The sequence below is a fragment of the Hetaerina americana genome, unplaced genomic scaffold (assembly GCF_022747635.1).
Source record: "Hetaerina americana unplaced genomic scaffold, ioHetAmer1.1.p SCAF_15, whole genome shotgun sequence".
In the NCBI taxonomy this organism is placed as follows: domain Eukaryota; kingdom Metazoa; phylum Arthropoda; class Insecta; order Odonata; family Calopterygidae; genus Hetaerina; species Hetaerina americana.
Genome location: NW_027286625.1, coordinates 451,613 through 523,701, shown reverse-complemented (window position 1 = coordinate 523,701; position 72,089 = coordinate 451,613). Strand labels below are relative to the sequence as shown.

The 72,089-nt window shown below is 39.7% G+C and overlaps 1 protein-coding gene across 1 annotated transcript; it reads right to left on the bottom strand.

Annotated features, from left to right (window-relative positions):
- Nucleotides 1–27,859: 27,859 nt before the first annotated feature.
- On the bottom strand, nt 27,860–46,132 carry LOC139686856 (pneumococcal serine-rich repeat protein-like). Its single transcript, XM_071583932.1, has 6 exons — nt 46,082–46,132; nt 40,914–41,395; nt 38,542–39,719; nt 38,397–38,490; nt 36,471–38,288; nt 27,860–29,420 (listed from the first exon to the last, which is right to left on the bottom strand). Exons 1-6 carry the CDS (start codon nt 46,130–46,132, stop codon nt 27,860–27,862), a joined length of 5,184 nt encoding a protein of 1,727 aa, XP_071440033.1.
- Nucleotides 46,133–72,089: the final 25,957 nt, after the last annotated feature.

Here is a 72,089-nt window from a genome sequence, read left to right as displayed (position 1 = left end):
ACCTTCTTTCGCAAAAGGTTTTTCATTTGTTCGGTAATGCTTGTTTTGCGACTCAGCAGAGGGAGCACACGGCACACGAGGTGCCAAAATAAGGCAAGTACGACGAAGGAAGTTGAGCATTGCAATGTTTTGTAATGTGAAGCGATTAACTAGGAATTGTTACGATTGAATATCACTCGTTGTGAAATATTTATCCACATAATGAATCGGCGAATCATCGTCCATTCCAAATGCTTGAAAAACTTGGCATTCAATAGAATCTCGAGGCGAAAATATCAGGCACGTGTTTAAGCGAGAAGACTGTGAACGAAGCACAAGACGGTGGCGTTATTTGTGATTGTGGTAGATAGAAAGTAAGCTCGTGAGAAAACTTAAACGTTTAAGGCTGACTCTGCCTTATTTTCATCGAGGTGGTAACACAAGTATATTAAAATTTATTTTGTGTTATCATGAGTTTGGGAGAAGATTCGTGCATGGAAAAGACTGTGAACTTACCGTCGTGGTTTCCGTCATATGAAACTAGTTTGGACTTTGTTTTCTAATTTATGTTAACCTTATTCGATTATTTATTTCAGGTTCTTAAACTCGGTAATTTATCGCTAATGCCTGAGAATTTGCTTAAGTCCATGGCATTCATTCGGTCGAATTTAGTGACACGAGTTTTACCTTCTGCTTCCGCAGTCCGGAAAAGTGTGAGTACCTAATGTTTTAATTTTTAACAAGCTTAAATGGATGGCTTGTGCAAACTTTTTCGCATGTTTAACGTGACCCACGTGCTTCCATTTATCATGTTGGGAGGCTGTTTCCGTTCCATTCCGAAAATGAACAACCATGTGGATTTTCTAAAGGCAGGTTGTCAGTTTCAAATTTCGATAATTTATCGGCCATTCGCGGATTAATTTTTTTTCTTCTAGGATACATGTACAAGCGTAAGACCTCGTCCCTACAGTTATACAGTGTGGCTACTCCCGTGAAATATTTTAGAGCCAGGAGAAAAGCTTTGCTATAAACGTGGGTTGTGTGTTCTGATTCGCTATTTGACCATAATATATACGGTCACATCTAATTTTAAGCTTGCTTAGAAATTCGTTTTATTACGTCTTGCGAACACGTTACGGGGCAATCTAAAAAAGCTATTATATGAAAATATGTGAATTTTGCTCTTTGTCGATTTTCTATCGTAGTTGACTTAATTTAATTAATTGGCGATTAGTTGAATCAGTGGAGAAACTCGATTTTGCTGGAGTTAATCTGAATTACAGTATATAGTCTATTTATGTAGCCTTTCTGTTTATAGCCCGATTCTGTGCTTAAAATTTGCCCCATTTGTAATTCAATTGCACGAAGCACGTTTCAACTTAGGGTATGAGTGCTAATTCCTTTCACTGTGACGACTGTAGTTTTCCCGTAAGATCTGGTATCCGAAAGGTCACGCACAAGGTGAAGCAGAGGGTACCCAGAGGCGTCACCCGGAATCGAACCCGTGTCAGTAGCCCAGCGCTCTGGCCACTTGACTACTACGTCCCCGTAAAGTCATATAATTTCTATATTTATTTGTATTCGTCGAGTCTGGCGAATCGCGGCAGTGAAAATTAAATGGGTAATCAGCTGACTCCAATGGAACCCCTTTGAACACCGCCTTCGTCTCAACTGGTCGCTGAAATTAGAGCATTATCCATCTTTCTCGCCGTCAAGTTGATGCCGAGGCAACTTTTACCTACGTCCTGAGACTACTGTGATTCCGTAGACGCCATTCCCCGGAGGATTTTGTTTCAATTCATAATCTTAGTTTCTACATAATGTTTCTCAGCGAGTATTCGAATCCTGGAACTCTCTTGCATCAGTTGTCCACGTCTCATTCTATCACTTTCTTATGCGCCTTAACTAAAATGGATCTAATTCAGAATGGTGTATAGGTTAAAACTTAGAAAATATTTCATAAAATCTGATATCCAGCTAAACGCGATTGTCCGCAAAGAAATGCTACATGTTTAGTGAAAGCAAACTACACTCCTAAAAATGCAAATTGCGTTAGTTTGCCCTATTTATAAAGGGACATAACATGATTTATTGCCTCTGTCCTTAGGGGCGGAGACAGTTGTATGCTGCATGCCCATGTGTTAGTGGAATTCCGCCTTCTTACTTTTCAAATTCTAGCTTGCACGTAATTGGGTACATTTTTACTACATCCTAAGGTGCAATTGTACGTTAGTTGATAGTATATGTATTTGCATGCGTGTAAGTTGAAAGGGTTTTAGCATGTGGTTTTGTTCTGTTTTACGGACGGTGACCTGGCACCCCTCGCCACACGACATTGCGGCGGCTTGCGGGGTAATATGTAGATGTAGATTATTACAACTAAATTGCCACCAATTAAGTTAAAAAATGATATTTCCAAATTATTCAACAGATCGACGAAAAAAAAATTAAAATCTACTGAACGAGTTGGCATTCTGTAAAAGGTGGCGATTGTGGATATCTCTTGTCTATCATGATTTCATAATAATTTTTCAGATCGCTTCATTAGATATAAAAGAGAAGTGCATACGAGCGAATTTAAAGCTAGAAAGATATCTGAATTGGAGTCGGAGATTCATATAATAAGGAAGTTTCGTCCCTGTGTCGTCACCTCAAACTTAGCGATGACCGCCAAAGAATGTCTCTGATACCCATGGAGTGTTTTGATGCCGGCAACGCTACTAGCTTCGGGCAGAGCAGTATATGCAATCGGAGGAGAAATGCCAGGGTGAAATACTCCATCCAGTAAGGATTTATTGTCACTGTAATCTAGCGACATTTCATTTCCATCATTTTGGTGTGAATCTTGTGATTTATAGATCATTATTTTTGTTTTCAAATTGCGTTACGTAAAGTATTGATCTTAGTTAATCTTTTGTTACCAGAGTATTTATATCAAAAGTTTCTCTAATATTATGTTTATTTTAACTTTTAATACGCTGTAAGATATAGAACCAAGTTCTAATAGATTTGCAATAAAATTCCTCTGGAATATTTAACCGATTAATGGCCTATGATGAAACATTTCTCATTGAGGGAAGCTACTTTTTCTTATCATTAGCTTGATTGCATAAGCATCGCAAATATTATAAAATTTAAAGAAAATCTCCTATGGCCGTAATTAATTAGCACCACTCGCCTGAAAGCAAAACTATAAATTGCTGTGATGGTTTGTGAGAGAAGGAATTCCGCGACAGTGACCAACCACAATATCTCAACCAGAATACTCTTCTGTAGAGGTTTGCGGAATTGTCCTCGTCTTTCCCTGTTTGTTGCTATGCCTTCACTTTGCTCAATTTGAGTAATATTCTCCTAGTATTAAGGTCTTCTTTGAATGTGCGAGTCAGTGTTTGTGAGTGTCTGCTCTGTGTTTGTCCCTGGCGCGGAATTAATTCGCGTAAACAGTCACGGATAGTGTGAATGTGGTCATAACCCAGGCATCCTTAGCAGTCTCTTCATCCCTGAGAAGGATAGCTTTTTGGGTTGAGTGTGTGTGTGTCTGTAGTTGGTCATTGGCGAGGAAGTAACCTTCCCGCAAACCTATACAGAAGGGTATTCTGTTTGAGAGGATGCGGTTGGTGACTGCCGTGGTATTCCTTCAAAAACCATCGCAGCAATTGGTTTTCTTTTTGCACGAGGGGTGCTAATTTATTATGGACATAGGAGGTTTTATTTAAATTTGTTATTTTACGAGGCTCAAGTTTTCTAGATTTTATCGCACATATTGCAATTGAATAAACTCTGTAAATTGGTGTCAAACTTAAACAACCTGTGAAAACTTAATATTTACAATTGCAGTTGTATATATTTTTAACTTCTCTCAGCATATAACTATAGCATTTCCGGGAATATATATGATACAATCGAGCCCTCCACCATTGGCATAGCGAATTCATAATGGTGCAAAAGGTAGCCGGTAATCCTCAGTCACTGATGTGTAGTCTGAATTTTTTATATTTTTCTTGCCTTTCCTTTAATTTAGAGTATTTTGCCGATTCGTGACGTTACCAAATGGCAAAACGAAAACCGTTGGTAATGCAATTTAAAGGAAATCATTTTCTTGATGTTGATACGTGCCAGAGATATTATAAGGGATGTAGTTTGGAAGATTCATGATTACCTTTAAAGGACAATTTCTTTCGTTATAAGCTCTACTTCGATCATTTTCACCTATGGCCTCTCGTCCACGCATTTGATGTATGCGTCGAAAGGGAAAATCTTTTAAAATCATTTTCATAAATCTTTCAATAACATACCTAACGAGGAAAAACCCCAGTGTTTTGATTTCCGACACATTGTAATTTCCTTTTTAGAGGAAAAGAAAATTCTAAGTTCGCTGTTCGTCATTTAGTGCTGCATGTCATACCCAATAGTGTTCTTATCCCCAAACCTTCGTCAGAAAATATATCACTCGGTAAACACGAGATCTGCAATAAGCCATTATCATTGGGGGTCACCGGAGGCTGCAACGATGTTTTGTTGAAGCCGGATTTCACAGTAATATGATATTACTAGAAATTAGTCATTTTTACCTAAGCTCTTCTCTTCCAAAAATAACAGGGGGGGAAGAAACTTCAATGGCCGTATTAATTAGTCGCACTCTCTCGTCAGACCAATTTTTGTTGGTTTAACGGGAACCACGTCAGGGACCAACCACTACCTCTCGACCAGAATACGCTCTGTGGTGGTTTAAGGGAAATTAATCCGCGTCAGGGACCACACACAGCCACACGCACACTATCCTGACTGAAATCCTGTACGATGTCTGTGCCAGTCACAAAGTGTGTACTTGAGAATATCCTGGAATCTTTAACGGGGTCTTCTCCACAGCCTCGTGAAGGATTCCATCTCCACCTGAAATTCTTTAACAGGGTCTCGCAGCCTCGTAAAGGATTTCAGTCAGGATAGTGTGCGTGTGGCTGTGTGTGGTCCCTGACGCGGATTAATTTCCCGTAAACCACCTCGGAGGGTATTCTGGTCGAGAGGTTGTGGTTGGTCCCTGACGTGGTTCCCGTTAAACCAACAAAAATTGGTCTGACGAGAGAGTGCGACTAATTAATACGGCCATTGGAGGTCCTCCCTCCCCCCTCTTATTTTAAATGAGAGGCCGCAGTAGAGCTCATTATTTCTTGCTCTTCTCTTCCCTTTACTCGCTCCAGTTTATCACAGCACATACCCTTTGCGGGGTAACGAAATGTTTTAATTTATTTGAAGCCAAATCGCTGGAAATCTTTGAGGAGCTGTGACACCTCCTCGTCCCTTGCTGTTAGCGTTAATCGTCCATTTTGGAACTTGGGAGCAATATTTTGTGGACTATGCCTTTACCTAACGTTCTAAATAGTAAATTAATAGTGATGAGGAAAACAGGAGCGGGGCCTCGACTTCACTTACTCTTTCGGCCCTTCTGCAAAATACATTTCGGTCTTTTATACTTGAGTCCACTCAACTTAATTTGTATGAACTCAGTTTAATTTTGTGCCGGTTCTAATCGATTTCGTAAGTGAATGTTGACTATATTAGATGGGTAATTTCCCTTTAGCTGAACTGCGCTTATCCCTCACATTTCCCTACTTTCACTCTTTCATGCTGCCGCCTCGCCAATTAATTTTATGTTATACAGAAATAAAGGTTTCCTGATTACTTTTGTTTGTGCTTTTGTGTTCTTGTCAATCGTCTTGAAACATATTGAAATACAGTTACGTCGGAGTCCCTTGCAGACGAGAAAGGTTAGAAAGGCAGGTAGTAGCGTTCCGTTTTATAATTGGATGGTTAAAGAAACGCCAGTTACTCCCCATGCTCACACTTGATTTTTGCATTCAGCTAAGTTGAAAGAAGCTGAAAATTTTCTCTTTTAATCTCAATCAATTGAATCTATTTTTAATTTTAATATTATTTATCACCATAATCCTGGCTTAATAATTTTTCCTTCTGTCAACCTGGACTTGCGATAAATTAAGGTCGAGAGTTTAATTAATCATTTTATCAGTCATGATCCGATACATCAGTAGCTACTATTTACTTGGGTATATTTTCTTTATCGTGGATCGACTCTCAAGTTTTCGGTATAGATAGCAGGGGTCATTAAATGTCTAAATATGCAACTTATAGAGAACCCTAGCAGATCCAGGAGCATCGGTATGAATTATAGAAACACATCCACCACGATCTTCCGCGCTCCACAGCATTGTTACGCTTTACCGCCCTTGTTAATTTCTGATCACAAACTTTCGTTGCTACTATAATCTTATCAATATTTTGCCTTACCTTTACTCCATTTCCCTTACTTCTTTGGAGGAACTCAATCCTTAACGTGTTTTTTAGAATATTCATTCCTTAATTCGGCATATAACATGTACGTGTTTAATATGACTTCAAGTCTTAGATTCACCGAGACGCGTTGTGCCATGACTATCGATCAATCAGGATATTCTACCTTCTATTTTTACGCTATTTTCAGGTCGGTTCTGAACGGCAATTTTTTCTATTTATCTTGTAAATTTTCTGCTCCTTTTTTAATTTCGTCGTAACTTCTGTCGACCTTCATGCCATCTAAGAGGCCTACCCTCTTTTATCCTCTACCCTATTTACCCAACGTTCTCCTTCTTATCATAGACTTCAACATCCGAGACACTTTCAATATTTCCTCCATCCACGGCCTTTTTTCGAATAACCCCCAGTAACTTCATCTCTTTGCCCACCCTTATTGAAACCTCAGAGTTTGCCTTCCTCTCTGTTCAACTTATGTCCTTCAATTTCCGCCACACCCACATCTCAAAAGCCTCCAATTAACGCTCATCCCCTTGCGTCAGTGACGAGGGCTCACATCAAGCACTACGCTCCATATTAAAGTCTTAACTAATCTTTTCTTTACATTGTGCATTTCATTCACATCTTTTGCCTTGTGCCATGCACCTCGAATAAAATGTGGAAATGAAAAAGTTATTTTAATTATGCTCATCCTATTCCGATCCTGCTAATTGATGTACAGAGGTTAAATAAGCGTTTAGAATAACAGATTTCCCTCTTTTCCTTCTGCTCGTGGAAATTAGAAGTAACGTCTCCCAGTAATTTATTTGATGTTAATGTAGAAATGAAAAGAAAACTTTGTGGTCAAGTATTAAATTTCAAATCCTCCGAAAAATACGAAATATTAGTAGCTTAACTCGTTAAAATATCATATTGCTGCTATAAATATAAATTAAAACAGACCAATGTTCTTCCTTTACAGGTCGCATGTAGGCGGGTAATGAGGCGTGTGGGTTACCAGTCATTACTTCTATAGTAAATGTGCAGCGAGTGAATTGTATTCTTGTGTCGTACAAAGTAGAGCGTAAAGCGCATATTATTTCAATTACTTAATTTTAATATTCGTATGGCTCGTGTTGATAGGCGCTAATATTAGCTATTGCACAAGTATATTAAGTGTTCAGTACGGAAATGCCTACCTTTTTCTCTAGCTTTGACCAAATAGCATCGGTGTTCACTGATCTCATGTGCTCCATGAGTAAACTCGAGTGTTTTCATTTGACTTTTTCGAGTGTAGTGCTCACCAAAATTATCTTACTTTTTTCAGCGGTAGCATATTTCAAGGATAGTTGATACCAAAATGATCTATCGGCATTCGATCACAGCCAAAGCGATTTTAAGTAAGATCAGCTAATATTGGGAATGAATTTCCGACCTCTTAGCAAGCCGGCTTTCGGGATCTATTAAGAAAAGTGGTTAGAAACTTGTATTTATCTTTCAAAACTCGGGACTTGATCGTTTTTTTCGTAAATTTTTCTTTGGTGAGTTCAGATGCCGGAGGTGCGGCTTTAGGCCTAACAATCTCATGTGTCTCCTTTGCCTCTCAGTGAGATGAGCTCTGGACTTAAAATATTTCTACCCTGGCAATCGACCGCGTGGAAGCACTATCTCCTGCCTTCCCCGGATAGTTGAGTACGCCTCGGAGACGACCATGATCGAGTCGTAAGTCGGAAGTGGCCTCAACAGGGTCTGTAATCTCGTGAAAACATTTGTCTTCCAATATCAGAGTAGACCGCACAACGACAGAGGCTAAAGGCGGGGTCCATGGGCGAGTTTCAGTGCCCCGGGTCGGCCTCGGGATATTATCCATTGTCTCTAGGATCAAAATCCCTTAGTCAGGGCCAGCCATTCAACGATAGAATCGAAACTTAAGGTCTACGGGGGGGGGTCCCATTGCTAAGGGCCGGTACATTAGACACGGCAATGAATTCTTAGGTACACGGGAGTTGCCAAAATCAGGGCCGGTCGTTGCACTAATGAATCTTAGGGGGGACCCGAGGGCGACTACTTGTGTGCAGGGGTGGCTTTGGTTAGTCATACGTAGAACCCAGGACATTGCCCATTAGCCAAAAATCAGAGTCTGCCGTGCAATTAGAGAATCTGAATGAAAAAATCAGGGTATTTATCTAACAGTCTGACACAAAAAGACAGAAGGCCGAAAAAAGTTCAAATTTTATTAATCCTGAAAGTTTATTTACATTACCACGCTATTCATTCGCCTTTGTGAGACCAGTTTTAGTTCCAATCCCGAAAAAGGTAAAGGCTACATCATGTGAGGACTACAGGACAATAAGTTAGATATCACCCGCAGCTCAAGTTGTTCTCAGGATCATAAGCAAAAGGATAGAGAGTAGGGCAAATGATTACTTAGGGGATGATCAGTTTGGGTTTAGGAAGGGGAGAGGTAGGCGTGATGCCATTGCAGTAATGAGATTATTAATCGAGAGGAATATGGAACACAACCAGGAGGTATTTGCCTGTTTCGTAGATTTCGGAAAAGCGTTTGATAGAGTGAATTGGGAAAAACTAATTAGTATTCTGCAGAAAATAGGAATAGATTGGAGGGAAAGGAGGCTAATCCGCAACCTGTACATGTCTCAGACTGCCCAGGTGCGGGTGGGAAATGGGGAGTCTGGATGGGCAGTGTTAGGAAGAGGTATAAGGCAGGGTTGCCCATTATCACCGTTGCTGTTCAACCTGTATGCAGAGGAAATGATCAAAGAGGCATGGGAAGAACTGGAGGTAGGAATGAAAGTTTTCTGAAAGTTTATTGAAAAATTCCCAATTAACTCAGCATTGCTGAGTTAATTGGGAATTCAGTGCGACAGGTATGGGATGAGAATCAATATTAATAAAACAAAGGTTATGCGATTTTCTAGAAAGAAAAAGGCTAAGCTAAACATTAAAATAGGAGGGCAAAAACTAGAGCAGGTAGAACAGTTTACGTATCTCGGTAGTGTTTTGGACCAACACGGTCAAAGTAGTAGGGACGTAAGGAGAAGAATTGCGCTAGGCAAAGAGGCTTTCACAAGGAGGAGGGAGTTGATGACGGGGACGTTGAGTAAGGATGTTAAGAAAAGACTCGTCAAAACTCTGATATGGAGCGTAGCTATGTACGGTGCGGAAACGTGGTCATTGAAGCAGGAGGATAGACGTAGATTGGAGGCTTTTGAAATGTGGTTGTGGAGAAGAATGGAGAAGGTTAAATGGACAGAGAAGAAAACAAATGAGGAGGTACTTGGTATGGTGGGCGAAGAGAGGAGTTTGCTGGGAGCAATCCTATGGAGGCAGGAAAAGTGGTTGAAGGGGGTGTTGACCGGCAGTGGAATGTTGAAGACTGTAACTGAGGGGAGAATGTTGGGCAAAAGAGGAAAGGGAAGGAACAGGATAGGGATGTTTGATGGGATGAGGGGAGGAAGAAAGCACTCTGAGATGAAGAGGGACCCGATGAATAAGTAAATAACTAAATTTTGTTTTGTAAGGTTATAATAAATAATAATAGCACTTATTATTGGTGAAGGTTTTCAAATAAGATACCAAACTTACCCTTAAAAATGTTATAAACTGAAATTAATAAGCACAGAAGTGTTGTTGATTCTTTTATTCAAAATAGAAACAAGGCATTTGGTTACATCAAATCGCCAGCATTGAAGTGCCACAACTATTTCTTGTAAAATAATTGCAAGGGTAATTTTTTTGATATCCCACAATCTTCAGGCCAGATGAAGCTACACTTGTTGTACAGTAGTCTCTTCATTTGTAGTTGCAGCTCTTCATAAAGATGTGCTAGATCTGATTGAACAAAGCCTCACTGAAAAAAATCAGAATAAAAATGTCAGTTATTTCAGTTCAGTTCATAGATATTAAATAAACCACTGTCGCAATTATGGATAATGAAAATCAAAACCTGTAGGATCCAATTAAAAACCCAGAAAACTATTTTAGGAGTGTTGGAAATAAGTATGTATTATCTAGAGTATCTATGTAGAGTCTAGAACATTTGATTTCATACAAATTTGAAATGCAATTATTCTTAAATGGATTCATGAAGAAGCTGTTTTACATGATTATGCAAGTTCTTTCCTGTGCTGTTCTTTCAAGTGGTGAGCATTTAGTTATTGCTTTGAAAGGGTGCTTCATTTGTTTTTTAAATTAGGCTATATAACAAAATATATCAAATGAAATAGTTAAATCTATCTACAAGTCAACAAAGGAAAAGAAATCACAAAGGAAAGTCATTTGAATTTATACTCTGACAAAAGGGTTATGAAAGTATCCAAGTAATTAGAGGGACCAATTGGTTAGGAAAGGGTCTTGCTCTTTCCCTGTTCCCTCCCCATCAAAGTCTAAGATTCACTTTGTCTTAAGCTTCTATGTCTTAATTACAGTGAGCATGTACCATGCAAAGGTCTGCCCAAAGAGCAATGGGAGCAATGACTGGCTGGTTTTCATTAGATCTTTGAAGGCAAGTGATGTGGCTCCAGCACCTAGGTTGGATGGGGTAGAAGTTCATCAATGAAATTTCTGTTAGGGCAAAGGGAAATGCATTCATGTGGGTACAATCTTTCTATTTCATATGCAGGGGAGACATTCAAAATTGGACTTAGTTCAAATGATTTAATTTGACGATACATAGCTACGCTCCATATCAAAGTTTTTACGGGTTTTTTCTTAACATCCTTACTCAACGTCCCTGTCATCAACTCCCTCCTTCCTTGTGAAAGCCTCTTTGCCTAGCGCAATTCTTCTTACGTCCCTACTACTTTGACCGTGTTGGTCCAAGACACTACCGAGATACGTAAACTGTTCTACCTGCTCTAGTTTTTGCCCTCCTATTTTAATGTTAAGCTTGGCCTTTTTCTTTCTAGGAAATCGCATAACCTTTGTTTTATTAATATTGATTCTCATCCCATACCTGTCGCACTGAATTTCCAATTCACTCAGCAATGCTCGCAGCCCCTTGGCTGACTGACAAACTAAAGCTTGGTCATCAGCAAACCTAACTGATTTTACGAATTCCCCGCCCACTTTCATTCCTACCTCGAGTTCTTCCCATGCCTCTTTGATCATTTCCTCTGCATACAGGTTGAACAGCAACGGTGGTAATGGGCAACCCTGCCTTACACATCTTCCTAACACTGCCCAACCGGACTCCCCGTTCCCCACTCGCACCTGAGCAGTCTGAGACATGTACAGGTTGCGGATTAGCCTCCTTTTCCTCCAATCTATTCCTATTTTCTGCAGAATACTCATTAGTTTTTCCCAATTCACTCTTTCAAACGCTTTTTCGAAATCTACGAAACAGGCAAATACCTCCTGGTTGTGTTCTATATTCCTCTCGATTAATAATCTCATTACTGCAATGGCATCACGCGTACCTCTCCCCTTCCTAAACCCAAACTGATCATCCCCTAAGTAATCATTTGCCCTACTCTCTATCCGTTTGTTTATGATCCTGAGAACAACTTTAGCTGCGAGTGATATCAAACTTATCATCCTGTAGTCCTCACAAGATGTAGCCTTTACCTTTTTCGGAATAGGAACTAAAACTGATCTCACAAAGTCTTCCGGCCGGATACCTTCCTCATAAAGTAGAGTAGAAACTATCCCAAAAAAAAAATCCCTGTGCATTCTATTAGAGAAAGCCTAGAGCTTTAAATTGAATAATCCTTAATTGAAAAACTTACTGTTTCTACCTCCTGTAGGAATGCATCTATCTAATTACTGTTGGAATTAGTCAATAGTAAAACCCCCCTAGTGCTTAAATTTGGCTTTACCGTTATACATTGTGGTATATCGTGCATAACTATGAATACCTGTGACATATATGTATGATATATCATCACAACATCTTGCCCCTCTGTAAAGCCTCCAATTTTCTGATTGTATGAGAAAGCCTTGGTAGCTTAACTTGCTAAACCACACAGCCAGACATGGGATCCATGTTCAATGTGAATGATTTCTGCACTCTGAATTTGTTGCATTGCCATTTCAATATATAGAATCTACTGACTGGATTTGGTTCTTAAAGGAATCAAAAACAGAGTATCATGACTTTGTATGCTGGTATGATGTATGAATTCATCGTCAAATGTGCATTTGGAAAAAGATATGACAATATGATTCTGACCTTTTTGAGACTCTTTCTAGAAAACCAGGCAAAGCAAATGTAAAAACAGTTTTGTGAAAAATACCTACATTTGAATGTATTGAAATGAAATACTGATGATGAAAATAAATGATAAAAGTAAATATCAATATAAATACAACAAAAATGAACATCATTAATATCATTGTTGAATATATATAAACAATTATGTTCAAAGAATTGCTGGATATGACAGCAACTAATAGTAATTTTAACAGTCATCTGCTAATGTGCATTAAAATGCATCAATTTTAAAGTAAAAAAATCATTAAAAATCAAAGAATTTTGATGTGAAAGAGGATGCCTCAATAGCTTAATTTGCTGAAGGACTGTGCCTGATATCAAGGTATTCAGGTTTAAATCCCAGTGAAAGTAGGTGATTTTTATTCTTTGCTATCGATGCATTTTAATAAACCATATGAATTAATTTGCTTCCTGAGAAGGTAACTAACTGTGTACTGCAGTTGAATAAGTTAATGAGCCTACTGTAAGGTATAAGTAAGACAGACTTTGAAGCCTGACAAGGATTCAAATCCTGAAGTGCTGGCACTGAATGGATAATCAAGATGGGAAGGGAAAAGTATATTCTATTCTAATATACTTTTCCTATCCCATCTTGATTTTCTATTCAGTGCCCGTAATTTACAATTACCATTACTTTTCATTTTTATAAATTATATAAAATCAAGTGTCTGATGTATTATATCACTTCTTTCTGCACAGATGCAAGACTTCAAGGATGCTGTATGTGAATCAGCAGAGGTTCATGAAGAAGGATATGGGTGTGAATTCCAGGATTATTTCCTTTAGAAGCAGGACAAGCATCAAAGTATGCATGATTTGGTGACTTGGGTGCTAAATGCGGCTCAAAAACCTTAGGATATTAATTGATATGGATTGGATGATGATTTGATAGTCACTGTCATATCGAGGATTACCAGCAGAGTGTAACCCAATGAGAATGTCATTGGAGGAGGACTTGGATACTCACATAACCTCTCATAATGAACTAATTTACTATAACCATGACTGTACATCAGATGAGGCTGGTAGTCAACGTTGTTGGCCCCAGGAAAATATCTTAATTGAATGAATCAAAGAAGAAACCTCAGCAGAATCACCGGGGTAGGCAAATGAAATCTTTGCTGTATAGATGTAGTCAGAATGGAAATGTTAAGCCTTGCTGTACGTTGACATTTCTTATGTCATCTATAGAAGGTGACTACATATCACAGAAAATCAATGCAACTGAGAACCATCACTGGAACAATAAGAAAGGATCTGGTATTTTCAGTTTGTTAACTGCAATGCTTCAGTTTGTTAAATACATGTACAAGCTACCAGTTCTATTAGATTCTGCATTCCATGCTGAAGGTATAGGTGATGAACAAAAGTCATGGCACAGATGCTTAAGGCACATGACATTAAGCATGGTGACAGGAATTGATAATGTTAAAAGTCTATGTTTCAAAACATTGTGTTCTATGTCTGAAAGGCAAGCTGCATTATCTGTCATATCATATATTGAATGTATATGTATACTCATATTGAATGTGATATTAAAGAGTATTTATATAATCTTAATGTATGAAAAATTGCCGATAGAATTAGCTAAGAAAGTTGAAATTGAGAATCTTCCAATGGAGCATATGTTTGCAGATTTACACATTATGGACCCCTTCGTGGACAAAAAACTAAGAAATTTGTGAGAGAGTAAAAAATGCCTCCCAAATTGAGAACTTGTTGTAAAACTGAGATGAATGTGTATTTTTTTCATGAATCAGTACCTAGGTTAAGATGGTAAATTGTAATATACTTTTTATTAATGTTAATGACTTGCCATCTAGTTAATAATTCACATTTTTACATCCCATGACTTCTTGTTTTATTCAGGCATGACAAACACTGTTAATCTATTTGTCATCTCATTTACTGATAGAAAGGATTGACCTGCCCAAATTTTGACAACCAATTAGTTGTGTAAGACCCCTGATGATGGGAATTTACATAGTCGTAGCAGTTGCTGGGTCATACTTTAAAATTCATGCCTACCAGGTTTTGACCAATGCACAGCTAGTAGCATTAAAGTACAACTGTTTCTAAAGTACAAAGTGCAACTCAAGTTGTTTTCTTTTAAATTGTACCACTGCACTATAAATGTGAATTAGTTGGAAATGAAAAATAGTAACTTTGTGAGTCCACTGAAAAATTTTTATTATGAGACAACCCAGGTTTCAACATTCAATGTCATCCCCAGGTGACCACTTGGGGGGACATCCATCGAAATATATTTACACTTCGGTAGGGGCGGGAAGGTGAGAGAGTCGGAGGGTGGGTAAGGGAGGGAATTGAGCAATGATAGTTGGAGGGAAGGGTAGAAACATGAGGCACCCTATGAGGTGTGTTCCTCTTGCTGGCGGAGGGGAATCGGTGGGTTTTAACGGTTCATGGGAATGGGAATTCTTATACTTGGTCAGTATAGGAATTTTTCCAAAAGATGGAGAACTCTAGGACAGACTGACCAAAAATGTATTATGTTGGCATCTCAATGTAGACGATGTGTTTTGCATGTCGGTAGATTCCAAAAGGCAACTTGAATTGTTTCTATCGTATTCATTGAATCACAATTTGGCATTCACTTGCAAAATAGAAGATAACAATTCCCTCAGCTTCATTGATTTAAATATTTCTAAAATTAACAACCACCTAGAGTTCTCCATCTTTCGGAAAAATTCTTATACTGACCAAGTGATTCACTTTCACTCAAGACATTGTTTTTCTCCAAAAGTTATCAGCTTTTCACTCCATGATTCACAGGTTGATGAACATTCCCATGTCAAAAACGAATTTGGAAAAAAATGAGCCACAAGAAAAACAATAGCTAGAAACAATGGATACAATGAGCAGCTCATTGATAAATTGTATTTTAAAAAACTTCATAAACTGCTAGTCAGAGACATTTATAATACTCAACCGCCACAAGACTCAGCTGCCCAAGAGCATAGAATCCTATATCTGGATCGCATTACTATGAGGATTTGCAAAAAACTGCAGAAAGGTAAGTTTAAATTAGCCTATTATAAGAAATTGAACCTCAGGAAACTAATTTCTCACACAAAAGACAAAATTCAAAAAAGTGGAGTGTAAGTTAAGATGTGAGTGTGACGCAGTGTATATTGGAGAAACCGACCGAAAATTTCAAGAACGGGTGAAGGAGCACCAAGCCTGCATCAAGAGCCAAAAGTCAATGTCACATTTTGCAAAACATTTATTGGAATATAACCACAGTAATGGCTTTAAGTTTGAAATTTTACATGCAGACAAGACTCACTAAAGCGGCTGGAAATTTTAAAAAGTGTATGCTCCAAAGAGAATATTGTTAATGACCTTTTGTACTCCTCCCAAGCCCCCCTCCTAAACTTACCAATTCTCGATACTTGCACTTGTGAGGGTAAGAACCCCTCTACTTCCCCCACACCCTCCCTTGACCACAGAGATATGTAAAAGATTTTTGAATTTATGTCTATGAACCGTTAAAGCTCACCCATTTTCCTCCACCAATAGGAGGAATGCTCCTCATAGGGTGCCTTATATTTCTACCCTTCCCTTCAATTAACATTGCTCAATTCCCTCCCCCATCCACCATCTGACCCTCTCAACTCCCCCCCCTCCCCACCAGAGTGTAATATATATAGATGGATATCCGTCAGAGTTTTCACCTGAAGATGACGTTGAACGTTGAAACCCGGGTTTTCTCGTAATAAAAATTTTTCAGTGGAATCACAAAGTTATAATTTTTCATTTCCAATATGAATCAATTCCATAAAGTTAGGCCGGAAACCATCATTTATGTGAAAACAGTTATTATGCCCACACACTTCCAGAAACTGTACCATTATACCCAACCAAGTAATTATTTATTATTCCACTAAGATAGATAAATAGAAGTCTTGAATTGGACGAAATTGAGGACATGGTCTCTTCTTCCATTTTAACCATCATCATATACTAAGCCTTGCACAGGAAGGTGAACTTACTGTCAGGAAGTAGGAATGAAAAATCTGTACACATTATCCAAGATACATCAGTAAAATCATTAATTGAACCAGAAAATATAAAACTGAGATGGAAAGAATATATAGAGGATACATATGGAAAAGATATTATGCCAGCAAGCTAAGGCACAAAAAGAGAATATGATATAGAAGGGGATATCTTAGGACCAGGCATACTTGATTGTGAAACAGAAAGGGCATTAAGGAAATTGAAATCAGGTATGTATGACATTCCCATGGAACTAATTACTCAAGGATTTAGTAAAATAAAGGAAGAGGAATTTTAATGGGCTAATTTGAAGCATTTATTAGTGAGGAATTTGGTATGAAGAGTCCGTCAGATCACTGTTTTCATTCCAAAAAAGGAAAGACACCCAAATGTGATGGCAATAGAATTAGTTCCATTTTTATATACAACTAAAGTGGTTATCAGGATCATCAATAAAAAAAGTAGAGTGGGCAAATGATTTCTTAAGAGCTCAGTTAAGTTCAGGAAGGGGAGAGGCACATGTGATGCCATGGCAGTAATGAGATCGCTAATAGAGAGGAACATAGAATACAATCAGGATGTATTATTTGTATAGTATATTTTGAGAAGGAATATGGTTGATTAATATTGGGTAGAATTAATGAATATATTGTAGAAAATAAAGATAGGAGACTTATCCACAACCTGTAGATGTCTTAGACAGCTCAGGTGTGAATGGTGGAAGGGAAGTCAAGAGTGGGCAGTATCAGCAATAGTGGAAAGACAGGGGTGTCCATTATCGCCAATGTTTTTAAATTTCTATGTAGAGGAAGTAGTCAAAGAGCCATGTTTAGAACTGGAGATGAAAGATGGCGGGGAATTCACAAACCATGTAGGTTTATGGATGATGAAGATTTAGTTAACTAGCCAGCCATTGCTTAGCGGTCATTGCTTAATGCATTGAAAAATCAATGTAAGCAAAGTAAAGGTTTTGAGGTTTTTGAGGAGGAAGGTTTTAGTTAAATCTTATAGGAGGGCAAAAACTTGAGCAGACAGAACTGTTTACCTATCCCAGCAGTATTTTGTACCAAGATGATCAAACTAGTGGGGACATATGTGGAAGAACTGCATTTGACAAAGAAGCTTTCACATGGCGTCGGAAAGAGAGGACGGGGATATTGAGAGCTGATGTTAAAAGGAAACCCATTAAAAATTTGATTTGGCACATTTTTTTCCACCATAAAGAGAAGCACCATTGAAGCAAGATATGTGTGGATCGGAGGCTTTTGAAAATTGGATGTAGAAAAAGATGAAATGAACAGAAAGGAAAACAAAGAGGTAGTGAGAGAATGCCCTTTCTTGTGTTCCACGAAAACAACTTTATGACAGATACTTGTCACTCTCCAAAGATTAAACCTGAAATTTCATGACAGCCTAATCAGGATAACTCTAAAAAAAAACCATTTCTGGCAATAACTCTAAATAAAAAGATAACTCTAAATAAAAAGATAACTCTAAATAAAAAGATCACTCTAAATAAAAAGATCACTCTAAAAAAAAACCTCTCTTGGCAATTGATCGCTCTTGAGGGTAGGTTTTTGCAGCATTAATTAATGGAATTGGCAGCTTTTCTTTTAGTCTAAACTCACACTTACATGCAAGCTGCTTTATCAATGTATGTGAACAATTAATCATCTCAGTGCTTTTCACACATTCATTTCAGTGACTGTATACCTGATTTTCTAATATCAGTCCCATTTCAATCATTTAAAATTGGCCCATATTTGGGTCCTATTGGCACTGAGTTCTTGAACTCTGGTATGAGAAATATTTTGGAAAGATCTGTACTAGTTATAAAATCTAAAAACTTGTGATGATGCCGTGAAAAATACTTGTAGCTTGAATTGATTAATTAAAAAAAATTTTTTTGCCATATTATATACTAGTAATTCCTTGTTTTAATATTCAAATAATAGCACAGCTTGTTCTCATTTGGGAATAACAGTTACTCCATGTTCTAAGAAAGAAAAATTCTTTGCTGGAGTAACTTATGAATAAATGAGGTAAATAATAGCCAAATACTACATGAAGTAACAAGTTTACCACAATGACAACTTGATTGCACAAGTTTTACGAGTAGTTTCATTTGGGAAAAAAGTTTGAGAAAGTTGTTAGTAATTCAAAACCTGATGGGTTTTAGGTATCTGAAATATTCGATTGTTCCTGGCTTGAATATTTAGAAACGCAAGTATAGCAAAAAAGGCCAAAGGACTGTGGAAAGATACATTGTATTATTCATTTAATTAATCTCAAATATTAATGAAATTTCATAAAATAAAATAAATTAAATATGAGAGATTACAAGATATTACATTGTGACTTCGGTAGAGCAAGTAATATATTTGGTCTTCATTTGCTATTAACCACTGCATATCATACCATAGCATGGCTATAAACCACTGCATATCATATGTATAATAAAGAGCTGTTGACTATTAATGGCCACTAACAGCTGAAAATATGGCACAGAATAAATGAAAATTTGCTTTAGTGTTTGAAATATACTAAACTATGCTAGCTCCAGATTATGATTTCAAGAGTATTGGCCATTATGGTAACTCTGGAAAAATGTTTCATGAATACATACTAAACATGAAGATGCAGTTTAACTACAGTAGGTTAATTCTCATCAGCATCTAAAAATATGCAACTCGGACGAGATCATCAGTATTATATTAAATCATATAAAATGTGACCACAGCAGTGACTTTGTCCCAGAGATATTACACACACTCCCAAAAGGATTAAAAATGGACGCTCTCGAGCAATTAGAGATAAGAAGGCACTTGGTAAACCCCAACATGACACTTTGTAATGAGCAATTGTTCCCATACCCCTCCCCACTCCTCTCCCGAGAAACTAGCCTGGAAATGGTCAAAACAACCCATCAACGCACCAGCCAGCCCCCACCCCTCTCAGGTCCTTCCAACCCTCCCCGCCCCCACTCTGTCCTGAGGGTATATATTCTTGCTCTGTCTGTTTTGCAAATTTGTACCTGATGATGCCGCAAGTCGGTGGAATGCGTTGTACCGTATAATAAAATCTGTGGAAAAGTACGAGTCTTTCTTTTTAGTATGGACATATAAAATGTGCCTGTTAAATGGATGCAAATCAGACAGAGTAAGCCAGAATTCTCCATAAGTAAGAGGTACAGAAATCATAAATGGTGGGTGAAACCAATTTCTGAGGGTTAGTAATGACAAAAATAAATTATCAACATTTGGAAAACTATGCTGCAATTGAAGCCCCTCAAGTTCAGTTATTTATATCAAGTGGCTTTCTAACCACACACAAATGAAGATACTCATTCACTTTTAGTTTCATTAAATTGTCGGAAAAATAAATTTAATTTATTAAAGGCTTAATAAAAACAGGTTCACTAATGCAGTTTTTGCCTTTGGAAGCAAGAGTTATTTTTAAACAGTAAATTTAAAATTATATACTAGAGTATCAAGAAAAGCATTTGGTTAAAGAAAATATATTTTTTTGGTCGAATTTAAAGAATAACTACATGCCAAAGAGCTTGAGCATGTTGCCTAAGTGGAAAGGGACAAAGCTAAATTATAGCAATTGAAACCTACATTAATAACGTACAATTTTATCCTGACAATATTCACATTTCATTGCCAAAAGTATATAGATTTTAGAATTATCTACTTTCTCTGAATGCGTCTAAATAATCTTATAAGGGGATTTCATGCAAAATTTTTTATCTTAGCTAAAGAAACGCCAAAATTCAGCTTTTAAGTACATAATAGCTGGTGATAATCTTTTGGTTTATTGGTAAAAATATCTCCAAGTGATCTTTTATCCCATTTACAGTGAAAGTAGATGATGGCATTGGGTGCAAATCGGTGGTGAGCTAGGTGGTTGCAGCAGGGGGAGGAGCAAATATATTATACAACCTATGAAATATGCAAAAACTGAAAATTTACACTGAATGAACTGAAGAGAATTTTAGAAGTAGTTATTCTTTTACATTTTTTTTGTTAATAATCCACATTTTCTATGAGCTAAAAAACGTCCATAGATAATTTCACTGATATCTTCAGCTACATTATTGAAATAGTAAGTGAATTTGTTTCATAAAATTTAGATTCTATTAGATTTAAATTTAAGTTATTAAATAAAGAACAGATGGCTATCAAAGTAGTAGGATACTTGACACTAATTGAGAAACCTATTTGCATTAACATCTCCCTCAATGAATGTAGTTACACTTTTAAGAGAACTGCGAGGTCCTTAGTAGATATCTTTGTTTTGATTTTGCTCTTGGTGTACTTTATCCTAGGAAATACTTGTTCATATTTATAGGAAAACATTAGTAAATTATTAATTTATGTAAGTTCAAAATGTCTTATCTCATTCATGACCTTACTGGGCTTTAAGTGGCATCTGGGTTATGGATGAGAAAAATATTTCATTTTGAACAATTCCAATTCACATTTTGTCTCACTGAAAGCCTGTGTTCTCTACCCAAAATGATGACATTAAAGATGCATTGCAGTGCTCTACTCCAACAAGACATCAAACACTCTCCCCCATGAAATTAATGATGAAAATACAATGGCTTTTGGCAATATTGATGGAGTGTGATTTTGGAAGTTGAGGGAGAAACTACCTTCCTTCCCATGCCACTGGTAAAAACACTTCCAAACAGAGGGTGGAGTGAATAATTGCTAATTACTGGTGGATCCAGGTTTGGGTCATACCCCCCTTCCATGATGCATTAGATTCCAATAAATTGTTTAAAATCACCAAATACTCAATTTCCAAATAAATTTGATCTTAACAAAATTGTTGCATGAGGGTAGAAAAAGAAACTTTGCACTTCCACATAAAGATTTAATATGTCACTCACATTTAAGATTTAGTACACAGATTAAATTAATTGGTAAAGTTTTAATACACACACAGAGTGAAGTATTTAATCTTTTTGTGGAAGTGCAAAGTTTCTTTTTATACCCTCATCGTGAAGGAATTCCCCAGGGTTAAGCCTGAAACTGTTATGTTTTAAATTGTTGCATTTCAACCATTACTTGCTTTGGTCTTCTACCCTACTCATTCAAATCTTGGTCATTCTCTCTCTCCTGAAAGACAATCGTCAGCAGTCTTAAACCATACCTCAAACTACAGTTACTAACCTTAAGGTGGATTTCATTGGTGAGGATAAAGCTCGCCTAGTACTAAGCCCAACAATGTGAAATTCATGCATAAAGGTAGGGGGACAGTTCCTTTCCCTGTGTTGCGATTGGTTTCCCAGGAAGATTTTACACCTAAAAATTCACCCAGCTAGGGTGAAGCTGAGTGTATTCCCGGAAATCGAACCAGACTTAAGCCCTTCAGTCAGTAGACCAATGCTCTACCTACTGCCTCCCTACTACCACGTCCCATAGTAATCACACATCAAGCTGAATTCTTTAACGTAACCAATTAACCAAAATCTTGTTGGAAGGGAAATGGCATTCAATCATCTTAGGTCGAATAAGTTTTTATGTGTGTCATGATTTCCTAAATTTAATCAAGGTTGACAATATGGGGGCAAGGTCACAATTTCTAGTGTCCAATGAAATTGAGCAAACTATTAACAAAACATATTGGACTCAAAACTGCATATCTTGCATAAACATGCAAATTCCTGCACTCTTCATTGTTTCACATGTTGTCAACCCCAACAAAAAATTGCTATGGGAATTTTTACCAAATCATTATCAAACATATTATCTCTTGCTTTTACGTTTACTCTAACACGATCTCAGGACGTCGCAATTCTAGTTAATTTTGCCTTTGTGGCTCTTCATCTTTCTCTCAATACAGAAAATAAACATGCTATAACATTAACCATGAACTCGCTCCTAAATTTGTGAACAATGAAACTAGTAAGCCGATAAGATGGGAGTGATAATTCTCTTAAATTACGATGCACTTATACCACTATCAAGGATGCACAGTTAAAAACGGATACTCACCTTTTATCGCGAAGCAGCTCTCACAGCACGTTTTGCTCTCCTCCACCGTGATTACGGCTTTCTTTATGGAGACGAGATTGAGTCTTCATAGTCCCTTCTTCCGCATTACAATGAAGGCAATCACAAACATCCATACCCCTGGTGGAGAGAAACCCACCCAGGCGGAACTCCAACCTCTGGATTGGCAGGCGAGGACGTTACACCGCCACCACTGGGGCATGGTTTAATAGGAGTGGATAGGCCTTTTTGTGCTGACTAAAAGGCCGATAGCATGACTTTAGGGAAAAGATGAATATCTCTCACGGAAGTTTTCTATTCAAACATTTCGAGTTAAGGGCGGTTTGGCTGTCAAATAGTTCGCACTCCAAGGCCTTACGAGTCAAATCGGTGTCAGCGAACCGGAAGTCGCAAAAATGGGGTTCATTTCGCTCCATAATACAGGAGTTGTAAGAAAAAAGATCACGCAGCCTAAGTAGTAGTATTGTTGAGGGGAGGTGACCGACAGCTGAGGTCATTTGCGCCATAGGGGGTGGGTAGGAAAGGATGAAGGGGGGAGAAAAAACCCGGCGTCGGCATTAGTCTACTCTTTACGAAAGGCTCCAAGGGGTCCGCACCTTAACGTCCCATCCGACGGACGGCGTACTCACTCAAAGTGCCCTCCTCAAAGCACCTCAAGTAGAGATCACTGAAAATTATTCAATACCGCCGGGGTTTGAACCCGGGCCCTCTAGGTGGGAAGCCAGTACGTTAGCCACCTCACTATCTCGTTCCCTTACCGCAGCCTAAACATGGGCGTTCAATTCCAGAGATTTCATGGCTGGAAAGATTAAGTTCAAATGCCAGAGATAGATCTGAATATATCCAGTTTCACCTAATTGTGGTTTTCTGTGTGTGGGTACCAGCTCTCCGTGTTAAACTACAATCGGGGCATGGAAAGAACTGCTACCCATACCCTAACTAATATGTAACCCGAGCTTAGTTCGAGGTGAGATTAATCTTCATCGATCACTCTTTGTTGGTTTATTTCAAAATTCATTCCCTAAAATCAGCCAGTCGACGATTTATTTTTGTCCTACTAATGACAAGCAGCTAAAAGAACGCGTTTGAATTTGATTTCTTTCATTATGAATGGAAGGAAGTTAATGCCCTCAGGCTCCATTAAAAAATCACGCCACTATGTTCGGAGAGGAAATGAGTATAAAGAATCTATCTGGTTCAGGCTTTTGTGAAGACGTGGCTCACAAACTTAGGATTTTGTCTTTCACGACGACTATTACGGAGCGATGGATTATGGTCCCATTTTCAAATTTCCTTTGCCCCTCTTACTCTCTTGCACACATCCGGCTTTCGAAATACTCTGAGAGAGTGAGAGAGAAATACACGAGGCTGACGAACGATACATTTGGTAAGCATTGAGGCTCGAGTTCTCTTCCTTCGACGGAAAGCCATGATGTTGTAGGTAACAGATATTACGTATACAGCTGGTACTCACGAGAAGCGGATTGTTTTCCCAGTTTTGTCCAATTTCCTGGGACTTACTCTTCCATTTCCGCCAATCGAAATACTGTATCCCCACTCTGTGCATTTTCACGGTAATAAAAACTTACCTAAAATTTGGAATCAAAATTCGCGGTGTTTGGGCCGAGGTCAAAGTCTTATTGGTACAGTCAAAGCAGAAAAAATGTCATGTCATATGCATTTGTACAGAAAATTATTAAAAACCAAAAATTTTCCTTGGCCATATCACTTTTTTCTATATTTTGATTAGATTTTGTTCGCCCATTCACATGCCACAGGAATCAGGTTTTACAAGAATTAAGGGGAAAGAACTTAAAATTGCCTCAATGGCCAGGATAAAGTACCATTTTTATAAATCATAACATAGGAAAGTAATTTGATGGGTGTGCTGATGGTACATAATGGGGCAGTGCCAATCGAAATACTGTATACACAGGCCAAATAATCCCGCTTCAGCCGGAATTATTCCGCCCATGCCATATTCTGAGGTGTATGGGAAGATCTCCACCCATACAGTGAATCAGTTGTGGTTATTGATAAGTAGAGAGCTGGTTTGGTAGACGAGCTCCCAAAGTTGGAAGGCATTAGAATTAAGGTGCACAAGAGAATGGTTGTGAAAGTGTCTGCTTTAAGGGTGCTAAAGCCACTTCCAGATGAAAAAACTGTTTTTTTCAGTTAATGGTGATTTATAATACTTTTGTGGATGAATTTAGAAACTTACCACCGATAATAGAAATTCAGTAAAAAATCAAAGGATTCCCTTTTAATCATCTTATCACTGCCACTATGAGGCAGTGATAAGATGAATTAAGTGGCTGGATCCTTGCGGATTTGTAAAGACACAAAGGAATTATTAGTGAAACTTGCTTTGGAGGATTTTTTAAGCAGCTGAGAAACTTAATTAATGAGGCAAGAGGCATAGATTGGAGGCTTTTGAGATTTGGGAGGAAGAGAGGGAAAAGTGAATTGTCAGAAAGAACTACGCACAAGATGTGGTAAAAATGCCTGAGGAATATGGAAGATTGTTGAGAGCAATTTGTAGAAGGCAGGAAAAGTGGAAGCAGAAGATATTGACAGAAAGTAGATGTTGAAGTCCCTGGTAGTGGGGTCAGCAAGGTAGAGAGAGGAAAGGAATAGGCATACTGTGTGGTTTTAGAGAATGCATTGTTCTGTTGGGTGGGGCTTAGTCATCCAGCATTGTTTACTTTCTAGTAACCTACTAGACCACCAGACTATTGTTAATGACTAGTATTTTCAAAATTAGTAGCAGGTGATTTTAGAAGAGATTTTTTAACAAAAATTATTGAATGCATCCATCTACCAAAACTTATTAAAATTGAGATTTTTGTGTCAGAGTGAATGACATACCACTTACCTGATACCTACCTATTTCCAGCAAGCAGCAAACTGTTCTCCAAGACCCTGCCTGTGAATGATTTACCTGGCAGAAATATAATTTTACAAAGATTGGCAAAACCAGTATATTTCCTATATATTTTAGATTTTACGGCACATTACTTATGATGTTGAATCATAGCAGTTTTACAGACTTACATAATTACTGCTGCAATCACTTAGTCCTGCTATTTCATGAATCCTCACATAAAAAGGCTTCAAAAACAATAAGTTCAAAAGATAGTAATAATCAGATAATGTCATGTAAAATCATCACACATCAGTATTTTGTTTTCCGATGTGGTATGATAGACACTTCCAAGTTTTTTAAAAGACACTCAATATCACTACTTGCTCTCAGCTCTTGAGTTTTTATTCTCTTGGCATGTATGGATGTCATGGTAGCCATGAATAAGGTGAAAAAGACCTAGCTAATGATACATGACTGTTATTGATTATTTTCAAAGTTGCTATGAGATTGAATGATACCAGTGCAACATAATGCTGGAACATTATCCTCTGGTAAATAGTAAGTAATAGCCCTTTCAGTAATCTTGTCAAAGAAACCACCAAATTGCAATCCAGGAACCATTTTGATGATTGTAACAACCTCTAGCATGATGCTGCTATGGCATATAGGAAGAGATTGTTAAAAAATTGCTCATATTTGGTCCCACTTTTGTCTTTAAAAATTCAAGACAACTGTTCTAAAATGTGATGTAATGTAAAAGTGAAAAATAATTTTTGTTAGTGATACGAAGTTAATAAGGATTAGGCATGCAGAAAAGAATGCTTAGCAGTAAAACTTACCCCCACTATTGATGCATTTTCGAAATGGAATGATATTTTGTTTCATGATGCAAAGGCTAAATCATTTCTTCATTTCTTTCTATGATGCCATACACACACCTGAGTGACATATCTAACTCAAGCTAAAAGAAAGGATATTGCTAGGAGTAAGAATAAATTATTATATTAATCATTGTGAAAACATGGATGAAATTGTAAAAACCACTTCTCATTCAATTAATCAAATCTAATGATCCTGATAAAAGCAGCTCTCATCAGAAGTTCACTCTACAGACATACATAAAACAAAACCATACGTCTAAATTCAAATAAACATAAACAATTAATTTTCCTTTCCTCTTTATTTAAAGAAATTCCAACTAAATAGTCAAATCACTTAACAAGTTTTGTTATCAAATATCATTATAACACTACAGGAATATAGAAGATGTAAGTATCTGTTACTACATCCCAACATTATTTACAGATTCATAGAATCTATATCATGTGTATTTTGCCTGATGATAGAATTAAAATGAAGTCACACAGTAGCAACACTGCATGTTATCTACAAGTTTGCATGGCCATTTAGGCGCTTCCTAATACAATAGGAAGCCTTATAAAATTATCCTAGCGAGAGATATGTGATTATGTTGAACACTGAGTATAAATAACTATCATTTACAAATTTACTCTGCCATGTGCTCACCATATTAAATGTATCCATTTCAATAAAACTGTTGAAAGAATGCTTTTTGGCATATTTCTATTTTAGTTCTGCTGTCCAACTTAAGTGAATAAGTCTACCAGGTATATTTCACATATGCCTGCTCTTCCCTTTTGCTTGCAATGTTAAAGGAATATTTTGACATAGTGAACAATACATATCCATCGATTTGAACTTAGTTCAATAACCTACTAGCACCATAAGTCATGAATAAATTAGTTTTATGCATGATTTCATACCACATCCATTCTTTTAAGGAAAAGAAAAGTGTGGAAAGTAAGAGTGAATGGTTTTTCTTTTGGAATTAGAACAACAGCTAATATCTCACTAGGTACCTAAATTGGCATTCTTGTAGCAACTTCTCACACCTTAAGATACTACAAAACACATAGCTATTTATAAGCCCCCTGAATTCAATTCTGTTCGCACATGCATAAATAATATGATTCCATTCATTTGAAAACAGACCATACACATTAAAATTGAGGCACTTATGCTTATTACTTCAATATTCATGTGACTCAGTTTACTCCTCAGGCAATAAGATCTTCTTGGAATGGATCAAACACATAGGTGTGTACTTAATCCTGAAAATTCAGCCACCCAAATACTGGTAAGAAAATGCTTACAAAAGCTTCATAATCTTGTGTGTTTCTAATAATAAATTAAGAGTAGCAATATAATCAAGCATGAAACAACTCACTCCTTATAAATAAACAAGCAAATAATTTAAAGTGGCATATATTTTATGATGGCCACTCTTCTGTGACGGCTGTACAAAGAAGGACCATGAAGTTTCTTCCTAATTCATTTTAGCATTTCCACTTCCTGACTTCCAAACTAGTTGGTTGTCATTATCCTTTAAAAACGTGAGAATGCATAATATGAATTAGGGAATTCCTCGTTTCACAAAGCAGTCTCTAAAGCTAACTTGGAGGGGGATTTCGCTTTAGAAACTTGAATGGCTTCCAAGATTGATTTAACCTTAGGGCCCAGCGAGTTGTCAGGGCTTATTTGCCTCCTCTGTTTGCTCAACAATGCACCCAAGGTTGGAGATGGGGTATGCAAAATGGTTTTGGTCACATGATTATTCAAGAATTTGCTATTATTATGATCAGCCAACTTATTTGAGGGAAACCACTGAGACTTCCCAAGAATTGCTGAAGGTGATGAAAGCTCAGGAGACTTGCTGATACCATTGACCTGTGCTCCAACAACTTTCTTTGAATTGGTGAAGGAATTCTCCATTAACTTACTACTGGGTGAAATCTTACTCTGAATTGTATTGGCATTACCATTTTGCATGTGTGTTGGCACAGCAGTTTTCTTGTTGCTGCCTTTCTGATCATTCCCTATTTCCTCCCCATCTTTATCTTCTGGGATTGGTGATGAAAGTACATCGGTTCTAGGAGAAGCAAACCGACGAGCTGAGCCAATTCGATTCCGTGGAGTAACGACATTGTTCATGGGCAAAAGATTGAGGCACCTTGGATTGCCATTCATGGGCACTGGGGATGATGAACCATTGCCCGGGGTGTTGCCTACAGATCCACCAAACTTGCCCACTTTCAGTCTTTCTGCAGCAGAAACCCTGTTCCCACCACCATGCCTCTGCTGAAGGAGTAAGCGTTTAAAGTCTGTGCGAGACGTTGGAGGTGTGGATGCATTACAGTTACCAGCCCAACTCAGCCTTGTCCCTGCACTAGAATGCAAATGATTGCTCACACTTGGTGGGCTGGAAGGTTTGGCATCTGGGGGTGACCAACTGTGCCGGCTCCCTGAGACTGCTGTTGGGGCACCAACGAGGGAAGATTCGGAGCTGCCAGGAGAGAGGCTAGAATGAGACCCTGGTGAACTGCTGTGAACTGGACTGTCTAAATCAGTTCGAATGTTCATCTTCTTCTTTGAACGATGGATGAGAGCAAAGAACTCATCAGTGGGCATTGTGGATTTTGTGGTAAAGAGAGGCATCTGCTCAATATCCTTTGCCTTCTCATTATTGGAAGGAGAGCTTTTAGTATTCGCTCTCACTCCATTGTGAGCTGAAAATGTACTTAGAGGCATTCGGGGGATTTCATTAATTTTTCTATCTTTCTGACTGATGGGACTTGAGTTTTTAATAGGCGACATGCCATCAAAATGCCTGGGAAGACTACTTGCAGTTTTTGAAGTGGGTGTAGATGAAGTAGGAGCAGCAGTGTGCATGACATTGTGGTTTGAATCAACGAGCCATCTTTGACTTGGATGATTACTGGGGCTAAGAGTTTTGAAACAATATAGATCTGTTGTAGGAGGCTGTTGTTTGTCCCCATAAGGAGAGGATGGAGGATTGTTATTGTTTGAGACAGGAGGTGATTTGTTAAAGAAATGATGAGATAAGGCATTAGTTTTTGTTACAGATGAGTTCAAGGGATTCTGGTCACAGTAATCTGATTTGTAATTATTGCCTGGATTAGGAGTGGAGCTCCTAGGAGCAGTTTTTTGGGTGTCATAATTACTACGCCTAGTAGGTAGGGTCCAATATGCTTTAGGTTGGAAAGATGATGGATTTAAACCTCCGTGATTTAGTGATGATGTGGGTGATAAGTGATTCATTGTAGCAGGAAGGGCCATTTGATTGTTTTTCCAGTGTTGCTGTGAGGGATGAGGTGATAACTGCTTCTGCATTGGATGCATATGAGCCGGCTGAAGCCAACTTCCCCCTGAAATATGAGGTGAGTTGTTAGTAAGCCACCAAAGGAGAAGTTTAAAAAGTTATAATGACTCTAAAAGCTTGCAAAAACTGAAGAATTAGTCACAATAAACTCCAATTGAATACATTCTACTAGCAAAATTCAAGAGATATTTGCAGAGCCATTTCAAAATCATTGAGCATATAAAGAATTTTATAATATGAACAAAAATTTTGACTTGTATTTGATTAAAACGACAAAATCTAAACGGCTTTTGAAAAATTAAGAGCATGCCACAAGCAGTTACTTTGTGCCTGACTGTTATTTAATAAGATTACATTTTGAGTTAAAAATTATAAAATGTCTGGCAGATAATTTAGCAAGGTTGGATGTATACATGAAAGCTGATTTGGGGAAACACCTTCACCTCAAGGTGAGGCTGAAAACACAGGAGTAGTTATGATTCCAAGCAGTGGAGATCTGTATTATATTTGGATTGATATTGTTAATGCTCTTTTATATATACAGATATTGACAATTCCTTGTTAATACATTTACCAGTTTAAGTAAAGTTATACCAAAGTATAAAAATGTAAATTCCAAATTACTGGGAGCTCCAAATTATAAAAACAATAGCCAGGGAAAGAAAGCCACATGGAATTACTGTTGGCATCATATCAAAACAAGTTAAATTTATACTGTCCCCCTGTAAGTAAGTATGGTGCTTCAAGAAAATTGGACTTGATTATTTTGATACTGCGCAAGTTAAAAAATAAGCAATTGGTATGTAGGTATCTACCAATTTTTGAACCTATAAAACACCTCACTTTGACAAGTGAATGTGTGTCAGTATCATAGAAAGTAGATTGTTGTGAATTTATAATAAAGCAACGTCACATTCCATCTTATAGATAAACATCAACAAAATTCCTCTGCAATGCCTAGTGCATGATTTTATTATAGAAGTCAGCATTTACTCTGGGATTTTTGTGACTCCAGGATTGGACCTCTCAGCTATGGACCATGAGTTTATTTACTTAATCTCTCTACGACATAGTAAATTATACTTTTATTTGGTTTGCTACTAGCAAAATTACTGTGAAATGTCTACTTAGTTTCACCAGGAGTAACATATTATCTAAGGTGGCTGATCACACAACAACAGTCACACACAACATTTATATCTAGACTGTGTAAAGGTATTCTAAATTCATCAAAATTCTTGACAGGTTTGAGAATGGTAGGAGATGAGAGCGACAACTTAAGATTAAATATTTTAATTAATATACAGATAATTCAACTATGAAATTATTCTGCAATATATTTCCTGAGATATTCATCACTAATCACTCCCATGATGACATTCAATTTGCACCAAATTGCAGGGGAATTATAACAGGACGAAATGAACGATCATCACAGCTTGGGGAGAATGGGAGGGAGTTGTTTCAAATCTTACTCGGCTACAGAAGTTTGAATGCACACCGGGAAAGTTCAATTTCCTCAAGCATGGCTACGGAGAAATATTTCTCATACAGGTATAATTTGATGGAAGTGTAGCATGTGCTCATACTAACTTCTTTTGATAATCAGCCATTTAGTAACAAAGGAAGGAGGCAAAAGGTTCACAAAATAATTAATCTTGAATTATACAACATACCTTGAAGTTTTGGAAGACACATTTTTCACAACTCTTAAAGATAGAGCCCAGCCCGCACTCCAACATACTCCTAGTCCCTTCTGAATAAGGCAGTGCCTGGACCTGTGATCCCTTATGTTAATGCCATTTTACCTTGAATGTGTAAGTGTGAAAATGTATATATATATATATATATATATATATATATATATATATATATATATATATATGCTTTTGTAGACGTAACACGGAAGTGCCGAATAGTACAATACACAGTAACACACAATATAGAAACACAAAAAAAGAAGAACACTCACACGTTATTTCTTGATATTTCAACGGAAACAATCCGTCTTCCTCTGAAGATATAGAAGTAATGATTACTTCTATATCTTCAGAGGAAGACGGATTGTTTCCGTCGAAATATCAAGAAATAACGTGTGAGTGTTCTTCTTTTTTTGTGTTTCTATATTGTGTGTTACTGTGTATTGTACTATATATATATATATATATATATATATATATATATATATATATATATATATATATATATATATATATATATATATATATATATGTTTAATATGTGTGTATTTACAAAAGTATTGGGATGGTATTTCTCTAAAAATTACATAGTAGAATTTAGAAGAATTTGGAATGCATTGAAGGAGTTCTTATTGGTTGTGTGTGTCAATATCTGCTCATGAAAAACACCCAAAGCACTAAAAAGAGAAAAAGCATTTCTGGAAGTATACACTAATTCACTAATCTAGAAATGAAAATTTCTCTAAGGAGGACAACTAATGTAATCAGAATCAGCTACCAAAATTCCAGATCAAGCTATTCAAATTTTCTGAAAAATCAATCAATTCATTATACTCAAACAAGCACCAAACACAGGCAAAATAATCTATTGTAAGGATCTTTTTCAAACATTCCATCTGATTCAATTAGGGTATACTGATAGTGACATATAATCATTTGCTATGAGTAACTGAGTTATTTAATTTTAATCTTGAGTGCATTGAAGGCATGTGTGTGTTCTATGCAATTTATCTTATGTGATGGTGGTTTGGAGGAGAGCATGCAATCAAAACAATACAAATCCATAAATCCAGTAATAAATAAAACAAAGGAAAACAAAATTTTTCCCACAGATAATTTTATATCAAACAGTTCTTTACAAAAGTAATAAAATGCTCAATGTTGAACAAGAAATAATACAAAATTTATATTCGATATGTAATCATTCCCTCCACTCTAATGATTAGTGTAAAATATTTTAGTGGACCTTTCATTAGGGAAGTTTCTTTATACAAATTTAACTAAATTGCAGCACAGCCCAGTCAATCTTTTATGACTTACACATTAAAGCCATAAAAAAGACATTCAGCAGGGCTCAGAGAACCCTTAAAAGTTCAAGGAATAATTGTCTTTATACACTGCAATGTGAATATTATTTTTTATAATACAAAGAAAAGAATACCATTGTTAGTAGAATTATGGGGAAGAATGAATGACTGCCATAGTTTTAGGATATTAGATATATGAAATTTCCCATAACATGGCCATTAGATTTCGATAATTAAAACAAATTGACTAGTAACATTGATGCTATATAATTATGGCACACAGCTGAGGTCAATGCTAAACATAATTTGAATGATGAATCAATGGTAGAAAATTAAGGCAATGAAATTCTTTTGAAATTTATGGTGGAACAGTTATCTTAAATTAATGATAAAGCAATAATTAATGTTATTGGTTGAATGAAAGAAGAAAGTTATTACCATATTGAAATAGCGGCAATATTATTTGGCGGGTATATCTAATAATGACAATGATTGATATTGATGACTGGATAATATGAGTATTGATATAAAACATCCGTGAATCACGGGCAACATTTAACAAATGAGTATGCAAACATAATTGCATTATGATTTATTGCAAGGATGTTGGAAATGAAGAAAAAGTAAATGATCTGATTAGAATTGTATTAATTATGAAGCAGCATGATATTAAGCAAAAGTGGGGTCTTGCTGAAAATAATATAAGGAATCCAGGGGAAGATATTTCCAGGACTTTCCTATACATTCCTACATATTGCAAACTCAAATGATTTGAAAATCATTATTATGTATGAACTCATGTCGTACTTTATCGAAATTACATAATCTTTGCAAATGTTCGAAATAATAGTGGTACCTAAATATAAGCACCATATTTTTGTACTACATATTTAATGAAAACAATCAATCACGCGACTTTTAATAAGCCCACATGATAGTGATAAAAAGTGATATAAGGTTCCCATCCATTCCGAGTTATACAGTGCATAATAGGTTGGCTTCCAGTAAATTACAAACACTTGTAACAGATTACTTTATGTCTGTGCTGTGCACTGCTTGTTGACCCATTGAAATCACGTATTTTTATTAATTTTCCAGCCATTTCTATACTTCATTGGAGTATTATCAAAAAGAGCATGAGAACCAGGTCCCTTTGGTTATCAGTTTACAATTGAGTTCACCATTCATTTTCAAGAACAAATTTCTGAGCATTCATATAAGAGATACAGAACTAGTGATAATAAACACTACATTAATCAGCTACCCACCTTGAGTAAAGATTTTTTATTTATTTTTTGCTAACATGAAATCTGGTCACCCTATATATATGCTCTAGCTGGACAATTCAAGTGGCAGTAAATATGTACCGCAAAAGAAATCATTTAAACTAGGGTTGCCAGACCTCTCTTACTTAATGGGAGAGTTTCAATACTATTTTCTCAGTTCCAAATTTACAAGTCAAAATTCATTATATCTCTTAATTTTAACAACATCCCAAGCAGTGCCAAATAGTGTAAAATGTGTACAAAAAGCACATACAAATACACTAGTCTCAAATGTGCACTGACCATGCATTGATAATGCATATGAAACATAAATTTGTGCAGAGGGCAATGCTCTCCAGCACTGCTGAATGTTCTCAGCATTGATCTATCAGTACCACATCAGCTGGAATATTTTTTTGGTGCATGAAAGAAAATATCTTTATCTCATAGCACATATATAAAGCTACCTTGGATGATAATGATATAAATATACATGTGAAGACACAGCAAAACCTTACTGGCAGATTTAGGTAATATTTGAAGGAATTACAGACCACTATGTTAAAGCAAAAGAAAAACTGCAAAATCTATCCCACAGACTGCGGCTCACAGCCATCCCAAAATCTTATTTACTCACTGAATTACGTGAGAATCTCAAGCAAAAATGTCTGTAGATTTAACTAATAGAGCTATTGAGTGGAAAATTTCAGGGTTTACATATGGGCTGGCTTATGAGAAGAATGAGCTTTTCTCTCTTTCCTGGGTATTTATGTCAATAAAAAAATCTTGGATTTTCCACATTATATTTGTAACTTCACAAATAATTCCTGCTTACTAGTGATTTGAGATTTCATATCTAGGCAGGGTTTCATTTTATGCAGCACATAAAGATAAAAAAATCCTTAAATGAAGCTTCAAAATCAGCTTGACAAGATATTTACCCAAAAATCAATGGTTTATGGAGTGTATGGAAAATTGATTATGAGCAGTCATGCCCAAAATTGAAATAATTGAGTTTCACTAGAAAAAAGTGCAATTTCTTCCTTCCCTGCTTGAAATACTCATATTTAATATGCAGATAAAAGGCAGGAAAAAAGTGTCTTCATAATGTGCATTAAATTTGGCACAGAATGCACCTACATTATACATGGGCAAAGAACATTAATGTAGTTCTGCATATGCATTAAGTGCATATTTTATGCACTACAGTGCTGCTTGGGATGTAAAAATCTTCAATTCATATTAATTTTGTAGCATAGTAAACATGGTTGACTGAAGCCTTAACGTAAATTTTTCCAAAAAAGTGTATTATTGAGCAAGCATATTGTATAGTAAATTTTAATCAGGCAGAATATTTTTTTAAACTCTTTAGGTTTGTTCAACATGCTTGCAATTCTTTCCATTGCATTCTTCTATTAGGTCTTTGCCATCAACAAGCATGTCTTGCATGTACTGCAAATAAGTGAGAGAGACAGTGGCCCTAATAGGGGATTATTTGTGCTTTTTACTGTCACGGGGAAACTAAACTCCTTGAATTAAGTTAAACAATTTTTATGAAATTTTGCTTTTTACTTTAAAATACATAATGTTTTGCTAGCATATGCTTTTGTAACAGAAAGTAGGAAATTATATTCTCCCTGCCATATAGACAGTCGAAATTTGAATGCTATCTCGAAGGTTTAATAATTTGCTTACTCAGAGTATTTAAGTTGCTTCCCTAGGTGAAATTTTACCGACCCTTAATAGTCTGTCTAGGAATCTTGTCCTATTAGAACATTCCTATAGTGAAATTTCAAAGATTTGATCATGACATGCTGATGTGTATAATAAAGGCTCTTTTTTGCATTAAACCAAAACAATAAGCAGGAGAATCATTAATTGCAGGAATCCACCATGTGATTACAGAAGATGTTATGAGTGAAAGAAAAGAAGCAAACAGTAAAACCACTCTTTGTCCACAGCTACAATTCATGCCCCAGGACCAAAGTTTGTGCATTAGAAATATTCATACTTTTATATACAAAATATAAAATTATAAATATGCACCTGAAATCAATACAAAGTTGACATTTGAAATTCATTCATTATTTGTAATGATAATATTACTTGAAGTCAAGCATTGTTTCAACAACTCATACATTATAACGTTATATAAGTGCTATTCATTCAAAGAAATAATAATGGAACATAACAAGTATAAAATTTTCAAACCAAACACATTGTGCAAAACAACTATTAATGCTCAAATAATAATTGGAGAATGTGCAAAATTTGATTAATAGTGCCAAGTGCTCTAATTAGACTAAAGAATGCATCAAATGAAGCAATTATTTACAGACTCACATTTAGCAGAAACACATAAGGAAAACACATACAAAAATCTATACAGAGTTTTTCTATTAGTATCACAAGACTAAAGGTAATACTTGCAGTAGGTATTCACAAATATTCAACACTTTTTTTCGTTTCTACTCCAAGGTTACAGTGATATCTAGGAAAGGTGAACAGGTATTTTCAAAAATGCATTGTTATGTGTCTATGCTACTGATATAAGTATCAATCCATTTGTCAGGTGTTTACAATCACTACCATATTTCTGTGTCATTACCCGTGTCAAGTACTCTTGCACGTTCAGTATCTTTGGGCACTAATGCCTTATTTTCCACAGCACCTTTACCTTTGTTTGCTTCACAACTGAAGTTAGGAAGTCCATGATCTGACCTTACCAGCAGATCAGGATCAACTTTTACACGTGCTTCATAAAATTTACGACTTTTGACATTTGTATTGACACCAATCTTTGAGCCATCATATCCTTTTTCCAGTCCCTGACAGCCATTGGTTATCCCACCTTTCTCCCCATCCTTCACCCCATTACTTCTGTCACCAATGACCATGCTTTCCTTTTCCCCAAACTTGGAACCAGGGAGGGGAGAATAGTTGGCCAACCTGTAGCTCTCATTCCGAGTGAGCTTGCACAGTTCCCGACAGGGGTCGATGAGGTTGTAATCAACCATGGTCCTTGATGGAATTGGGCTCTTACCTGCTTTGGGGGACCTCATCACGGATGGTGATCCACAACCCAACTGCTCCCTTCTCATCTGCATGTTCACATAAGCTCCTTGGTGAGGGAGCTTAGGTGAAACAGGCCCAGGTAGTGCAGTGACTGCAGCCTTAGTTGGCACTGCTTCTACAACTGGGGATTGCTGCTGGTTCCCTGGCCGGATGATGAGGCGGCGCCCAAGATGAGTGGGTGATGTCACTGGAGATGCTAGAGGAGCAGTGACTGGTTTTGATGGTGGGATGTTGTATGAGGCAGTGGAGTTGACTGGGCGAATATTAGTCTTGGGGATGCGATTTGGTAATGGAGACGCAGGTGAAGGACTTGAAGACCTGACATGCGGTCCAGGTTCAAATGTGGAAGTGGGTGCTTTACCATTCTTCCATCTTCTAGTTAGACTATCTGAGGAATACACCACTTTACCTTCAGAGTCTAATGTAACTCTAGCCCCCTGTCTTCTTTTATTACGTTCTAGTGAACTGCCTGGAGAGGAAGTGCTACCTTGCATGGGGGGTTGGTGGCGCACCATTGGATTTGCTGTAAGTTCATTCAGTGACACATATTCCATATCCCTGAAAGCTGGAAATGTCTTGGCTGAGGTTACAGGAGGAACTGGGTAACCCCTGGCTTTCTCTACTTCAGCAATGGTTACATATTCACCATCTCGATCATAATCCACTGGATTAGACTTATGGGTAATAGAGTCATTGTCTGTTCCTCCTGACTTCCCTGCACCGTGATATTTTACAGCTCCAGCGGCAGAAGATAGAACACCTTTCACCATACCCATTATATTAAAAGGTTTTGTGAGAGGACCTTTCTGGTTTGGATGCAAATTACTTGATTTTGACTCTTCTTTAGACTGAACTTGTGATTCATCTTTACAGTTGTTTTGAGTAGTCTTGCTATCGACATTTTCTAGATTGCTATTAGTGTTGGTGCTTGTCTCCTCATTGCCTTCAACTGTTTTCACAGTGGCATAGCCAGTGGAGCTAACATTAATCACTTGAAGTTTTGAGGAACCGGTTATGGATGAAACTACGACCCTGGATAAGTTATCCAAGCTTCCACCAGATTTGACTGAAGCAGATGTGGCTAAGCTATTGGACTCCAGGTTAAAGCATTTGTTTTTCTTAGAAGGAGATCTTGGGAGGGTGTTGTAAATAGGTGCAGGAGTTGTAACTTTACCACTTCCTCCTTCGTCATCACTCTGTGGCGGAGTGATGACACACATGGAAGGTATTCTGCTCGAATTAATTGTTGTCTTTACCCTTATTCTCTCAATTCTTTCGACTCCTTCGAGGTCGGATTCTGAGAATTCGTAGTCGCATTCGTTCCAACCAGTTCCCCAATTTTGCCCGTTTTTTCTCACCGTATTGCTTTTAGTAATTTCAGTTTGGGCATGTGATTTTTCCTTGACATCTGTCTCACCTGGATTTAGCTCCACTGGAGAAGAGGTAGGGGAAGAGGAAGCTGAAGATGATGAAGTAGTGTTGTGCCCACTGTCAACTTCTTCATTGTCATCATTAGGTATAGCATGAACCACCGCTTTGGTGATTGTTGTAGAGTGATTGTTAATGTTATCAAGGTCAAAGGAACTGACAGATCTACATGGATGCTGCCTCTGATCGGTATCCAGTGAACTCTGTCTTGGAGGTACAGCAGGCCTGTCTCTGACCATAAGAGTGGTGCAAACAGTTCCAGCTGAGCTTGTTGTGGTGCTGGTGCTGCCTTTGCCAAAAAGCTCATACTCATTTTCTGCAATAGCAGACGAAGTGTTGTTTGGAACTTCAACGGGACCGTCGTCATTACCCATGCAACCACCAAGGCCACCGTTAGCTATAAACGCCGCGACAGTTGCCGCTTCCTCTTCTCTCAATGTCTTCAGACCACTGTCCATGTGGAATGACGTATAGTATCCCTCCGTGTCACAGGAATACACTGAACTCGTCTCTCCGTCATCAGCAAATGGTATTGTGACAAGATCAGGGGTTAGAGTCCCTTCGGAAGACGTCGACATCGCCCTCGCAGTGGAGGATGAATTTGGAACGGAAGAAGAGGAAGAGGTGGGTCCAGGTCTGGAATCGTGTCTTCTCCTCGGATGCCCTGTTACGGAAGCGGTGGAAGTAGAATCTCTTCTTCCTAAAGAATTGGTGGCCGAAGATCCACCGGAAGACGAGGCAGTCGACGATGCCGAGGAAGTTGCTGCTGAACATGAGGTGGTCGTCGATGGCGGGGCAGTTGACACAGACGACGCCGGAGGTGGCACCTTGATGGGCTGAGGCTGTGGTTGCTGTGTGGCCGGTTCTTCCGATTCCAAGGAGGCCCTCGCGCTGGAGCTGCCACTCCAGTTGCCAGAGGAGGAATTAATGGCTGTATCAGCTGAGCCTGGGCCTTTACCAGAGGATGACCTGGAGCTACCACTAGTTAAACCAGCTCTCCTCGCAGCACCTTGCCTCAATTTCACAGCCATGCTCATCGCACCCGAAAGGGTTGATATTGGCAAGGACGTTGAGCCTCTTTCCCTTCGTCTCACCACTTCATAAACGTTTTGGTCCGCGGGATCTTCATGCTGACTTTCACGCCCCGCGCTCCTCGCCCTTGAAACAGCCGCCATAGACCCTCGGAGCTTACTCCTCGTCCACTGCCGAATGTTCTCGAAATGGGATTTCTTGTCAAGAGCTGCTGATGCGGGTGCAGAGGAGGCCGATGATGACATGCCGATGCTAGTCACTTCGGCGTCTGGTATATCAGGTGACTCCGCACCGCCGCTCGTTCTGCAACGGAAATTTGACAATGTTCGAAAAAAGCGAACATGCATAGAGGAAACTCGATTTAAAGAAAGCTTTATAGGCAACGCTCAAGCTGGAATACTCCACGCCAATTAAATGCCAGGTCATAAAGCTCCAAAGCAAAATCAGAAGCAGTTATATGTGATACACCATTTCGTCTCATTCCAATCCTGGAAGCCTCCCTTTCCTTCATGGCAAGACCTAACTACCCTCCCCCCACTGTGAACCCCACTAATCGCCTTTACTGACGCTTAACACCCTTCTCCTCCTTCCCAATCACAACCCCTCCTATTTCCTCCCCCTCTCCTTCCCCCCCCCCCTCTCACCCAACCCTTCCCACACAAGAATGGTATATAAATGGACCGTAACTTGACTAATTTGTATCTGATTATGACGCCTAAGGTTTGAAAATACAGGTATTTTCAATAGATTAAATTTGAAAATACATTTTGTACTTAATTTAATGATCATTCAATTAAGAAAAATTCCTCATAGTCTCAGGAAATTAGCTGATTAATTGGAGACAATATGAAATATCTTTCATTGCCAGTACAGAGCAGAGTTTTAAAGGATTAATTTTTCGATTATAATTAACACTATCATAATTAAACTGCTAAAACAGAATTTAAACGATGGCTTAAAACAGATAGATAGATAGTGGTCTTTATTTGGGCGAAATTGAGACCAAATGGTCCCTTCTTCCATTTAACCCAAAAACAGGACAGCTTATTAGAAGAGATAGTCACTACGTATCAGCAATTATGTAAAACCTCAACTCAATTGCAAAAAATAAAATGGAAGAACTACAATTTAAAAGTTGAAAATAATTTTAAGAAATTTAGAGTGTTAAAGAAAGACATTACAGAAGGCGTGTTTAAAATTGAGGAATTATATAATGGCTTCCATTAAATTTAAGTGATACATAATAGGGTTTCAGACTGTTTCTCAGAAAGCTTGTCCCAATGAATATAATTATGCAATTTGCCGAAAATATGGAGCCTCAGGGTAGGCAAATCATTTGAGATTTCTACGAGAAATACCGAATGTGCAGGGTTTTATGAGCAGGCTGGACGGCGAAACTTGACGATTCGTGACTTCCGTCGAATGATAGAAGTCACGAACGAACTTCCGTGAGTTTTTCTCTGCCTCCAGTTCCTTACTCATTGGAGCGCCACTCACCCGGGGTTCTCCAGAGCGGCGGCCGCTGCGGACGTCGACGGCCCCTCCTCGCCGAGAGCCTCCCTCAGCTCCTTGTCCCCGGTGCCCGCGATGGTGTTCCTCCTCTTCCTTCTCCTCCCCCTCTTCCCGCCACCTTTGGTTCTTCTCTTGACCTTCCCCTCATCCTCTGGTGGGCAGTTGACGTGCGTGAGGGAGCGCCGGAAAAGGGCCATCCGATCGAAGGCCCTCCCGGACACATCCACCATGACCATCTCGGGCTGGAACCGCATGGCGACGGCGTTCACCTGCTCCTCCGGCGAGGGAAGACGGTGGTCTGGCAGTTCCTCCTCCAGCTCCGGCTGAGGTGGCTGCTGTGAGTCGGGTTCTGCCGGGGGCATGGTGATGGGCCGGTGCCGCTCGATCCTAGGGGCACCCAACGTGACGGTGGGGGACCCCAGGGCCTCCGACGAGGTCCATCTCCGGAGCTGAGACAAGGAAGCGGGCTATATATTTGATAGAAAGAGAGAAACATTTGGGCTCGTATTAATATTTTTCGCATTGTACACACAAGAAATTTCCCGATACATGGGGTGATGGACTAATGTAAACATGAACAATCCACGTACAGGGCAACCCATAGGGCTAGTAAGATGATCAGAAACCAAATTAGGAATGCCTAGCTTCTCTCTATCCAGTTAACATTTTAAAACACGTTCTACACTTTGTAAGGTCACAAAGAAATGCAAGAGTACTCTTTATTTCACGACGGAAAAGTTGGGTTATCTGTGCAGCTTATTCTAGGGCATTTCAACCTTGGGACATGGTGATATCCTAGAGATGCAGTTGGCCGAAGGCTGCCTCAAGGCGTAAATAAATGACATCAACGCAAAAAATAATCGGTAATAGGTGAACAGACTGTGTCGATTTCCATGTGGATCTCGGTTCATTTATTATCCTTTCTTTGACAGTTTTCTTTAAATTCACCAAACACCATCTCGTGCATAAAACTAGATTTGGTTTTTTTATTGTCATAAAATATTTTGGAATGACTGTTTATTCGTTAAAACCGGATAGAATAATCCCATCATTTTTAGCAATTTCATTCTTACGAATTTATCATACTGTCAAAATTCCCTCATTTACGCACGACGGTTCCAAATCTATATAGGAATTCAAACCTTGGCGAATCTTAATGCATAATGATATATCGAATATTATTTCCCGGGATAACTCATAGTTAAATTTAAGCGTGAGACGTCTTTCAACTAATCTGGTCAGTAATTGCCCCAACACCCAATAGAACAAATTGCTTTGGTTGTTTTTTCATGAGGAAATCCATCCTCGGACAATTATAGTATCCCTTCAGGTCCGTCGGAGTTTGTCCTCCGTCATCTGCGATAACATTGCCCCTCTGCGTCAAAAGATTATTGCGAGGCCTGCGTCGGAGAGGCTCGAAATATTTTACTGTTATGGGCGAAACTTAACCTGTAGGAAAAATGCAACTCGTATGAGTTAATTTTGAAAAGTTAAAAGTTTAGAAAACTACGCAATCAGGAACGCTGACATTAGGAATCTTTATTTCCAAGGAAGTTTGCGACAGCAACAGAAGAGAAGAATAGACAGAACCATTCAAAGTACTCGCCAATTAAATAATAGCATATAGTTTACTTCATTTCACGATCAAATCACACAATGTTTGGTGATGACTAATCGCCCGATGCCATACGACCCCGTGGCCACTCGCATGGTTATACGTGGGTTTAGGCGTAGGAAAATTCAATCTCCGTTAAAAGTTTTCGCATTGATATTAATTCTGCGGGCCCACTCGGCTCTGTGGACACGCACAGAGCAAGCATTAGTTGCCTCGTTGACTTTTGTTTTATTTCCGGTGGCTTCAAAATTAGTATCACACCATTCAGTTGGCGCGGACTAAAACTTGTTCCATTAATAATGGATCTAATGGAGAAAAATAACGAGAGGGTGCTCAGCAGCAGAAGGAGTACCTACAAGCGAGATTCGCTCGCTTGAACAATGAAGTGAGCATGGCGTAATTAATCAGCTGGCAGCTTGACAGAACGTGGGGGAGCGAGGGATCATATAAAAAGCATCATGATTTCGAAATGATAAATGCGTATGGAAATAAGCGTGGACGAAGCTTCCTTGAATGTACATTAGATACCCCTCACAGCAAAGGAAAAATTAACGCATGATATACGTCAGTTAAATTGCCGGAATTCCTTCTATTCCAGTAACGTATACCACGTCCTTAATTGGCAACATAGTGGATCAATATGTAGAACGTTTTGTATAGCTGAAAGCTGAAGGTTGCTTTTAGGTCAAGAGAAAAAGACTGAAGCTTCAACTAGGATCTCATACACACAATGGGACTAGAAAAATAATATTTCTCAAACAATAAATGGAAAATGATCCAAAAAACCCTTTTATAAACAGAACTTTATTATTGAGACTACATATCTAAATATACCTAATAACCATCACACATGGACAGTCTACTTTATTTCCGCTCTTTTTTACTGGTGTAATATGTGGCTAAAATATTGCTTCAAGACCCAGTTACCATTGGTCATTGTAACCAGAGTAACGTGGCACCATTGGGAGACTTTTCACATGTTATTTATCAAAGGAAGAGTCCCGTTAAGGAAGTTGGGACACGCCATTCATTAGATCACAGTTTATAAATTATATACATTTCAATTTTTTCAACCGAAGCAATGAGAGAGTATTTATAATTCTTCATTTGGAGCAACTTAATCAAGGAAAAAAATCAGTAGAAAATGCCTATGTTATCGCCTTTTGATCTAATGACCAATAATCCGAACAAGATTACAGCATGTAAGGGACTCCGTCGCACGGAATGGAATGAGATCACCTAGCGAAATGCGCGATACCACTGGGGCAGGGGGGAGGGGAGGTGAGTTGTAAGCTTTCTGTCCGAGGAACCTAGATTGATTGGGTCCCTCCGGGAGGAGAGGTTGATGCCTGCCTAGCACTACGGGGGAGGTCAAAGGGCGCATTGCTGATGTGATGGAAGTGCTCTAAATTAAGGTACCGTCCTGCGAGTGAGAAGTACTATTCAATCGGAGTACCCTCGTACCCTCCAATATTCCATCAATAGCTACATGCTATATCAAGCGAGTTCGAAAATTCACGAATTGGGACATCACACCTGTGTAGTTTGATTTCAGGGAGCTTACTAAAAAGACATGAGGGCATTCCGGTGTACTAAATGTTTCAATGCCAACTTTCATGAGCGTTACATTCCAAAGCAATGGACACATTTTACTCGACGCACCACGATTAGCAAGTAGTTTGAATACTGCCCATTACTGAAGAATTTAACTTTCTTTGGGTACATTATTTAGTTCTGCACGCAATGAATTGGAGTAATTACATTTTTTTGTTACTTCATCTTTTGATAACGTCCTTTTTTGCAATATCACGGCTATGACGTCCATTTTTGTCACACATGCTGTGCAAATAAGTGAAATGCTCCAACTGCTCTTGTTTACGCTTTATGCTATAAATTTATGACCTTTGGATCTGTTCAACACAAAGACATGAGTATTTTGATTAAGCTAGGGACTGGCCTTGAGGGAAAAATGCGTACGACTACTGAAGTTGAAGTAATTGTGTCTTGTGTCCCTTTGTGGCCTCCGACTGTTTCGGGGACAGAAATGTAAATCCCCGAGTTATCGCCTTCATTGAAACGAGAATTCCCGAAGATCATTTCCTAAAGGGATCAGTCGAAAACGAAGTTTCCCATCAAGAAGACTCGGGGAGGTGCGAAATAGGTTTCAACCAAGAGAGACTAAGAGGCGGAAATATGAAAACAACAGTAATCTCCTGAGAGATGTCATCCGGACACGACCTCATGTGGTCCTCGACTTTTTCTGATTCCCCTCCCCCACCTTTGCTTGTGTCCCCTGGCCGACCTTTTACGACTCGCCAAAAACTGAACACCTTGGATCCAAAAATCACATCACTCTCAAACAACAAACAACTTCCTTTCTCTTTCCTCGGAACAATCCCGTATCACCTCGAGTATCACGATTACTTTGATTTCTAGGTGCTTATTAGACCCGTTTGATAATCTCACGGCAACATGTGAGATTATAATACGGGTTTCCCTGCATTCTCACTTTTAATCACCATCAGACAAGAAACTCGAGTACAAAGTCTATAAACGTTTCATTCCCTCTGGTGTGTTCCGAGTTGATTGCAAACCAATCAAATCAAAAACGACCTGGATCCCTTGGGTTACCCTCCAACTGAAGGGTTATCATCAGAAAATCTTAATCATCTCCCCGCCTACTTTAATTCCTAGCCCCGTAACTTGCCTCTCTCACCATTTCCTCCGAGCGTAAAAAAGCACTATCGTGTGGGCATAAAAGGAAAAACGTGGCGGATGAAAACTTCTTTCGACCCACACCCGGAGGAAAAACTCACCACTGATGACTGTAAATGTGAAGGAAAAATGTATCCAATGGCTGGATGACACCACGAAGAGATGGGTAGGGCGATGCGATCATCATTTAACAACATCTACAGTCGATAAAAAGGAAATATCGAGTTGGCCACGATTTATTCATTTAGCGATAATTTTTGGCTATAAGAAGCAATATCGACCAATTTCAATGCCCATTAGACCATATCAGATATCATCCATATTGACGATACAACCATATACAACATGCACAGAATCGACGCTTGCGGCCACGTGGAAGGATTATCCTATATTTATGTGCATGCAGAACATCATCCAAGTTATCTGCATATTACTTTCGATAGCACTGTTAATATCTGTGGAAGAGACATTTTTTGGCAATTCTGTGGAAGAGAAATATTTTGCCCCAGTGAAAATATTAGGTAGGCGGGTTTGACCATATCATTGGATATGGATAGCCCGTCTGCCTAATTTTATCGCCATATCTACAATCTCGTCTGACACCGTTTTCGCTGTTACTCAGTTGCATTTCTCCATTATATGCATAGTGAAAAATATACACACAGCAGTTCTACAATTAACATTTAAAGCCGATCATGGTATCGCCACTGTGTGGCATAATCAGGTGATGTTACTACACAGTGGCGAAACCATGATCGGCATTAAATATTAATTATAGCATTGCTGTGTCTATTTTCTATACACAATCTCGACCATAACTCACATATACATGAGTGTCCATTATATCATAACGAATACAGCCCATATCGGCCATATCTACAAATACACGGTAATTATCGATACTCGATGGATCGGTTCATTAAAATAATCCATATCGACATGGTCGATATGAAATAATATCGAGTGTCAATACACCGTCATATTTCACGCCTCAGTAACCCTACGGGAAGACAGGGATTACTGGGAAGAATAAGAGAGAACCGAGCCAATTTGGCGGTCCCTGTAGGTCCATCAGGGAAGTAGCGGAGGAGGGATGGGGCGAATGGGCGGTGGGAGTGGTCGGTAGCTGGGGTGTACGCAACGGACTACTAAATGAGTCTCAAGGCAGGCGATGGAAAAGGTCGAAAGGATGAGTCAGGAGTCCCCTCTTGGAAGGTTGCTAGAGGGAGGGAAAAAACTACTGAGGATGGCGATCTCATTATAATTCAGCTATGCTCCATGTCACCTCTCTGTCCCTCTCCCCACACCCGCCTGTTCAAGACGCTAGGTGCATCCCCAAAGTGTGACAGCGGCAGGGGCCGAAGTTCTGTGGGAGTTGATATGATGAAAAGAGGGCCGGAGAAAGGAGTACCCCCCCGTTTCTCATAGAGGACACTAACTTCAAATCTTCTGCTTTGCGAACTCCATCACATTTTCTATCTTATTGAAAATCAATTGAATGAAATTAAGAGGTGTCTGTGTCCATTTCCATATAAATTTAATTTATGCACTGTAAACGATGACCAAAGACTGTGTGTCCTTCAATAATTATTGTCATATGCAAGTTATTTACAAATCACGGCTTTAAAGACATTATTGATCTGGATAAGTATCAAGTAAATCCAGGTGTATTATTATTCATTACTTCATATGTTCATACAAATAGTAAACTCATACGAGCATTATGAATACGAACAATGCATATATTACCTTTGCTTGTATTAAGTGAAATATGTGACAAGGCTCTTCATTAATGATTTTTAAAAATAGGCAGATCCCAACGACGGATGGAACTCAACACGATTGCTAATTCATGCATTTTTTTTATTCACACTGCCCACTTCTGTGCAGCTTCCCAACGGATGAGAGCATGGTTAATGTAATCAATCTAATAGTTCCAGCAGCTCATGGAAAAATACTTGGCAAGAAGATCAAATTAAGCATTTGACACCCATGATTTGATTGAAAAATACCGTTTTTGTGATCCGAATATTTAATCCATATGCGGTGATATTTAATTATTCATTCCGCTACAAGAAGCTCAGACAAATATATCCTTTTGCAAAAAAACTGTACCAATGGAATTTACGGAGAATAATCAGTAATTTTGACCTGAGGCATGACTGAACTGTGCTATAGATTACGAATGCATCGTCTTTCTGAAGATGGTCGTGAAGAGGGGCGGAACCATTGGGTTATTTCACTATGGTTTCTGGGAAAATGGGAGAGTGGTCCGGTGTGACACACATCTACTTCTCTCTCTCTCTTGATTTTCCCTCTTCATTCCACGCCCATCGTAAGCTCTCCCGGAGGAAAACCAGTTTACCTCCCACTGCGTCTTTTTCCTTATCCATGTTGTTACAAACACGCACGCGTGTTTCTCACCCACGCGTCCCGAGAATCCTTGCAGTGGATTACCGGCCTCGTGCGCTCACCGATGGCCCTCACTGACCCCTTAACTTCTCTACCTTCTGGCCCAAAATCCAGCAGGTCCCACAAGCCATCCTCTTCTTTTACTTATCTACGTCCAGAGAGAAAGTGAGAGCTAGGGTGCAAGAAAAGATCGTGCCCAGGTGAAGATGGAGAAAAGGTGTACAGTGAAAGAAGGTACTTTCAAGATAAGTGGACGTTAATGCGCAAAGAGAGCTCAGCAGATTACTGCTGCAGACAGGGTAGGACCAAAATACATACCCAAGAAACATTCATCTTCCTTTTATCATATGCATGGATATTTCAGTAGTTATTTTTGGCGAAAATTAATGCATGATTAAATAATATGCAGCTAAACATCATCGCAGTTACGCATGAAATAAAGTTATTACTGAATCTTAGCTCAGTCCACTTAAATTTTCGAACGGACTAAATAAATAGCAATGAGCGCCGATATAAAGTGGTTTGTAAAATATTTCACCAAGCCATGACCATGTTTAAATAGTAGGAGGGAAGCGCGCATCGACCGAATGAGACGTTGGATCGTTTATAAAGCATGCACGCCAATTTATGCGTCAAATGTAGTCGAGATAACAATCATCGCATTAAAAAGCAAAAGTAAACATTCTCACTGGCAATTCTTATGACGTCTACGAGAATCAGTTCAAAGCAAATTACACAGGATTAAATTGATTAGATACTAAAGGGGAGAAAACAAGAATAAAAATCAAAACAAGACTTATGGGAGTTATGCAAATAATATCACTGCAAGCTAAGAAACTACAGAATGGAATTTCGTTAGTAACTTGGATCATCAGGAAGTCTATATTTAAATACACGAGCGATTTAAAAAATTCAGTATCAGCTACGCTCAGTATGTATTTCATGTAGGCAAGAGTCATATCATAAAGAAAATAGAAATGATGTTTGATGAATCAGGCCCACGAAGCTTGGGATCTTCACCAGAGTAGATGGATTTTGCAAGCGCCAGATCACTTCATAATTGCGACATATGATGGCTAGAGGCCGTTTGACTTCCTTGAATTTTCAAGGAAGTCAAACGGCCTCAAATTTTGAGACTCTGACCACAATTATTTCTTAATTAAACATGGGCTAGCTAATCACTGGGTCAGATTTCTGAGATAGAATTTTTGTTTCGGATTTTTTTGCGGTGAATTTTGCCTTCCGATATGAATGAACTGCCTCATAGCAACCATCAAGATTCTGGGCTTCTAATTTGCAATTTACTCTACCTTCACTCCCACCTGCGTGGTTAAGAAACGATTGGTTAGGCACCGCGAAAAAATTGGAAACTAATTGAAACAAGGAAATAGGAGAGCAGGCACAACAAAATATATTCTGAGTTAATAGTTAGGCTACGTTTCATAGACTGCACAGTTGAGTTGAGTACTTTAGCAAACCTGAGTTTCTGCGCTATCCTCGAAATCAATTTGAATTACAAATTGGCATTAACGATAATGAACAGCGCTTTGCTACCGTTGAACGCTCTTTTGCGCTACATTGTGCGATGTAAAATCCTACGCTATGCCTATCAAGAAAGCGGTGAACATATCACGGGACAAGGTGCACGCTAAGAGGAGCATGGAGCGAGACTCAATTGACTCTCCCTCCACTGACGAGAAAAGCGACCTAATGAAGGTTAAAGATTCATTTGAGAACGGCCACCGCATCACCTCCACGGCAATCGCCAACGAAAAAATGGCGGTAGTAAAGAAAACAGAATACGTCGAACAACTAGCAAAAATGATTCATGAATTTTATGAGCTAATGAAAACTAACAAGCTAACCACTGAACTGGAAACTAGAGAAAAGGAGGGCAATATACTTTGTGAAATAAGAGAACTCATTAGGAATTATATAAAAAGAGCTCAGGCTAACCATAAGCCGACATTTGTCGGGATCACTGGAAAACACTCAATTATCCCTGTGGGGAAAATAATTATTCCGAACAACAGCAATGCCGTTATAATCTCACAAATAGAAGAAAATTCTAGCTTTAAAACTGGAGATGACTCTAAAGATAAATTAATAAAAGCATTTATCCTAGCTAAAATAGGTATGCGAATCAGTAGAATGTCTAAATGTAAACAAAACAGTATCAATATAGATTCTGATTCCCCCAATATTATTGAGACATTAAATTAAATACCCGAAATCACTGAAGTGTTCACAGTCAAGAAGCAACAAAAGAACAAACCAAGAGTTTGTGCATACTCAATCAATAACAACATATCTGTTGAAGAACTGCTAGAAAACATTAAAAACCAGAACACGATTTCAAAAGATCACAGCATAAAGCCACTATTAACATTCGGAAACCGCAATGCCGACACATGCCACAGGGTAATAAAGGTAGACCCTGAAAGTAGGAAATCATTATTGTTAAATGGCCGGATATACATTGGATTCGGGTTACACTCCATCAAAGACTACATCCGTGTAACACGATGCTACAAGTGTCAAGGATACGGACACCTGGCAAAATATTGCAAAACAGACGGGGACACTTGCAGACACTGCTCCGGAGGGCATTCAACTATCAAATGTGAGAAACTATATGAAGAGCCAATTTGCATTAAATGCAAAAAAGCAAATATTAAACAATCCAGCCACAAAGCAGGAGGCCCTAAATGCCCGAAAACTACAAAGAAATTGTAGATTTCGATGAAATAATCAATAACTTATCAAATGGCAAATATGTATTATATTACGACATTGTTATTTGAAAATATAAACTATGGCACCACAGTCTGAAGTAATAAGAATTGGCCAGATAAATCTTCAAAAGGCTAAAATCAGCACCTTAGATGTTAGAAAAACCGCTCTAGATCTTGGGCTAGATATCCTGTTATGCCTTTCGTGTATCTTGACAAAAATACACAAAATTGGGAAATTGCAGGCCTCGGGCCAAGGGCCACAATTACACCAACTCACGCCACAGAAAAATTCCTCCCAGAGATTATCGGTTTCAATGAAGACTTTGACTTTCTTTCCCTAAAAAACCGAGAATCCCCACACTTTTCAATAGCTCAAATAATTATCATACATCAAATCATTCTTTTGTCCTTATATCTGGTTACTTTCCGCCATCACAAGATGTTGACGAGGGCACTGAAGGGCTGATCTCCAGAATAGATTCCAACAGCAAAAGTGAGACTTGGTTCTCAACAACCACCGATGGTAGAAAAAGATCTCTGGAGGAATTTCTATCATCATTTCTATCGAGTTTTCTTTCTATCATCAAGTAACTTTTACATTCTAAATGAACCTGGATTCCATCACACCAAACGGTGAGTCAAACATCGATATTTCTGATTGCTCTGGAAACGTCGCGAAAAATATATCTAATTGGGAAGTCAATGGACAATTTAGCATAACCAATCACAGACTTATAACATTTTACCTTCAGCTAACAGTTAACTACACATCTTATAACAATAGAAGAATGAACCTTGGAGCGGCTAACGGGAGAGGCTATGAAGGGGCGTTTTCGAAAATCTCGTGGGCAAATTCAAAAAAAATAATATGGAAACCTGCAACTGAAAATATAGATGAACGCGTGAAACAAATCATAACAGATTTCTTAGAGGCAGCTAAGGAACAATTCCAAAAACAATGAAGGACAAACAACATTCCCTCTTGGAACAATAAATTAAGCCAATTAAAAATAAAATACAGAACGTCCAGGAGAAGGTACAAAAAATGTCGAAATGAGAACAAGCAACTTTTAAAACTTAGATACTATGGCTATGTAAAAAATTATTAAGTAGAAATAGCTGCAAAGAGATGTACTGGATGAACTTGAAAATAACCTGCTAGAAACTCCCTGTGCTTTTGTAAATAAAATGACCAGTAACAAATTAAAAATCCAACCCACACTCTGCTCTAATTTAGCCCACCAACCCTTCTGAGCGACACTTCGGACCATATTCTGTCCACCTTAATCTCAAACGACGTAGAGGACGGTGAGACTGAAGACCAGAGAACAACAAGGCTGCTCGCGGAAGAAGACCGCGATACACCGGGTATACTCGTATCAACAAATATAAAAGCAGGAGGACAGATAGTAACATAAGAGAGATACATAAACAATCATGCTAATAAATATTCTTCAAATTGAACAGCTAATCTGAATTGGAGCATTTAGATACATACGCACTGATTATGCAGCTGGAATAAGATTACAATCTCCTTTCTACACTAATTTTAATGCACCAAAGTTGATGCCATTATGTCGAAAGACTGACTAAAACTCAGACACTCATATCATAATAGTTTAGTCCAAATTGCTCAATTGAGATAGCAGTTGTAATAACGACTATCAAAGATCAATACAAGCATTGGTGGTCTTGTGGATTGAATGAATGACAAATAAAATTGTATTTTTATTGTAAAGATGCGACTATTGTTATGTAATTATTTCAAATCACCAATTTCTCTAAATAATTAATCCATTTTAATCAAGAACTAACTTTAATAAAACCTGATTAATAGCATAGTATCCAATGCTCATAAAAGTGTATCACGGCATCACCTGCACCACATTCGCACTAGAACTTTGAGCTTTACGAGTGGACTTACGAAAAGTTGATCCATTTAATAAAGCCCCCATTACTCAGCCATAATAAATGAGTCAGTTCAGTTGGTCAGTCGAGTTTCCTGAGCTTCTTCCCTCCCTCCGACCGTTCGGGATGCAAAACTTTGGACCCGCGTCGTCAGCTGTTTTCATCTCAAAACCCGTTAATCACATCCCTCTCTGAGGGAAAATATATGTATACCGGAGCGGCCCAAGCCTCAATTAACAGAGGGAATAAACCCAAGCCCACGCTGACCGACTTCCCTCTCCTCCTTCCCCAAATAGCCCTCCCAAAGTTTACCTTTAATCACCTCGATACCTAAACCTCTCGCAGATGCTCTTGCCTTCCATCTCGTAGGGGTCTGAAAAGGGTTAGGAAAGGTATACTATATGAACATCATTAATTTCCATCATCTCTTCTCGAAGTACTCAGCGACACCTTTCGATTTTTTCTGGAATCCGGCAAGGACTGTAAATGACGTCGTGTGCTATGGAAGAAAGGATGATTCTCACCCAACGTCAAACTCCCTGTGGATTGAAGGGGGAGATAGGGTTATCTCTAACGCAAGATCGACGGAAATAAATACATGGCAGCCATCTCCTTGTAGGTGTTACTTTGACAACCGTAAGAACTAAGAATTGAGTGAAAATCAACCCCAAGGCAAAGAATTACTTCAATTTTACTAATGGGGACAACCTCACTTCATGTTATGGGGTAAAGTCCACTCCAAGCGTGTCAGGGTTAGTCAGCGCAGTGAGAAGGAGCTAAAAAAATATTGTAATGTCACAGATGTACGTATTGATACAAGCTCGAGATTAGAGTGAAATGATTATATTAATCTTGCATGAATAGAATTGAAATAAAAACATTAAATGGTGAACATTTCAATAAGGTCACAGAAAATGTCATCAAAAACAAGCACAAACACAATTTTCTTACGAAGGAATGAAAATATTTTTCCTCTACAGAAATCAATTCTAATACAACTCTTGACTAAGTGCTGAAAGATCATTCGCACAAATTAATAAGAATAACACAATATCCTATAGGGTGTGCAACATTCTGACCGTCTACGCCTACGATTCTCATCTTTCCTTGATCATGGCGGACTTTGGGGTAAAGAACGGTATGATAAACTCCTATCCCTCACCCGGGATCTTAACATGACATTTCCGAAAGTTTTTCCTCCTCTCGAAATGAATATCTCCCACCAACTCTCACTCTGCCTTTTCGAGATTTTCCTATGAACGTATTCTTAATCTCGATGCGAACATGAATATGAGTTGAGAGTTCCAGCAGTCTTCCAAAAATCTTTGAGAGGTAAAGACTAGGTTCACCTCGTACTCTATTTTACATGTAAAATTCGCACAACAAGGTGACGTGGTAATTTTCATTTTCTATGACGCCTGAGGTTCTCCATATAGGTCTGCTACCCGATCAACCGTAGCTCGGTCGAAGTTAGGTAGTATCCAGAGCCACCCGGATTTAAACCCGAAACTCTTTGGTCAGTGGCCGAACTCGCTAACCGTTGGGTTACCACGCCAGTTAATGCCTATAAATAAATATGTCTGAATGAAACATGTAATCCGGAAGGATCATTGAAACAACCACGTTGAAGTAACAAGTGACAGTGACAATTCATGACGTTTCAAGGATTACCTCGCGACTTCGATGAAGTGGTGGGCGAAACGGAATTCCAGTGCGAAAAGAGGAGATTAAAAAATACCGAGGGGACGAGAATTGTAACTTATGACTCGAGAGAACGGCATGCAACGTTCAGCCAACGGTGGCGGATCTTTTCACCTTGCTTTTCAGTGTGGGGCAACTAACTCTCATAAACTGCCATTCTTAATCGGCAAATCCCCCTCTCTCCCGCTAATCTGCTTCCCACGGAGAGTGAAAGGGTTTAACCCATTCCGTTAGTCTTTCAATCATCACAGTCTAGGGAATTTTTGGCAACGCGATACAGCTGAGTTTATGTCCTGAAGGCGTGACAAAAATTAGATGTAGTTGCTTAGAGCTAAGTTTTTCAAAGTGCTCTGAATGAAACAATTACGCGTTTTCAATGCTATAATTTCACTTATCACTCGAAAATTTATTAATTAATTAATATAAAATGTGGCAAAGTACTGTCACAGAGAATTAAAGAGAAAATTTAAAAAATGATCACTAGAAAACAAAAGTATTAGATGAAAACTAAATTTACCAACTATCTTGAAGAAAACATAAATGCTGATGTCATATGATAATGACAAAGTTTCACCACCAAATGAAAAAGTAAAGAAAAAGGTAAAAGTTTAAGTATTCCCTTCAAAGATGTCTCGAACCCTTGACCCCAGAGATGATAGTCAAGAACGTGGGAACTGATGAGCACCTTAACTCATGTATTAATGAATCTTCTGAAAATTTTGCGGAAGGCATCTTCGGGTACATTGGAGCAATGCACATGATAATTGTATCTTTACGTGCGAAACTAACTGCATTCATGATTTTTATAAAATAAACCTGTGGATCCTCACTAAGACTATGTTTAATGTTTTAAGCATTAGAGCATTCCTGTGATCAGGGGGTTCAGGCTACAAAATTGCTTCTTTGGCGTAATCCTTCACCCCTCGACTATGATACTCCCTGGATAGACCTGAGATTAGGCAGTCAGTCCTGCACTCGAGCGGAACTGGATGAACTCCTCCCCCGCTGCGTGCCGGAGATCTCCGAATGGGCCGACTGCCGTGAGAGGACGTGATCCCGCAGGGCTCACGAATCGCCTCCAGGAACGCTTGGAGTCGGAGTTTATCGTCTCCCTAGCCTCCTTTGGTCGGCCTCGGATAGAAGTTACGAGCAGGGTAGGGGCCGACGACTCGAGCAGGGAATGGGAGGGTGGAGGGCCGGGAGGCTATCCGGGTTTGAAAAGGTTTTCACCCCCCTACCGCCCTAAATTATATCTCTGCAATGCAATCTGTGCGTGGGAGAACTCCCGGCATTGGGAATGCTTCAAATGCAGCTGAACTCTCACTCATTACGCGACCGCAAATGTTTTCTCGAGTTGAGTCATTTCTTTTCAGTTTACAGAACGGTTTTCATTGATTTTTCCCCCGGGACACCGTTCATTTTTTTCATAGTTAAGGTAAAATTAATTTTTTAAATGTTTTTATGTTTAAAATAAGTGGCATTCCAATCGATTAATGTAATGTCACATTCATATAATGAGTAACATCTTTAAATTGGGATGTTTGCATTGAATTTAAGTTTATTGATCCCCCTAGAAAATAGATACAGAGATAGGCCTAATTGCTTCGTTCCCTTAAAATATTGGCGCCAGGAACAAGAAACTAAATCATGCTGTATGATTGCTTCAGGAAAAATTAAGTTTTTTAAAGAGGTAGTTTCTATGCTTGAATTTAGAGTAACCTCGCTTAACCCAAAGGCCATGGACGAAGATCGGTAAGATATTTGAAGCTAGTAGTACCAAGGCCCTCAGCCTGTGAAATTCAAACATTCAGGATATGGGAACCAGTTCCTTTCCCTGTATCATCTCTGGCTTCCCAGAACTTTTCGGTACCCATAAAATGACTCATAATGCGCTTGGCTGGGGGTTCTCCGTGTAATCACCAGGATCTGAGCTCAGGGGTCTCTGGCTCAGAGCCGAATGATCAAACCACTGGAATACCAAATCGCCTTTTCTGATAGCATCCCTTAGCAACAAAGGGACCTAAAGAAAATAAAAATTCGTCTCGGTATCATACAAATTTCTATGGAAATTTCCTACTTCAGATTATGAGGAGATTTTTTAAAAATTAATTACCAAAATACGCGTTGGATCGACGGGTCAGGTGATCGGTGCGTCAAGGCGAAATTTCAACGAGAACGAACGTCAAGATGTTTTGAGAGGATCCTAGAGGAAAAAAGGAACTTCCCTCACCGGACGCAAATGGGAGACTGTTTCCGAATACGATCGACTCTATGCGCTCTCGTGTTCTTGCCAGACAAAACACACCCAAAAGACAGGCGGATCCCTGGCTGGCACTCTTCCATGCCCTCTCGCTCGCTCGTGAACGCTCCCATCTCTCTCTCCTTCCTTCCGATGAGCACTTCGTGGGAGGGCTCTCCCTAATCGCCCTCTAATTCACTCAGCTTCCCTCGACTCGCAGCAAGAGGAGGAGGAGGGGGAGGCTCTTGACCTACGGGAACTCGCGAGAGGCAGCTGAAAGCGTGGGGCGGGGTTTCCCGTCCCATCGAATTCCCGTGCACGCGGCTGCTCAGCTCTGTAATCTGTGCGTCACTCATCTGTAAAATGTATCCACAGCGAGGGGGAACACATACGCATCCCTCCGGAAAATTTTATTCCATCGCTTTTCGGCAGTCTTTTTTCTTCAATCCGGATTTTTTTCCAAAACTCCTTAATCGGATATGTACGCCTCTGCAGCACAGAACAAGCAAGGGCGATCACGTATTTGACACAAAAATATCACGCTCTAACAGCAACATTACCTTTTCGCCCATATCCTTCGAGACATATTTTATAATCATTACTGATTGTAAAAGTCACTACTTCTCGTTCTCCATCCGTATATCTTCTAAAGATGCAATTAATCTAATTAAAAAAAAAGAAAAATGAATGATTTCATACATTTTTGCGTGTGCTAATTAAAATCTTTTCTACGCATATAATTTTTTGGAAAAGATATTGCATTTAAGTGAGTGTCACGATGTTCGGAACCACCTCATTAATGGCCCAACCTGAATATCTTCTGAAATCGCAGTGAAAACTTAATTTCCATTTATTCAATCCTTCATAATTACCATTTGATTGCTGAGTGCCCTTTTGTAGTTCAAAATCCCAAGTGAGCGAAAAATGCTCATATCACTTTAATATGGATTCCAGAAATAAACTTTAATTTAAGAGTCCATTAAAAATGGCAAGCAATGCAGAACGGTATTTAATTGGAATCCAGAGAAAGTTAATTAGAACGCAATGTCGAAATTAAAATGCAAGGGGATTTATTGGAAGTGGAAAGAAATTAAAAATGTATTCCAACGAATCTGTCCAATGCTGCACCAGAAATATTATTATCATAAGCGCTTTCACGACAAGGTAATCATGATGAAACACCAAATGTGATTACTTAAAAACACTGTCCCGCAAAAAAACTAGCAAATATAGACGAGTTCAACAAATATCTGTCACCAAACAAATTACTAATGTTGAAAATACCCAGTTCTTAACACTGCACTCATCATTTTCAAACGTAATATTGACGAAGAATCAATTTAATTATTCCTTCTCACGTGACAACAGTGGGAGTATGCAGATGTCTTCCTGAAGAGTAAGGCGTTAAGGCCGTTCATTTGACCGAAAACGCTCTCTCGCATTTATCACTTGAGCGATTAACTACTCGGAAAGATGTCCAATAGCGTATAAAGAAAACATCATTTCCTGCATTAACAGTTCTATCCTCTTAGCATTGAAAATTAATAAAGTTGAATTCATAGTCCACATGGAGGTGGCTCATCATAACATCACCTCCTCTCGGCGAGCTCTCCCAGGAACTAAACAACGGAAGAGGCTGTCATCTTTCGCATACGTACATTCCCGACCCAGGAAGGAGCTCATCTGACGGGAGTCTGTATAAAAGCCAAATGCGCTTAACCGTGACCCGATGAATGCCTTCTTCTCTGGCTTTCATATTGTTCTCTCATTAATACGGCTTACGATCCATCCCTCGAGAGAAAAAAAGGCCGATACATCCTTGGCCTTAAATATAAATAAAGAACGAGAAAGATATATTTTAACTTTTTTTTCCTTGTTTACACATCAGTTAATAGTCATCACGCAAGAGAGACAACTTTACCCTTTATAAGTAGGTGTCGTGTCGGGTGATTAAAAAAATATTCTTCCTTCACAGTTCAGCTCGCCATATGGCTGTTGCGTATTAATATTCCCAACCCGACCTCGACGACTCCCCTCTCCCCTCTTGCCATTTCCGAGGACTTCCGTGAAAGTGACACACACACATTCGTTGAAGCTCTCACTTCATTGTGTTGGGACTCGACACAAATGTATTCCGGTAAACGGCAACCCGCTCGCATGAGGTGCTGCTGCGTGGTGGGTAAATACTCGAGATCCATTGTTTCCCCTCGAACCTCTCCCACTTCCACGAGCGCATTTCCAGGATATATTGGGGGAGGGCATTGAGATATGGACATGACAGCTAACAGAATACCACTCAAAGTCAATCAAATGTGAGCTAATTAATGTCCAGCATATATTCTCACACATTTCTTAGTTCACTAGGATTTGTCAAATATTTTTCAAGAAAAAACTTCAAATTTCATTGATTTTTTCATCAATGTTTAATATTTTCCCTCCTCCATGAGTTACCCACACCCATAAAGATTACACTGTTAACACGTTTGACACTAAATGCATTATGTAATTTATTCTTTCCAGAATTAAATGCATCTTGCTCGACTCTAATGCCATGAAATTCCCAGCCATCACGCCTTCAGTGATTTTAGGCTTGATTCTGAGCAGCGATGAGCGCCTCCCTATAGCTATGCATACAGTTTATTTTCCATTATGGATGAAGGAATACCTAATGCAAAAAGTAAACACCATCTGCTTTTAGGAATTGCATAAACAGACTATCATATGAACAATAAACAGTGAAAAGCGAAATTAATTAAGAATCAATAAAATGTACATGAAATTCCTGGAATAATAAAAAGTCATAAGATTGGCATGGTTTTTCACGCAATAATTACAAACAAATCATTATTGGAGTTAATGCTACAATTGATGTATACCCTTTTAATAAAAAAACCTTAAAGCAGTAACTTCTGAAACATTTTGACATATTTGAGGTAACTACCTCAAGGAGATAAAAATAAAATGAAACAAAAATTTCAAAGTTCAAAACGTTAATATTTGAGTATTCAGTAATAGAAAGAGGGAAAATTGATGGGAGAGAAATGTTTTTTTGAAGATGATGAACGTTTAATATCATGATCTTGATGAATCATGTACTTCCTTGCATGAAAAAGAAAATTCGTCCATATCCTCCACTACTTTTTTACTTGGAAGACACATTCGGGCAACAAAAATTCTGCCGAGAAAGGAAATTCAATTGTGAAGACTGGTAGAGTAGAATTCAAGGTCGACAGGTAAAGAATTAAGTTTAAAATGTAAATTATATGAGCATATTGGCAGGCAAGAATCACATTGGTAAAAAAACAAAAAACTTAACCGGATTCCTTTTGGTCATGGCACTACGATCTTTAGACACGAGAAATAAATACCTAAAAACTAAAGAGCTAGTGCTATCTTGGTGTACATTATCATTGGTGAGACTTTTACTCAAGGTTTATATTAATTATATATATATATATATATATATAATTAATATATATATATATATATATAAACATAACACAGTAACCAACCCGAAGGTCGATTTGGTAGGCGATGCTAGAGTTCACCCAGTACAAGCCCGACGGCGTGTGAAATTCACACGCCAGGATAGGGGGGCCAGTTCCTATCCCTGTGCCGGGTATGGTTACCCAGGAAGATCTGGTACCCAAAAAATCACATATCTTGGGTGGAGCTACAGGTCCCCAAAGAGGCTTGCCCGGGAATCAAAACCAGGCCCTTCAGTTAGTAGTCCAACGCTCTACCCCTGGACTATAGTTGAATCGATGGCTCACATTGAGAATTTAAACTAAATTCAACTGATTTTACTATCCACATATGGATGAATTAACAAATCAATCGACAAATGAATATATTACAGCATATCTGACTCATTCCGAATCAAGATCTGAACTACTGTCGTTTATCTTGGTCAATTAAGGCTTTAAATTAAAATACCTTTAAAATTTAAAAAAAAATTAAAGTACCTTTAATATTAAAGCTATACATAATCTTGAAGATGCATTGCATAGTATCTATTTGCATGAGTTCACTTCCAGTTATATGGAATGCGGTCTTCCCAAATAATACCTACAGAAATACCATAGAATCAAGATTTAAAGCCCCTGAATTCTCAGCCGCCGTCGTAATATTTGACTTGCAATCTTTCAATTCGTTTTGCACTTGCACAGTTATTTTTCTGAGAGCTGAAAATGATGGCGTCTGATTCCTGTTCGTCTAAATAACAGGCCACCATAAAATCACCGTGAAAAGATAGAGAATGTTTTTGAATATCTCCACAGTCTAATGTCGTTTGCATTTTGTGGGATATGCGTGGCACTCAAGACACAATCATCGACTTAAGGCAACATACAAAACTGCGGTAGTATGCACCAATGCTTTCCCGAGGGCCGCGAAGGAAAGTGGATGAACAAAACCGAAACCTTAACTCCGTTTCGTAGCGTCATCCTCTTCACTTGGAAGAATGGAGGTCCAAGCCCTTACATAATGAAAGCTCTTCCTTGCCCGCCCCTTTAACCTTCCATCCACTTACCGCTCCTCACTCCCGTACCTCTCTCTCTGCCTCCCCATCTCCGACCACTCCTCCCATCTCGCCCCAAGTCCGAGTGCCCATCCACCTTTAAGAGCGCGCAGACCAACCGCAGTCCCACCCAGCCGCCCGACTCCACGCATCGCTGGCCGCCTCTCTCCCAAACCCCACTTCGTCCAGCGTATAAACTCCATCCCTCAAACAATTCCCACTGCCCAGACACCCTACACCACCCTCCCCAGCCGTCATAAACTATCTTCTTTTTACCCTCCTCCCTTATTTAAAAAGAAGAAAGTAAATCCCCCGCCCTCCCCGACAAACATTCTCTCCTTTAAGTCCTCCCTTCCCGAAAGGCGTTGCTCCGATGCACCACGAGTGGAGGGCTGACTACGAGGTTACTTCAGGCCTGGGCTCAGTCCACTCATCGGAGATGTGCGAATGAGAATTCGGTAAAGTATGGTTATGTTAATAAGAAAATCCGTAACAATTGGAGGAAAAACCTGATATGGGTCAGCACACTTGGATGAAAAAACTGGGAACGACTGTAAACATCTGTCAGTGGTCAGTATATTACATTCGCGGTACCGTTTTCCATTTTACGACCAAAGATAGTGCTTAAGAACTGACAATCGCTGATTGGGTTACTCAGGTATAAGTTTATTTTTTGGGACTTCAAGGCGAAATGAAGAAATATTTACGACACCATACCATAACCTCTTTAGTGTATTTATTTTTAAGTATGTACCTGTAGTTTTTAAGAAATTTCTTTCTTTCTGGGGTGGCACGGATTCACCCTATTAAGTTCGGATGGCATTGCCTATTTAGTCGATTAATTGTGACCACATTCCCTGTCGCCGAAAGAATGTCGCCGGGCAAAATCCAAAACCAGCGACATGATATGAGGTGGGCGCCAGCCAGCGCTATCAAGCATTAGTCACCCGGCCTTTCCAATCAACCCCCGCCGCACCCTAGCCTACTCCGTCGTTCGGGCAATGACCGAGGCTGCCCTTTGTACCCGGGCCAGGCCTTATAAACTCGCCGATCTGAGTGTCGGCAGCCTTTCCTTCCCTTGCCTCCCACGCGCTATCTCCGGTCTCCCTCGTAGGAGACCAGAAGCGCCGCTATCCTTCCCTTGCTCGCGCTCTCTCCGGTCTCCCTCGTAGGAGACCAGAAGCGCCGCTATCCTTCCCTTGCTCGCGCTCTCTCCGGTCTCCCTCGTAGGAGACCAGAAGCGCCGCTATCCTTCCCTTGCTCGCGCTCTCTCCGGTCTCCCTCGTAGGAGACCAGAAGCGCCAGCTATCCTTCCCTTGCTCGCGCTCTCTCCGGTCTCCCTCGTAGGAGACCAGAAGCGCCAGCTAACCTTGTTCTCCCCTTCTCATCCCCGTGCCTATCCTACCTGCGTGTTGACCTCACCGACACCGGCCGCTCAATTAGTAAGTTACCCTTGTAATCCAATTGTTAGTAATAAAAAAAGGTCTATCAACCACTGGTGTATTCACTCAGGGGCACTGAACTCTGTGTCGTCCACCCCTACGACATATTGGTGTCAGGTGTGGGGTACGAGTTGTCGATGCGATGATGATACGTCATATTGGTGTTAGGTGTGCTGGGTCCGAGTTGTCGATGCGATGATACGACATATGGGTGTCAGGTATGCCGAGTCCTAGTCGTCGAAGGGAAACTAAATTCGATACCGCTATAATCAGAAGGCATTATCATGCTATTTGTCAGGTTCTTCTTCTCATTAGGGTAATGCCGAAAGCCGTGACGTTGAAGTCTTCATTAAAATCCTGTCGTTGCAAGTTTATAGCGTCGTAACAACGGATATAAAACTCAGTAATGCCTCACCAATTATTCAGATCCCGTATAATACTTCCGGCAACTCACCCACGAATTGTTCACGTGCACCGAGTCGAATAAATAACCACGACTATTCCAGTTAAGCTCCAACCTAATATTTTAACCATGGATCCGTCAAACAGGGGCACCCGAGTGAACACTGGTCATTTCCCTTTGCCTTGGGAGAGACACAATTTGCAGGGCTACCAAGACCTTATAAATTTCCCCCCATCCATCAATACGATAGAAAATGCACAGCAATCAAGCGGAAATACGTCGAGGGCTGGACAACCCCCCTTCTCGGGTAATCACATACACTTAATTCCAAGTTTTAATGGGGATCACGACGTTCATGTCGATGATTTTTTGAATTCCCTCCGAATCGTGAGCCACTTGAGCGCGTGGAGTGAAACCCAAACCTTAGGGGCTGCTCGCTTACGTCTAAGTGGTACCGCTGCCGAATTTGTTAAAACCAACCCTCATGTTGTTGATTCCTATGAAAATTTTTCCAACTTAATGAAGAAACGTTTTACTCCCAAAATTTCACTGATCTCACTCGAAAGAATGTTCACTAGCTGTATTCAACGGCCACTCGAGAGCATCAATGATTATTCTACACGACTAAGGCAACTAGGTCGGAAGCTAAGGGAGGTAAATACAGAACCCGACTCGCCGGCGACTAAGGTAATGATTGAAAACCGCCTGCTAGCCCAATTTTTAGTGGGATTACGAGAAGACATTGGACGTTTTGTGTTAGTCCGCAACCCCAGAAACATGTTAGAGGCCGAAGAATATGCGTGCATGGAAGAAGCTAATGCGAGAAATTATTCCATCAGTAGGGAAGTTAACTGTGTGCACCCCTTTCATACTCCCACCTTCTCTCGTCATTCTTACCCACAAGCAGAATCAATTCCGATGCACCGAGAGTCTTTTCATTACTGCTCTCCCGAGACTCAACTCCCATATCATTATCCGCAATGTGATAACACTGTGAGCGGGAGTAGCAACTTTCCTTCCCAAATACACGCTATGCAAACGAATAACTTCCGGGGTGACTCGCAGACACGAAACAAGAACAACGTTAGAACTTGCTACAATTGCCAAGAGGCAGGTCACATTGCCCGTTTTTGTCCCTCGAAACGCAGAGAATGTCAGAATTGTGGAGAAACTATTCATGCCACCAAGGATTGCCCCTTGGTGATGTGTGGCCTTTGTAAACAATTAGGCCACCGCCCAGTCACTTGTCCTGAGCGAGCACCAAAATTCAATTCGGGAAACGCGCGTCCCCCGACCGACAGGTCGGGGAAGAAATAGTGCTATCGGTAACACCGGAGGCTGGCATGACGGTCAGAGTGGAGATAATTGGGAAGATACGTAATTTTCTTGTGGATACTGGTGCATCCTTAAGTATTGTTCACAGCAAAATTTTTCCCTTCGCGCAACTTCAATTATCCGAGTACTCTACACCGGTCAGAAGCGCATCAGGCCACGTTCTAAACATCTTGGGTCAGTGTCACATCCCGTTTCGCATTGACCACAGATTTTATCCACACGATGCTCTGATTGCTGACCTCGGTCACTCAAATTATGACGGCATACTTGGATTAGACTTTATGATCAAATATGGGAGTAGCATTCGTTTAAAGGAATGTAAAATAGAAATATCTAAGGGTCATGAAACGAAATTAGAATCAGCTATGGCTGAGCGACAACTCTCAGAAATTACGACCGAAGGAGACTTAATCTCCTTTGAGGACGATGATGATTGCAGTTCAAAACCCGATATCAGCAACCCTACTTATAGGAACCATGGATTTTCCACCTTTGCATTATATTCGCATAGTAGTATTAGCGAGGAAGGCAAGAAGAATAGTGCCGCGTGTGACGAATTGCTCGAGTGGGAAGGGGGCAAGGATTTGAAGGTATCGTCGGATACGAGAGTAAACCCAGGTCACGGGGCTGACGATTTTTCAAATCAGACCACCTTCCCCGGCGGGACAGATGATGAAATGACCTGTACGCCTAATGTAGAGAAAAATCGCGGGACAGAAGAGTTTGCCTGTACGCGAGTGGCTAATGTAGAGAACAATCGCGGGACAGAAGAGTTTGCCTGTACGCGAGTGGCTAATGTAGAGAACAATCGCGGGACAGAAGAGTTTGCCTGTACGCGACAAGGTGAGTTATTAGAAGCCACGGTGATAGAAAACATTAAGGTTCCCCCATGTTCAGTTGTATTAGCTTGGACCAAAATCCACGGTTGCCTTGGGACGGAAATAATGATCGAAACGGGTGGAGAAGGAATAATCATTTTGCCGACTCTAGTCAATGTCGCACCCGATGGGTCTTTGCCTCTTTTGATTTGTAATTTGGAAAAGGAAAACCGACTAGTGAAGAAAGGTGCAAAGATTCGTTATGATATTCATGTTGATGGAAGCTCTATTTGTGAAATTAAAGTAAATACACCAGAGATGCGGGCTGGAGACCCTACGGATGATGATCTGCTCTCCCTATTTGAACTGACACAGGTCCCCCTCGAGGCACTCGACCCCTTGGCCCAACTCATATCAGAATATCAAGAGATTTTTGTCCATGGAAATGTAAAATTAGGCTGCACTCCGCTTGTTAAGCACTGTATTAATTTAAATGACGCTAAGCCCATCAAAAGACCCCCGTACCGCGTCCCGCATTCGCAAAGAGAAAAACTCAAGGGAACGGTTCAGGAAATGCTTGACGAAGGAGTTATTTCACATTCTAACAGCCCGTGGTCGTCACCACTAATTCTGGTTAGGAAAAAACCTATAGATGGAGAACCTATTACCTATAGGCCCTGTATCGACTATCGTGCCCTGAATAATGTCACTAAAAAGGAAGTATTTCCCCTACCGAATATGGACGAAACCTTTGACCAACTTGGCGGCGCTAAATATTTCAGTTGTTTAGACTTGAGTCAAGGTTATTGGCAAATAGAAATGGAGGAGAATAGCAGGGAGTATACTGCGTTTAGTACACCAGACGGACATTTTGAGTGCAATAGAATGGCCTTCGGCCTTGCGGGAGCACCTTCAACCTTTATGCGCTTAATGACGACAGTGTTCGGAGAGCTTGTCAATCGAGGAGTTCTTTTTTATCTCGATGACATATTACGATTTGATGCCACGATAGATGAACATATCGCGGGTCTAAGGGAGATTTTTAGAAGACTAAGAGGAGCTAACTTGAAATTAAAACCACAAAAATGTAAATTTTTTAAGAAACGCGTGAAATTTCTGGGTCACATTATTTCTCCTGATGGGTTAGAGCCTGATGACGACAAACTCCGAGCAATAAGAACCTTTCCAGTGCCCCGAGATGTTAAAAAGGTACAATCGTTTCTCGGGTTAGCCGGATACTACCGGAAATTTATTAAAGACTTTGCGCAGATTTCGACACCACTCACGAAGCTAACGGCAAAAGATGTTAGGTTCACTTGGGAAGTAGAGCAACAGAAATCTTTCGAAACCTTACGCGATCGCCTCACTCGTCCACCCATATTGCGTTTCCCAGATTTTTCTAGGGAATTCATTTTAACTACCGATGCCTCCACACATGGAGTAGGTGGCGTACTATCGCAGGACTTTGACGATGGAGAGCATCTTATTGCTTGCGCGAGTAAGCAACTCACACGTCAACAACGGAACTACTCAGCCACAGAATTGGAATGTTTAGGGGTAGTCCTAATGGTAAAAAAATTCCGAGTATACCTGCTGGGTAAGCATTTCACACTTGTTACCGATCACCGCCCACTCCGATGGTTGCTCACTCTTTCCGAGCCGAGACCCAGGCTCGCCAGATGGATCATGGAACTGACGGAATATTCATTTACAATTAAATACAGACCAGGAAAAGATATACCGCATGCCGATGCGCTCTCACGCCTACATCAACCGGAGATTCATGTTGTAGAAAGGGACCCAGAATATGAGCCGGTATGGGACATGAGTAGAATCGCGAAGGAGCAGGCCACTTGCGCCGACGTTCAGCCATTCCTTAAATTAGCCAGGGAACACGATCCCACCTACTTTATCGATGAACAAGGGGTTTTTTTTAAAGTTCACACGAAAACCCCTGACCCTCATTATACAATTTGTGCACCTTCCAGTATGAGAACGCACATAATGCGTAGATGCCACGACAATCCGATGGCAGGACATTTAGGCCTTGATAAAACAGTAAACATCATCCAGAGATATTTTAATTGGTCCGGATTGTACACGGAAACCCAGAATTACATCCAGAATTGTATTCAGTGCAAAAAACGGAAGGCCATAAAAGAAAAAATACCGCTCCAAGCAGTTGCAGAAGCTTCAGTCCCCTTTGAGAAAATTGCACTAGACATAGTCGGTCCCCTCGGAGTATCCAAAAATGGTAATCGTTATATACTCTCCTGCCAGGATTATCTAACCCGTTGCCCGGAAGCCGTTGCAATCCCCGACCAATCCGCTGAAACGGTGGCCCGAAGCTTCGTGGAACATGTAATATGCCGGCATGGCGTTCCCAAGTTTCTCCTCACAGACAGAGGAAGTAACTTCACTTCCAAACTGATGCAAACAGTATGTTGCATTCTAAAGATTAAATCAATTCTGACTTCACCCTATAACCCTGCCGCAAATGGTCGGTTGGAGAGAGCTCACCAATCCTTTTCAGCAGTAATACCCCATTATGTCAACCAAGACCAATCAGATTGGGATGAACAACTCAATTTCGCATTATTCGTGTACAGGAATAGCAAACATAGGATAACAGGATTTTCCCCGGCTTATTTGACGTATGGGAGAGAGCTCCGTATGCCTTGGGATGACATACTTGAACCCTTACTCCCATGCTATTCCGAAGATCCTCCATATGGTGTTATCATGAAACGTAGGCTTCAGATTGCTCATGCCCAAGCCACAGACTTCAATGCTATTAACACCAAAAAGGAGCACGAGCGATACAATCGAAATTTAGTTCTAACACCTATAACTCACGGTCAATTAGTGCTTCTCCGAAATAAGGCGCTTCCCCAAGGGCATTCACAAAAGCTTGCTTCAAGGTGGATAGGTCCTTACAAGGTGATAAGAGTTAGAAGCGCTGTCACCTTTGATATTGAAGACGTGACGAGTGGGAGAATTCTGACCGCACACCATAGGAATTTGTTACCCTTACCACCCGAACCCGAACCTCCCCCCATATTCCTTGGGGATGAATCCAACGATCAGACCAACAAGGTCGATGACCACACGGGTATTCAGATAAGGACTGAAGGTTCGTCACCACCGAATACCAGCGCCCCCGATCCGAGCATTAGTCCCTCATCCGTTCAAGTTCATCATGATCCTGTAAACCACACGGAGAAGAGATACGACTTGAGGCCGCTACCCGGAAGGAAGATAACCTAGCTCTCCGCTCAACTCTTCCTTGTGTCCTGCCATTTTTGTTTCGTAGAGGTATGGCCCGAGTTTTGCCTCGCAAGCTGGCGCGAAAACGAGCAGAACTGACGGGAAAATTCTTAGACTTATTTGGTGATGACTCCCCGTTGAACGGTCACCCTCCCACCCCAAGGGTGGACGTCACCTCAATTAAGGAAGAGTGCCAGTACTCCTCCCCTGAGCCCATACCCCAAGAGGAGGAACCCGAGGGATGGAACTTCCAAGGGTACAGCCATCCTCCGCCTACTCCCGGTCGATCCCTTTTTCCGTCGCCCGTGCACCCAGGATCGGATATCCGCATCCCGTACGCCGAGACCGTCAAGGTGCGGGAGAGAGAACGGGAGGTGAGCGAGGACTTTCGCCCCAGCCATCCCCCAGCAACTCAGTGGCTAGAGTGTGCGCCCCGTTCCATCAACGCGAAAAAACGCCATAATAACAGACGCCGGAGGTTAAATAAGCGACGACTAAGGGCCACAAACGGAACCCAGTGCAATCCCCCCCGAGATCCAGTGAGACCAAACTAGACATTTTATCCATCATTCCGGTGCTGCAAGTGGTTAACATTAATAATTTTTTCCCCTAAAGGACATGGCGAGCACTGAGGACTGGACCCGTAGAGCCCTATGTGTTTTACTAATAGTTTATCAAGTGAACTCCACCGGACTGCTTTACATCCCCCAAGGACAACTGTATTTTGCCACGGGTGAATGGATCATATCAATGGATATGCACATTGGTCCACTTAAAATCGCAGTAAGTACAGTGAATCACCAGTATAGTGAATTTTGCGAAATAAATGCGAGACTCATTGCTCAATTCCCCTCCAACATGGCCCTTAACATGTCTCACATTACTAAGGAATATGAAGTTAACATGCTGTATGAGCTGGATATCCTACGAAAGGATTTGGCCTTATTATTGGGTCCTAATAACACCTTCCGCAAGAGTAGAGGCTTATTCGATGCTATAGGACATGGCTTGCATTATTTGATAGGCACCGCGACGGATGATCAAGTAAAAAAATTGTCTAAAGACATTGCCCGCCTATCGGAAGAAACGGAACACGCTTTAAACTCCCGATTTACATTCCTGTCTAATGTCTCTAACGCTATTAAGAGGCATGACGAACTCATTTCTAAGACATCCAAAGCCCTTCAGCTGCTACAAGAAAGCATAGCGTCAACTAACGAAGCAATCGCTGACGCTATATCCACTGGAAATCTGGTTTATACTTTTTTCAGTCTCACCCATTCCACTTTCATCGCGATTTCTCGGCACATTAACGTGATTCACCGAGAAATAAAAGCTGTAACCGAGAAAATCACGATTGCAGAAATGGGCAAACTTACACCTTCCCTACTACCTCCAACCCAACTATTCGACCTGGTGAGAACTATGTCGAAAAAACTCAGCGTGGGAGCTTTCTTCCCGTATTACCCCGCTGCACTCTCCTCCCTCTATGATGTTGCTAGAGTGAGAGTACTGCAGAATCGGGAAAATTTGGCGCTAGTGATAATGCTGCCACTAACCAGTAAGGAGACAAGCTTCAAGGTTCTCCGAGCCGTTTCATTCCCCACAAGGGATGATAAAGGGAGGGCAGTGATGCTCGCCCCAGATTCCCCCTACCTGGGTGTGTCTGCCACGCGGGGCAAGTACGTGCTCCTGCCAAAAGACTATCCATTGCAATGCGGATCGTTGAGTTCTACAGTGTGCCCCCCTACTTACCCCATCCTCAATAAATTTGCCCGTTCCTGTAATATCGCCGCATTCCGTAATGATACTAATTCCATCCGAAAAAACTGCGAAATCAAAATAGCCAAGCCACCTTTCGCCATGTACATTAAAGGGGAATCTCCCGGAAAATGGTATTATAGCGTCAGCGAAATCCTCGAATTAAAAATAAGTTGTCCCCAGTTTAACAAGAATATGTCCATAAGCGGGCAAGGAGTACTGAAGCTTGCTTCCGACTGCTCCGCCAGCGATGGCAAATATTACCTTCCGGCTATGACTGAATTTCATAATTTAAGAACGTCCCTTGCCCCCGAAATAGTGATCGACCCCTTGCCTAAGGTAAACATGACTTTTTTTGATGACCAGTATTTCAATTTAGCCAATCGTTCCGAAAAACTGCAGCCCTTGTTAACCGCCATTGAAAAATTGGATACACACGATGTACCTGTAATATCTACTTCCGATGTGGAAGCAAAAGTAAAGTTACTTTCACCAATAAGCGGGGATATTCAACGCATTCACTCTACAGGTATCACTGGTATTTCTGTGATTTTATTATCTGTGACGCTACTTTTTCTGTGTGTTTGTTTCCAGTGGAAGAAAAATTTTGTTCCTTCACTAAATGTAACCCCTCCCTGTGATAATACTCCGACTAGTGCCCCCACTGTGAATGTAATTAATATTCCTCAAATGAACAACGGCACCTCGCTAGCAGCTTCTATACATGTGCCACTCTTTCCAGATTTGTGAGTGATGAAGTGAATAAGCGATGTGAGTGATTTATTATCGAATTCTTGTTCCAGTATTCCTGTGAATGTCTTGCTACTAAGTGACTCCTACACGACTGTACGTGAAGTGAATTGTGAAATCATTAGTGACAATATTGTATTCATGTTACTGAAAATGTGGCTATTAAGCAACTAAGTATGTTCTATAATTTACTATTTGAGTTGATTTTTTGTATGTTTATGGTCATTGCACTCTTTGTATGAATTAGTGTCTTATGTGTATTTGAAGTGAGTGTGCCTTACGACGGAGCACGTTAGACGGGTGACGCATTTTTAAAAGCCGGGGTGATGTCGCCGGGCAAAATCCAAAACCAGCGACATGATATGAGGTGGGCGCCAGCCAGCGCTATCAAGCATTAGTCACCCGGCCTTTCCAATCAACCCCCGCCGCACCCTAGCCTACTCCGTCGTTCGGGCAATGACCGAGGCTGCCCTTTGTACCCGGGCCAGGCCTTATAAACTCGCCGATCTGAGTGTCGGCAGCCTTTCCTTCCCTTGCCTCCCACGCGCTATCTCCGGTCTCCCTCGTAGGAGACCAGAAGCGCCGCTATCCTTCCCTTGCTCGCGCTCTCTCCGGTCTCCCTCGTAGGAGACCAGAAGCGCCGCTATCCTTCCCTTGCTCGCGCTCTCTCCGGTCTCCCTCGTAGGAGACCAGAAGCGCCAGCTAACCTTGTTCTCCCCTTCTCATCCCCGTGCCTATCCTACCTGCGTGTTGACCTCACCGACACCGGCCGCTCAATTAGTAAGTTACCCTTGTAATCCAATTGTTAGTAATAAATGAATAGTCTATCAACCACTGGTGTATTCACTCAGGGGCACTGAACTCTGTGTCGTCCACCCCTACGACAAGAACACTAAAATCCGTATATAAAAGTATCTATTCAGACATTTCTGGTGAGGTACGGCAGGTGTTTAGCAAAGTAAGAAAATTCAATATTTTAATTGAATGATGATTTGAGTCCAAAGCTCAGGTTCAGTTATTTTCTTTTGATAATAATGTTGCATTTTAATTAAAAATTAAGACATATTTGGATAAAAGCATAGTATTTTAATGTTTCAAAGGCTTTCCCGAAATAATTTTCGGGAAGAATAGCATCTAAAATAATTAAGCTCTTAGGATCGTATTCTCAGACTCCCATTAGAAACACATTACATTCATTCGGATGTATATAAGAAACGATGCTGTCCTCAATCCCCCAACAACAAACCCCAGTTGCGACTCGCAAGGGAGCAAAAGTAGATGAAAAATATCTCGCTTTTATCGTCGCTTGAAATTGAATACATTTAACAGTTTAACGTAATGGTAGTTTAACCCACTTTTTTCAATTTATTTATACCTTCACACGGTCAGTTTTTTCACCAGTAAAACAACAAACGAGCACTGCATTGATATACGTATGAATTTTATTTCACGTACGGTGTTCAATGAAAAACTTCTGTCGAATATTAAGTTGGTAATATTTGGCATTTTTCTTAACGGCACAAAACTGAGCTAGTAATAAT

Excerpts from the sequence above, each read along its gene's own strand:
- LOC139686856 (XM_071583932.1), bottom strand. The coding sequence starts at position 46,132 with ATGGCCGATATGGGCTGTATTCGTTATGATATAATGGACACTCATGTA. Across the intron at positions 39,720-40,913 it reads GCCGCTCTGGAGAACCCCGG|AACGAGCGGCGGTGCGGAGT; the intron begins GTGAGTGGCGCT and ends TTTCCGTTGCAG. Across the intron at positions 38,491-38,541 it reads GCATCCATGTAGATCTGTCA|CGGTGGTTCATGCTATACCT; the intron begins GTTCCTTTGACC and ends CAATCACCAAAG.